Source organism: Varanus komodoensis, unplaced genomic scaffold, assembly GCF_004798865.1.
Source record: "Varanus komodoensis strain SLA01 unplaced genomic scaffold, ASM479886v1 scaffold3, whole genome shotgun sequence".
Taxonomy (NCBI): Eukaryota; Metazoa; Chordata; class Lepidosauria; order Squamata; family Varanidae; genus Varanus; species Varanus komodoensis.
In genome coordinates, this window is record NW_025335761.1 from 36,110,024 (window position 1) to 36,182,112 (window position 72,089).

The 72,089-nt window shown below is 40.9% G+C and overlaps 1 protein-coding gene across 9 annotated transcripts; it reads left to right on the forward strand.

Moving 5' to 3' along the window:
* Window positions 1-8,424: 8,424 nt before the first annotated feature.
* Window positions 8,425-55,052, forward strand: GPATCH2L (G-patch domain containing 2 like). 9 transcript variants are annotated; one of them, XM_044435991.1, is made up of 11 exons: window positions 8,449-8,532; window positions 9,858-9,904; window positions 10,906-11,576; window positions 19,523-19,587; window positions 22,217-22,393; window positions 22,988-23,067; window positions 26,510-26,577; window positions 27,248-27,287; window positions 30,295-30,380; window positions 38,350-38,447; window positions 44,107-55,052. In XM_044435991.1, the coding sequence occupies exons 1-11, from the start codon at window positions 8,502-8,504 to the stop codon at window positions 44,178-44,180; spliced, it is 1,437 nt and encodes a 478-aa protein (XP_044291926.1). In that variant the 5' UTR covers window positions 8,449-8,501; the 3' UTR covers window positions 44,181-55,052. The 9 variants fall into 9 exon arrangements, with proteins under 9 accessions (XP_044291929.1, XP_044291926.1, XP_044291928.1 ...); XM_044435993.1 differs by having other exon boundaries at window positions 44,110-55,052; XM_044435992.1 differs by having other exon boundaries at window positions 10,909-11,576.
* Window positions 55,053-72,089: the final 17,037 nt, after the last annotated feature.

The window sequence follows — 72,089 nt, forward strand, 5'->3', positions numbered from 1 at the left end:
GGGGAAAGAGTGAGACTGTATGGAAGAGATGGGCTCCCATTTAAATTAAGACAACTGACTGCAGGGTTGTTGTTGTTTTTAAAATGCAGTATAACTTAAAAATTGATTTCTAGGGTAGAGCCAAGAGGTGATGAAATGCATCTAATGTGGGGCAATTTATCCCATAGGGATGATGTTCTAAAAGCTCAGTGTCTTCAAATTGAGTATAGGATTGAAGCTGTCAACTAATGAGACAATTAAAAGGTAGCAAGAATGGATTAAAAAGATAGCTTTATAAGTAAGATTAATAGGATATATTTAGCTATGGCTATAAAATCTGAACAAAGAACAGAGCTGGTCATATAGGAGCCGTTATTGCACAGTATATCCAAGACAACATAGATTTCAGTAAATTATAAATGTAAAAGGATACCAATTTATCTAATGAATGATAGAAATTCTAGGCCAAAAAGCAATATAGTTTAGGGAAATACTGTAGTATTATCCCATGAGCCAAATTCTTTAAATGTAAAGGAATCTGAAATGCAGTGGAAGTATAAATGTAATAATAATTTGTGCCACTCTGAGTGGTTGGATAAACATAAATAAAATAGATGAGAAACAGGAAATCAGCTAGAGAATTGGTAAGGCTATTAGATTTCAAAGATGAAAAGAGTATATTGAGGGAAACCAGGAATATACAAAGATAAATGTTGGTTTTTCCAGTAGTGTATCTGAAGAACTATGTCTAATAGTGGTGACAAGGATGTTATTCTAGATTATTAAAAATGATACATGAAAAAGGTACATGTCATTATGTGTTGGCAGTTTTCAAATGTGGCAATCTGTATTCTATGAGCAGGATACACAAGTCTATATAACTGAATCCACAAATCCATATCCACTGATTTAAATGGCCAGCTTGCTTTATACTCATTTGCTCCTGAGTATCTGTCTGCAGTGTTGGAGTAACATCCCTGTATAATGTGATGCCTTATCATATGCTTATGTCACCACTGGTACATGCCATCCTGTGCATCCACTTGTTGACACAAGTATTAGAACTGGTTGTGACTTACCTAAATATATACATTTTCCATATGTTTGCTGTTTAATCATATTTATGCATGATTGTTAGCTTTCCTGGAGATCCCTTTATGATCAGAAAGGTGTTTTTTTACATAAATCACATTGCTATTCTTGAAGAAATTAACCAGTTTCAGATTATGTATTAGTATGGAAAATCTGATAATGTAGTTGCTTACACATTTCCTAAATGTAAAGAATATTGGAATGGCAACTATCTGACTTTGTGAACTGTCTAGAACCCAAATATAATGTTCAGTATTCATTTTGACTTTATAGAGGAATTTGCTAATATATCTCCTTCCATCATTCTGAATAGTACTGAAAAGTAGTAAAGGCTGAAGAAAAATGACTGAAGAATGAAATGTTATGTTTTGCTTTCCAAAAGTAAAATTATCTAGCAATTTTAAATCAGTTTTAAGTGAATGGTTATTCCTGTGCAAGGCTTCTCTTTACATTTAAAAAATAGCTTATTTCATCTATTTGCTAGAGTAAAACTGAATACATGTTATTAACATCTGCAGGCAAACTGTAGTAAACAGATGTAATATGTATTAAGAGAGTAATAGTACTTTCCTATAATGTCTATTCAGAAGTAAATGACATTTAATTCAGTAGGACTAACTCACATGTAAGTGTGCACAGGATTGCACTCTAGGCTGCAATCCTATTTACAGTTATCTGAGAGTAAACTCATTGAACCTAGTGGGGCTTACTTCTGTATAGATCTGCATAGCATTGTAATGTAAAAGGCTAACAGAAGTATGAGCAATAATCACTAGCATGGATTTATAAACAACAAATCATGTTAGGCCAACCTGATTACTTTCTCTGATTGAACCCACAAAATTAGTAGATGAAGAGAATGCCATGTATGTAATATATCTAGAGGCCAGCAAAGCATTTGATACAGTGCCTCATAAAACGTTACTTGAAAAAATGAATTGATATTGGCTTGTCACTGTCACATGGATTAAAAGCTAACAGAAGGATAATAAACAAAAGAGAATGCTAAACAGCAAAGGGCTGGATTGTGGGCAACAATGCATAGGTGAATAGAAGGCTCCGCTTTATTGCCTCTGCTGGTGATTTGGAGGGAATAGATCAAAGAAGTTTACAAATGAGAGTAGGCAGGAATTGCAGGAGGGAGTTGAAAATATCAGTGAATGTAGAGGGAAAAAATGAGACTAGAAATATGGAGAGAAAATGATAAATGTACACGAAGTTTATAACAGAGATAGAAGCAGAACTTCATACAGAAACTGTGCCAGTAGAACTGAGTGAGGTAAGCATTGCAGTTTTAGAGCAGTGTGATGGTATTAGAAGTGCCATCAATCCAAATATATTTCATTTGTCCCCAGAACTGTACTCTAGGAAAAAAAATGCTCTCAGATTTCAAATGCAGTTGACTGTGCATTGCATTGTGTCCCTCTTCATCCTCAGAAATGTTTTGCACTTTTTAAAAGTTCATTTTTATTATTATTAAAGGTATTTTTAACAGATAAATTCATGAATGCTTGCACAGCATTTAAAATACATTAAAACAGTGGAGCTGAAGCATGTGTGTGGTGGGTGGATGTGGGAGGTAGGGGCAAGAATGATGGCACTGTTTTGCTGGTATGTACATATACTATTTCATTAGTATATGAAATATTAGTATATTCAATAGCTGAGCTTTCCTCACAGCTAAGGCACATTCTTTAAATTTGCTTTTCCAGTAATGAGATAGATCTAGGATCTGCTTTCCACTCATGAAAAGCACATAGTTAAGTCTACTTTCACAAGCCCATTTGTACACACCTAAATCTGAATCCAACCCTTTATCTGTGTTCAACCTGATAAGTCTGTAACTACAGACCTACTAATGAAGCAAAAACAAGTGCCACTGAATTCAAAGAATTTAAAAAAAGAGTTTCAATTAAAAAAAATATAAGAGTTTACCTTGGAATTCAAGATTTAAAGTACAACAAATGAAGAAAATCACAACAAAAAACTGGGTACCTAAGTAAAGACCAGAGGCTACAGCTTCCATGAATGATTTGCCAAGAAAAGAATGACTCCAACCAAAGGATCTTCCAAAGCACAAATCTTAAATGAATCAATATAGGAATGTCAGGTCTTCAATATGGAGAAATGTTACTTTCATTTGTACAGAGGCTAGAGGTCAGAGAACAACTCACTGGTATTTTCATAAATAAGAACTTCATAACCTGTAGCCAAGCCATTGTATATGCCAGTAAATCAGGTAGGTGAACTGAAGGTTAGGGGTGGCTTGGTAGGTCACTTAACATTATTTCTAGACTCAAGATGGTTCTAAGAAGTGATGTTTCTAAATTGATTCACATCAAAATACATTGTATGAAAAAGTGGACTAATTTTAGCTATAACAGAGGCCTGAGTGTCCTAGCATCATTGCTGCAAAGTGGTACTCTAGTCGGGACTGCTCAGGGTTAGGCCATCTAATAGGTAAATTATTCCATGACCACCTCATGAAACTGGACCTCTGGACAGTGTGTTGCATTTCTTTGCTTGTCAACTACCAAATAATTTATCAACCAAGAGCCATTCTCATGACATATTTGAACATGCATCTGATCAGAGAAATCAGACATGAGATTAATCTATACAGAAATCATGTCATGTGAATCAGATCTCTGAGTTATCCTGTGGGAGGTAACAAATCCACTATTTCTCATCTTTCCTGTGTGATCTCACCAATAAAAAGCCTACTGATACTGAAAATAAAAGCTGTGAATACTTTCATAGTTCAGCTAGTCTAGAATTAGAAAAGTCTGCTTTAACCAAAACTTTAATACAGTAAAACCTTGGATTATGAGTAACTTGGTCTGTGAGTGTTTTGCAAGACAAGCAAAACATTTTTCTAAATTTTAACTTATTAAACGAGCAATGCCTTGCAGTACGAGTTATCATGTGTGCTTTGCCTGCCGAGCATCATGTCACAACTGAGCACCAATTCTCTCACTGTGGGTGCGAGTACAGCATCGTCTCCCCCCAGCGCACCCGCGATCACGCCTGCCCGCCCCCCCAGTGCGCCTGCGATTGCACCCGTCTCCCGCCCGCCTCCCCAAGCGCTCTCGCAATTGCACCCATCTCCCCTTCAGCGTGCCTGTGAGCGCGCCCGCTTCAAATTTTTGCGATTAAAAAAAAGTTACAGAACTGATTAACCTTATTTACATTGAACCTTATGGGAAAATTCACTTTGATATACAAGTGCTTTGGATTACAAGCATCTTTCTGGAACGACTTATGCTCACAATCCAAGGTTTTACTGTATTGCCTTGTAATTAGGCTCCCAAGAATTGCTAGTCTGCAAATTTATTACTTGCTCACCAAGTGGCCAATATCCTGTGTTTCCATATTGGCCATGAAGAAATGGCTTCCCTTTCATCCATGGGGACCGTGAAAACATAGGCAGCTAGCCTATTAACAGGGTATTGAAAATCTTGCCTTCTACTAAGCTGACTAGTAAAGAAAGATGGCTTTGTCCCTCCTCTACCATCCAGTTGCATTTTCTCACAGGTGGCAAAGAAAGGGAGAGTGATTTCCCTTGTGACTAGCACAGAAACCAAAGGGGCTGGTAAAAGAGGGGCACAAATATTCATCCTTTGCCATCAGGCTTCTCATTGTCCTGAATGGAATTCCTTGTTTACTGTGGTGACTTGGTAAGTTCCCCACAAGACTAGTCTAATCACATTTTTATTCAAACAGTCATTCTGGTCACACTGTGATACCAGTGTGTGTGTCTGTGTGTGTGTGAGTCAAATTATGCCTCTGGAGTTGTTCTTAATAACTCTATGTAATATGGTGCTTTAGTTTAATTAACATCAATTTTCTTCAAGAGTTTTCAATGGGGTTTAGAATCACCACTCCAGATTTAAAATTTGTTCTTCAAAGAATGGAAAAACCCTCCTTTTATATCTTTATTACATTTATACTTCTGTCAAGGAACTCAGGGATGCAGGTGGCCACAGTGGTTTAAACTGCTGCGCTGCTGGGCTGGTTGATCGAAAGGTTGCCGGTTTGAATCTGCACAACAGGGTGAGTTCTCGTTGCTCCGTCCCAGCTCCCGCCAACCTTGCAGTTCGAAAACATGCAAATGCAAGTAGATAAAAAGGTACCACTTCGGCGGGAAGGTAACAGCATTCTGTGCACTTTGGTGTTTAGTTATGCTGGCCACATGACCACAGAGACTGTCTGCAGACAAATGCTGGGGAGATGAGCACCACCCCCTAGAGTCAGACATGACTGGACTTAACGTCAAGGGGAAACTTTTACCTTTACCTTACAAGGAGCTCAAAGTTGCACATGTCATGTGCTATGAAGAACAGAAGAGCCATGCTGGATTAGACCAAAAGTTCAGCTAGTCCAATCTTCTGTTTACATGGAAAGCATGCCAGTGGGAAACACGCAAGTAGGAAATTAGTGCAATATCACCCTCACTGTCATGTTCCCCAGTAACTGATATATGTGGTGCCTTTGGTATTAGAGTAACATATAGCTATCACACTAGTACCTTTGATAGCCTTATTCTCCATGAATCCTCTTGTAATCCAATCTGATTGGTGGTCTTCACTACATCCTATAATAGCAAATTCTATAGCTTAACTATGTGTTGTGTGAAGAAGTACTTCCTCTTATCTGTCCTGAATTTCCCACTAGTCAGCTTCATGGGATGACCCTTAGTACTAATATTATGAGAGGGAGCCAAATGTCTGCTATCATGTCTCCCATGCTTACCTTTACTCTGAACTAAATGGTCCTTTTTTCTTCTAGCTGGGTTTTTCCAGCCTCTTGATCAGTTTAATTGCTTAGTTCTTCATTTTCCAATTCCACAGTATCTGTTTTTAAGTGCAGTGACCAGAACCAGTAGACAGTATTGCAAGTGTGGTTGCACCATAGATTTGTATAAGGGCACTATGATATTGGCAGTTCCATTCCTTTCCTAATTATACTTAATAGAGAAACATTTTCACATTAGTCACACAATTGGTTGACATTTTCATGAAGTCATCTATGAAAGTTTCAAGATCCCTTACTTGGTCTGCTAGATAAGATTCTGTCAAGTGGGATGCAGGGAGTTTTTGCCCAACGGGCATAATTTTACCTCACACTGAAGCAAATTTCCCATTTTGGTGCCCATGCTCCCACTCTGGAAAGATCCTTTTGGATTCCTGCCTCCACATTACCCTCACAATAACCATGTGAACCAGAGGTTAGACTGAGAGTTAGAGACTAGTCCAAGGTAACACAGAAAGCTTCAAGGCTCTGGGGCACTTGAGTGCAGGTCTTCATGGTCTAGTCCAACACAAACCGCTATGCCACCTACAATACCAGCTCCTTTACCTCAAAGAAAAAGCAGCGCAGCTAGTAACAGAATGAGAAGTCCCTCTCCTTTGACAAGTTAGGAGGTAATGCATAAAAGCAACCAGTAATGCAGTGTGTGACTTTCCAAATTATTAACTAATTTCTTTTTTTCTTATTGTACACTGTTCTGAAAGCTTTCTCAAAGAATGGTATGTAAAAGCTTTAAATAAATAAACTTTGTGCAATGCTTAGTCTTAAGGTGTGATCCTATAAATGTTTCGGCCTAAGAAAAGCATTCTACAACCCCCAGAATTCCTCAGCAAACCTTTTTTAAGATAAATCAAAAGCCTTTGAGAAAGAGGAGGGCCAACGTACCCTTGCTGTCAAGAGCCTGTGCTGCACGGCAAACGTGAGGAGCGAAGCCAAGGGTAAACTACAGCAAGGCGATCCAGAAGGCAGCTGACCCAAGGACGGTGTTATGGTCAGGAGGGTCTGTTTGATCAGCCCCGAATGGGGGCCTTCTCCTGATGAATGGGTTATACGAAAAAATGGGATGAGCAGGCAGGGACAAAAAAACCACAATCTAAGTTTTACAAATTAACAGGAGAGCAGGTAGATATCCATTTTTTTCCCCGAAGCCGGCTGCAGCTTGCTCTGTTTGTACCGAGGAATGGACAAATTGTACGCGCGCCGATTTAACTATTGGGAAAAGGACTCTTTCAACGTAGTCCGCAGCAGAGACGGTGTTGGGGAGCACGTACCGGTTGCAGTTCCGAATCTGGCATAAGGAGCCCTATCCCACCACCCAGTTGTCCTTGGGCAATTGCTTTAAAAGCAGGCAGGCGCGGCCACGCACGGGGGGGGGGGGGGAGAGAATGCAAATCAGCATACGCAAACTCTGCATTTGTTTTTTGCCCGGGGAGCCTGAACCCCGGATCCCCTTGTTCGAAGAAGCAGGTGTCCTGCTATTCCTCCTCCCACGCAGTGTTTTTCAATAGGTCTGGTGTGCATTCGCGGGTTAACAAGCGAAGGGTGGAATATGGGCCTGCGATCTGTCACGAGAGTCACGACAATCGAGCCTTTTTGGAAAGGGGAAAAGCCCCTCTTACGGGATATGGTTGGCGGGGTGCCTGCGCTTGGCTTTCCAGAGAAAGCAATCTTAGGCGCGTTTACTCTGAAGTAAGACTCGCCGAGTTCCAGTGGGACTGAGAGTGCCGCCCTGTGCAGGTGCAGTTAGATGCGATTACCCCTGAGCATCTAGAGGACTGCAGCTTTATGACGCACGAACCTATGCATATTTATATAAGGGGGAAAGCCCTATAACTCCCAGCATGCCCCAGCCACTTGTAGATTTTTTTTCTGTCTAAGACTGCATAGCATCACGTCCTTTCTCCCGTTCACGGCTATTGTACCACCTGTAAGCCCGTAAAGCACCACCGCACATTTAGGGCTGCATAAATCAAAGGCGCGAGTTTTCAGGAGTTGCCATATTGGTCTGTTGCAGCAAAACGAGCAAGAATCTTCTAGCACGTTTTGCTTTTAGGGCGCAATCCTATGCCTGTTTAGATGGAAAAGAATTCCTACAATTCCCAAACGTGCCCGAGCCAGCGTGGTTTGCTAAGTTATGCAGTGAATGCAGTTTAAACTTTTAAACTTTTCTGTTTAAACTGACAAAGGATTGCGCCCCTGTTCTGGCATAAGCTTTCATGGACACTGTACTCTGGGTGGGAAGCATTAACCTCGATATATGCGGGCTTAGAGGAGGGGGAGGTAAACTGCTCTGTCAAAGAAGAGCGCGAGTCTCCATTACGATGGGAAAAGGAAACTACAGCGGCGGCGGCGGTTTCTTCATTTATTCAGACGTAAACCCAGTCGGCGCGCTAAGTCTGAGTCTAGCTCCGCACACAGAAAAATCCCGCCGATGGAGAAAAGGAAGAGCATCGCATCCCCGCCTGGGACGAGCCAAGGGAGGTGTGACGTGAAGCGAGGTCGTCGCATCCGGAAGGGGAAGGAGTGCTCCCTTCCCCCACTTTCGAGGACCGGAAGTGCCGGTTGGAACCTACTCGGTGCCGAGCTGGAGAGGCCTAAGGAGGCGGCGACGCTGAGTTTTGATGCGGCCTAGGAGGCTGTTGTGGGAGCCGGGTGAGCAAGCTATGACACGTAGGGAAAGGGTCTGTTGCGAAGTTTGAGGAAGACAAGATCGAGCCGCGGAAACGGGGCAGGGAGGGAAGCAGAGAGGGGCGGACTCGGTCGTAGAGGCCTTTTCGTACCGTAGGGAAGACAGGGAAGGCGGTCAGTGGCTCCTAGGGAGGTACCGCTGTTGCAGGAAACCGCGTGCCAGGGAAAGGACAGAAGAAGGGTTCTCTTGGAGCAGACCAAAGGTCTCTTTCCTGCAGTGGCTGTCATCTGTGTGTTTCTTGGAAGCCCGCAAGTAGGGCGCAAGGATAGGAGCCTTCTCGTCTATTGTTCTTCCCAGTAAGTGGCATACTGTTGAGGGTCCACATAGGGGCATGTGAGACGGGACAAGAGGTGGTGGCATGGGTAGGAAGGAGCAAGAGGCGGACAGGGGGAGTGCTTAGGAAGCTGCTTTATGCTGAGTCAGACCATCGGACTAACTCGCTTGGTATTGTTGACATCAGGGATAGGCAACCTGGCGGATTGTAGATTTTTTGGACGACAACACCTAATCATTGGCTGTGCTGATAGGAGGGCACTACTGTGCCTATCATTGGCCTGCATTGTCAGGCATTAGCTTCCACGGTCTCAGGAAAGGATCAGTGGAAAACTGGGACCTCCAACATTTTCCCTTATGGTAGATGATTGAGGCAGTGCTTGGGATAGAAATGGGTTAAGGCTTGGAAAGAAAATGGTAACAGGGATGCCCTCGCCTTTCAGGTGTCATTATCTCTCCAAACCTTAGCTCATGGGCAAGTGGCTGTGAAAGCAGGAACATGACTGTTCTTTGGCAAGTTAGGGATTGACCATAACATAACTGCAAATGTAAGATCTTTTCTTAATCCTTGGGCACATGTATTATTATCACTTTGCTAGCCCTTCTCCTTTTGTTGATATATGCTCTATTAATGGTAGTACATACAATGATAGTAGAAACAATTCTTCCAGGTAGTGGTGGGAATTATTCTAAAAGCTACATAGGTGTTAAAGCTACATAGATGTTAAGTGGGACAGATATTACTATTAAGTTTCCATGCTTTCTTCAAGCAACTCAGGGTGGATGTATATGATCTCTCATCCTTCTTGCAACAATCTTGTAAGGCTGGAAAGACTGAGAGGTACTATCATTCATTTAGAAATTATTGTCGTATACTACATCCAGGAGACTCCCTAAAAAGGGTGCATAGTATTTTTGGTATTAAGCTGTAATGGGTTTGGAGCCACTTTTACAGTTGTTCTTTGCCTTGAAAAAAATTGAATATTGAAGTCTTTTTCCTGTGGATTATCTTCAGGCTCAGTTTTCCCCCCTGTTGTTCTAAGGAGAAAAGTGCTCTTTGAGGTATGTGAAGGAAATGGTATTTTAGTACTTCAGCTGGAAAAGAGAAGCATATGTGTTTTTAATGGGGAAACACCATCCGTGATAATACCAAAAAGCAGTTTGCAGTAAACACATTGGGTAGACTGAAAATGTGTGATTTGGGCTTGATGTGGTAGCATGATGGCAGGTTATTTATTTATTTATTTATTTATTCATTCATTCATTCATTCATTCATTCATTTCAATGTAATACCACTCAATAGCTGAGGTTCTCTGGGTGGTTAACAAAAGTTAAAAATAAGCAAAAGTTCAAAAAGACAAACAAGCAAATAATCAATTTCAAAAGAACAAAACCATAATAGGTATAGGAACAGTTTATACATTTAATAAATACATACATAAATGCATGATTGCAATTGCAATTGAAACAGCATAGAAGCATAGTGACAGTACAGAATAAAATGTAATATATAAAAACAACATAAAAAACATGAACTGTTAAGATGCTAGAAAAATAAAAAGGTCTTCACCTGCCACTAAAAAAAATATAAAGTAGGTGTCAGGTACACTTTTGGGAAGCGCATTCCACAACTGGGGTGCCACAAACCTCATCTTGATAGTCACCCACTTCACTTCCTTTGGAAGGGACTACTACAGAAGGACCCTTGAAGATGACCTCAGGATCTAGTGGGTGCATATGGGATGAGGCGATCCTTCAGATAACCTTGCCACAAGCCATTTAGGGCTTTGAATGTTAGTACCAACTCTTTGAATTGGGCTTGGACTTCAACCGGCAGCCAGTGTAGCTGGAAGAGGATTGGTGTTAATATATTCTCATGACCCAACCTCCATTAGCAGTCTTGCTGCCCCTTTTTGGATCTGTTCAGTTTCTGAACCATTTTCAGAGACAGCTTCACATACAGTGCATTATAGTAATCCAAATGAGAGATTTCCAGATCATGGGTAACTGTAGCTAGGCTCTTTCTATTCAGGTAGGATCTAATTGTTTACTTTTATGCTAGCAGACATTGCCCATGGATGAGTTGGTGCATGATTTGTTCTCGGCCCTCGAGCAGACTTCTGAACAGAAAAAGCTGGATGAGCTGTGTGAAGAAATGACTTTGAGCCCAAGGCAGCAGCGTCGACAGCTTCGCAAGAGGCGAGGACGCAAACGGCGTTCAGACCTCACACACCAAGCAGAGCATGCCTGCTGCTACAGTGGGGCCTCTGAGTCCAGCTTGGATGAAGTTGCAGAAGACTGTTGGGAAGTGCTAACTGCCAACTTCAGTGACTCAGATGACATGGCAGTAGCCAAACGTCATCCAACACTCAGTGCAACTCTCAGGAGTAAGCAGCACACCTGGCATGAGTCAGACTCATTCACTGAGAATGCACCTTGCCGACCACTCAGGCGCCGTCGAAAGGTCAAGCGTGTGACTTCAGAGGTGGCTGCTAGCCTTCAACAAAAACTCAGAGTATCAGAATGGAGTTATGAGAAGGGTTGCAGGTTCAAATCTGCTAAGAAGCAGCGTCTGTCTCGCTGGAAGGAGAATGCTCCCTGGACATCATCCAGCCGAGGACTGTGTGAGTCAGCAGAGACCAGGGCTTTCCTCAGCAAAGGTGGAAGGAATGAGAGGATGGAATGTGAAGCAGATGAACAGAAACAGGGTTCTGATGAAAACATGTCCGAATGGTGAGATGTACAAGACTCTCTTGTAATATTCCATTACAGTTGTTTACAAGTGGATGGTCCATCCACTGGGTAGCTTCCTTTGTTATGGACCATTTTCTTTATTGGTATAAATTGCTCCATTTTTCTTCAAGATAGCACTCTGTTCATTGTCAGTGACTCTCTGCTAAAAACTTGTTTTGCAGGAGATATGTGGGCAGATTCCAGTGTTATACGTGAAACTGATTTTGCTCTGATTTCCAATCTTTATTAGAAATAGCTCAAAAAAGCATGATTGTTTATCAGTCAAGCTTTGTTGCTGTTATCCTGCATCCTCTTGATCATATTTTTTGAGATGACATTTTCTTGTGCAGATCTTTTCCCACAGTGTTTGCTCAGAAATACCATCTGGTATTTTTTAGGAGCTTCAGAAGTAAGTGCTTTGCTGAAATACAAGTGATGTTGCTAGGATATTGCTACTATTGTCATTGCTGTCAGCCTTTTTTTTGCATTGTAGTTATACAGTGCATGCTGATATTTATGATGATTGCAGGTTAAGTAGTGATGTCATACTACAGGATGCTTCACACAGAATGCCCAGACTTCTGCATCAGTGTGTGCTAAAGTTGCTGTTTCCTTCTCTAATAAGTGATGGATTTGTATCTAATGTATACCTGTGGAAAGGTGGGCAACTTAATGTTTGCTTAGTAGTTCTCAGTCTAATTTCATGTGACCATTGGCTTGATTTCAAAAGCCCTCTGGAAGCAGTCAGTTCAGCCTTCATGCAAGAGTGATCTACCCTTCTGTGCCAGCTTGCTGGTCCGGGAAGGAGTGGGGAGAAAAAAGGGGATGGTAGCAGGAGAAAGAAAAGGGATGGCCCTGCTCACCATTAGTATGCAGCCCTTCACAGAGTATTCCTTTGAATGTGACCCTCAATAGAAAAGGGTTTCTGCTCCTCCTTTAAGAGGTGTATTCAAGTAAATTGAACATGATTTAAATGAAAGCAAAACTCAACATTTCAAAAAGCCTTTGTAAGAGACATATATCTGACTCTTTTACATGTGTTTTTTGCTGCCTATTATAAAATCTGGAGTTACGGTGTGGTAACTGTAGAATTTCCATGGTCTGTCTCATATTTAATGGTACTAGGAAGCAGGTATTTCAGAGGTATATGGCTGAATGTTTAGTTTACATTTTAAACTGGAGGAATGTCCTTATTTCTTGCCTGCTGTTCCTCTGTGTCAAAATTAGTTGTTTGGGGCACATGGAACTTAAGAAATAATTTTTTTAAATGATGAGAAAAAATTAGTAGTCACCTTTCCTTACAATATTTAGGCTTTTTTTCTAGTCTTCTCTCCTCTTCCCCTATGTATTAATATGCACACTTACCATTTTCTGTATACAATATGAATTACATTTTTCCTATTTTCTTGATAGGATAGGAAAGCAGAACCTTTCCATGCTTTGCTTGTCTGATGGGTCAAAATAGCAGCACTACTCATCCTAGCTCCTCTGAGCCCCAGTGCAAAAGGGAGCTCTATCATTTTTAAAATGTTAAAAGGGAACTTGTGGCTTGTAGATTATGTAGATATTGATTGGACTACTTTTTGTCAATTGGTATCTTCTTTTGCTAGATTTTTGAGGTACAACCACATCTATGTGTGTTCCTCAGTTTATTCTTTGCTACTGACAATATGTATTTTTGGTTCTCTTATAACTGGTAAGATCTGCTAATTCAGGAGCTGTTTGCATGGTATTAGTTTGCATGTGTGCCTTGTGACTTAATAATAAAATCTACTCCCTGGATTTCTTTTTTTGCTACAAAGTACTTTGTTGTTAACACAGCATACCTTATTCTACAAGTAAGCAAGTCTCCCTCTCCTTCTCTCAACACACACACACACACACACACACACACAGTGTGTATGTGGTGTTTGTTTTATAACATTTGCTAACTTAATCCTCTGCTTGTGAAAAACATTTTATTGATCTGAAGTCGAAAACACTTCAATTATTTTTGATATTGATATTAATTGACAATATTAAGCTATATGGCAGAAGTATACAGGGCCTCCTATGATACTTTCCTATGATGAATATTTTGAGTTTTTTTGTAAAAACCTCTGAGATATGGATTAACCCCTTCTCATCTACTTTCCTCCCTGGAATGGTTAAAGGCATCTTATCCTAACTGTTGTAAAAATTTTTGCTGCTCAGATAGATTTTAAATTATTATTTGAGTTAATTAGCTCTCCAGTAACTTGCATTTATTTTCCAAAGATTAATTTTAATTGGCTAGACTACAGTTATAACTGTTATATCACCTGTGGCTGAATCAGTGTTTTTATCCCACTGCAGGTACTGCTTACTAATATGAGAATGTTTGTGTTACAATTCTCTTGTGGAGGATCACTATAAATATTGTTATTTACATTTAAGTTTGAATGTAATTATCTTATTTTGTCTTTTTTGTAGTTCACTTCCCTCTGACCTCACCTCTGTTGACACTTTTTCCTCTTTACACCATGCTTCTGGTGAAGTGTACTCTAGTCCACAAGAACTTGTGTTTTAATAAATGAGTTTGCTGATTTTTAATCTGACATTACTGAGTCCATGCTTTTTAGTAAAACAGTGATATTTAAAAACACAATTAGGTGGTTATACTTGGGACTCTTCAGTTGGCCTCTTGTATAGCAGGAAGATACTTCAAATATGAAATTGCACAGGGTCTAACTTAGAACTGTTATTTTGGTCTGGATCCAAACTTGCCTTTTTGCAAACAAAGCAGCTCCTTCAAATCATATAAGGAATTGAGATGCAGCATAAGCTCCCTGCTGAAGGAATGAGGAAGGCATAGTTTGCTAATTTCTACTACAGCACTTTCCATAATATTCCAGTGTACTGGATCAGTTTCCCAAGAGGCACAAGGAACTGCAGCAGGACAAAAAATTTGGCAAAAATTGCCTCCACTTCTCCTTCCAGCAGGCCTAGATTCAGTGCTTGGTAGGCATGTTTCCTTTATATTTGGGATCAGTTGGCATTTGTAATGTATAAGAGGATTGCTGTCTAAAAGTTTTGGGAAGAAAAGTAAAGATTTAGTGGGCATGCTGGAATGAATGTGCTAGTTACAATACCGTAGAAATAAAACAATGTTTTGATTTTTTTTCCTAATGGCACTTTGGTTATCTCCAGTGTAGACATGAGTTGGGGGTCCTTCATTAATTTACAGTGTGAGCTTTTACTGTTGTACTCGGACGTCAGTTCTGTTGTGTTCAGTGGGGCTATTTTTTAGCGCTGCAGTCATCAGCTTTATGTTGTCTTAAGCCTCTCTGCTTTTCATGCACTTTGTAAACCATTTTGAGACTGGCATATTTTGGAGACGACGTGCCAATAAAATTACAGATACCTAATGCTCGTCAGTAAAGCAGTAGTTTTATTACCATGGCCAATCAAATTGGTCAAACTCTTTTGGACTTCAGGCAGTTGTTGATCATATCACACTTCCTTTTGGTAGAACAAATTAGATTTCTCTCAAATTAGATTTCTCTTACTTGAATTCAGCTTAAATACCTTGCTGAATTTCCCTGTTACCCTAATATTCAGCAAGATATGGAATATATCAACTATCAGAACACCCACTTGTTTCAACTTTTGTAGCTCACTTCCTTTCCTCTTTGATAGGTGCTGTATTTGGTGATAGCCTGAAGTGAGAGCCTAGCTAAGCTGATGTATTAGAGGTTTCCTCCCAGGAAAGGAAAAAAAAAATCTCCACTCCTAGAAGGCAAGTGACAGAGACAGAGTGTCCTGCCTCTCCCCCCCCCCCCTTCAGCCCAGCCTGACCTTCTGCATCCCCTCTGTGCCTCTTGTTTTCGTATTTTTATAGAAAATCAATATCCTTCTTGACACAAACAGTAGCTCAGGAGCAGGACTAAATAGGGGAGAGCTGAGATCTGTCCATCACCTCTCACTTTAACTCTACCAAACTATTTAATTATGGCCATGCTTTGCTCCAGGTGTTTGCAACAGTGCAATTGCTAAATGAGGGCCATTTTAACCAAAGATTGGGTGATCAATAACACTCTATAGCAATAGCTTGTCGGATCAATAGCATTCATTATTTTGTGGTTAAGGTAAGTAGCCTCCATTGTAACTGGAGGTCATTAATCAGTGTTTACTGGACTGCATATCCTCTACTAAAGCATAGTATGCTTTCATGTTGCACTGGCCTCTGTTGCAGGAACCTTTGAGCTGTGATTGCAGGAAGAAGGCTGGCTATAGTTTTGAAAACCTCTACTGAATTGCAGAGTAGTCCTATGCTCCCTTACTCAGCATCTACAGGGTCATAGGATAATTCAGATCCCAGCACTGAAGTTGGAGACTGATCTCCAGTCTTGGAGGTAGGAAACTGCATTCCAGTTCCCTTCCCACTACGCAAAATAAGCAGTGCCAGCTACCTCTTCAAGGTCATTTTTGGGGGATTACCAAGGTATCCTGCCATTTCTGTAGTTTCATTTCATCCCCTCAAGTAGTGTAGCTAGGTGGCCAAAAATGGACGTCTAGCTGAAATGCAGCATGGGAAGAGCAGGGAAGTAGAGAATGCCTCCAATACTCCCAATATCTGCACTGGATGGTCATAACCCTACAAGTTTGGAAACTTTTGAACATCAAGGGTGCAATCAATATGATTATGCCCTCATTTGTTTATATTTGTTTCACCAATCTACCTTGAGGATTTGGAGTAGAGGAATAGATATGATAATAAACCTAACATTGATTGATAACGTACAGCCACAATAAGAAGCTGGCTTTGGCTAGACAATTCCCAGAGACTGCTGGTATCTACTGTAATTGCATGTAATTGCACAACAACCCTCTTTAACAACACACTGTGATGTTGTTTTATTGTAAGAACGTCCTGCGACTCTCGGTAATAGGACGGTATAGAAAACCTGATGTCAAGCATTCTATCTTCCCATTTTTGTTTGTAAATAAATGTTTGTGGATGTTACAGAAGGTGATCTTTTCTCCCTCACCCTCTAGTTTTGGTGCATGATAGCTTAAAGTAAAGATAGAGAGGATTGCAAAAGCTTATATAGTCTTCTAGTGTCGGACACGACTTCACGACTAACAACAACAAAAACAACAACTTTCGCATCAAAATACAAAAGGACAGTCCAGAAGTGCAAGTATGTTAGATGCTTACTTGAGTTTTAGATCTGATCGGTCACTGGGTCTTCTCAAATCACAATATGTTTAGTATTTGTGATTTTACTTCACTATAGGAGGTAGGCAAAATTCTGTAGTTTTGATGTTTGTTATGGTGATAGTTTTCATAGTGTTGTAAGCAATAGTATTAGAAATTTTGGGGTTAGCTAAAACATTTTTAGGTTTAGGTTTATAAATTAGGGATTCCAGTGATACACGAACTGACTAAATTAATTGGCATTACTCGTCTCATGATACATTCTGGGTGATGCTTATCAATCAAGAGATGCCCAGTATTGTTTTTTTACTCCTGTATTGTTACAAACTTTGCTATGGTGAATACATCCTCCTCTTTTATCCTTGGACTGCCAGGTTGCACAGTTCAGAACAATGAGGAGATATCATTCCACATGCAAGCTTGCCATTTTCTGGGCTTTTTGATATGACACAAGATTGGATTGTATCACACTTGTTTTTTTTGCAAAGTTACAGTGATATTCTTTGTAGCTCCTATTGTATTCTAACTGCTTCATGAAGGTTTTATAGTATTGCAAAGCTGTTTTTCTTTATAAACACAAATGGAAAATATGAGGGGCCAAAACAGTCAGAACAACGGGCTTTGATTTGATCTTATATTTTGTTATGTTTCAGTCTCACAGTTCCTTCAACTAGGGCAGTTTAGCTTTATCAAAATCTTGGGAATTGGGAGGGAACAGAATTAGCCTTGATTTTTAAAGGAAATTATAGGCTTCAATATTTTTTGTGTTGATATATTAATTTCAGCCAAAAGATTAATAGGTTAGAGCAGAACTGGGCAAAAGGTAGATAACCAGATGTTTTGGACTTCAACTCCTTAGAAGGCCCTACTACCATGGTCAGTGATCACAAATGCTGGGCACTGAAGACTCAAACATTTGAAAGTTTATTTGGATCCAGCCCTCTTTAAATATTTAGCATTTAATAATATGTAAAAGTCAGGAAGTTTGCTTAGAAGCCAGCAGATAAGAAAACTTAGCAAAATGTCAGTGGGTGAGGGAAAAGTTTTTACTCAGGAAACTGAAACTTAATTTGCAGAAATGAATGAGAAACTACCTTCCTGATTGGTTCAGGTTGGGAAGAAAATATCGTTTTAGCCAATATAAGCTGGAAGCTAGAGCAGGAAAGAAGATAGAAGCAGAGAGGAAGGCAGAAAAGGGGTGGGGGTGGAAGGCAGGCAGGCAGGCAGGCAGGCAGGCAGGCAAGCAAGCAAGCAGGCCAGAGTCTTAGTTGAAATAGAGCTACAAGAATTGGGAGAACTGGTCCAATGACAGTAAGATATTGCTTGGATAAAGGATAAAATAGGGGCACAGTTTAATCAGATTACTTGGGTGTGTTTATCCATGGTTGCTTTATTATCTTATTGTACATACATTGATTGTAACATTTATTATAACATTTTCCTATTGATTTCTGCAAGCAAAAGCAGCTAAACAACTCAGAAACATACTCCATTCCTCAGTTGTTTGGTGTTGCCTTTGAACTTATAATCCTGGCTTGTTTCTCACCCAACAAACCAAATCCTGTGGTTTGTTGTAAAGGTGTTTCTTTGGTTTGTTGGAAAAGAGGCGAGTCAAAGATAGGATTATTTAGCCCTTCCCAGTTGCAGTGGTCTGGGTCAGTAGCTAAGATCCACAGTGATGCTCATGGTTAAGTGACAACCTTTAAATAAGTCCTCAAAAATGTCTAGCTGCTGCTTTGTGGTTGGTCTGATTATATATACCCATTAATAGCTTAAAAACTGAAGCCAACTCAGCTTGTTTGCCTGGAGGCTGTGTTTATTTATTGCTAATGATCAGATGAATGACTAGAAGTTTGTGAGCAGGGATTTTACACCTGGTATTCAATATCTGTAGCAGTTTACCCACTATGATCTTTTACATTGTTTACAAGGAACAAGTTCCCAATTATTTTGTTTGGCAAAATACCTTTAGGAAGCTGAATAAAGCAGAAGGGTTGATGGGGAAATTATTGTCTTGAGTATCTGTGGTGTACACTGGCATTTGTTTACTTGAAGTATCTGGGATAGCTATGGACTATTCAGATACCTGTCATTCTATGAAGAATTAAAATAGCTTGCATTCCAGAGAAATGGATGGGCATGGAAGTAATAGGAAAGTATCAAATTTGCAACATATTGTCATCTTGCATAAAGTTTAACTCTCTTTTTACTGTCATTAAACCTTCTCAAATAAACCTTTATTTTAGAAAATACCTATCTGAGATTATGTCAGCGGTGTCCTTTTATTCCAGTTAATTAATATTAGGCTGTTAGTGAAAGCATGATTTCATCTGAGAGAACAACAAAATGACTGCAAGGTTGAGAAATTCTGTAATTTTGCCTCTGCTCATAAAATGCATCTCATATCATCATTTATTTCGCCTTGCAAATATCCAATCAGTTGTGCATATTTCATCATACTCTAATTACCCTCTTAACAGATTGCTGGCATTATTCAAGGAGAATATATTTGTGATCTGCACAGTTATTTTTTATTTGGACATATCCTATGTTACTTCCTCAGTTGTACAGTGCCAGATACCTACAGAATGACTGTTTTCCTCTCTTATACTGCTGTAGCATGTTAAACCTGGTACTGCCTTACAGCAATGCTATTCCTATGTAATGTATACTTGGGAACTCTCCTAGTCCTAGAACTCTCCTAGGTTTTTGCAGAGGTGGCTATTAGACATGCATGTGTGCTTAATTCTCTGTGTTCTGTTTCCAGTGAAACCAGCAGTGTGTGTAGCAGCAGTGACACTGGCCTTTTCACCAATGATGAAGGTCGCCAAGGTAACAATAGGTTAACATTCCTATTCTTTAGTTTTATACTTTGAATAGTACAATAGGGGAAAGTAGTTAGAATTATTGGCCACTAATGAAAAAAGGGTAGTAGTGACAAAGGTCCAGATATGCACTGCATAGAAATCAAGGGAGAAGCTAATGAGGTTAAGGTCGTAATCTTAGCCATGCTTTATATGTAAGTGTGCATAAGATACATTTACATACTTCAAGTACTCATGATTAGAAATTTTAAATAACAAGTTCAAAGGAACCCAAATAACCTCATATAGAAGAGCAGTGTTTCATCCCTTTATACCCTGAAAGATTCAAGGAATGAAACAATGCACTTCTATGACATTATTTGAAAGTTGGTATTTAACTTTTCTAATCATGAGTACCTGAAGTAATTTAGCTAACATCTGTGCCTTAAAAATAGAGCATCTGCAATGGTGATGGTTCCAGAACTTGTCTTCTATCTGTGACTTTTAATAGTACTGCTGGAACGGAGGAGAAGACCATTTTAATTGATTTCCCTCTCTTCCTGCCATGCCTTCTGTGTTCCCCAAATATCCTTAATGTCCAGATGGCTGAACCAGCTCTATTAAAGTCTCATCCTTAGTCCTTTCCTTGAAAATAAACCCGGTTATCTCAGTGGAGTTTGTTTCCAAGCAAAGTTATTTAGGATTGTGCTGTAAACTTAATGAATTGTAAGCCACCTAGGAAAGCTTCAGCAGTTATAGGTGGCCTATAAATATGTATGTATGTATAAATAAATAAATAAATAGGCATTTTATAAGAAATTTGCAAATAACCCTCAAATGTTTTTTTTTTTAGAGAACTCATTTGCACCTTTCTTTTGGCTTCAAACATTGTAAGGGGCAAGTTTTAAAACTGTCATATTATCTTGTAACACTTTTAGTGGGACAGGGAAGGTTGAAATTGGTTGAACAATCAGTTGGAAACCATAACTTGAGCCAATAATGTTTGGTTATTTCATGGAGCAATTATTAAATATTGCTCACCACCCTAGTGTGTTTCTGGAAAACGTTTCTGGACTTCTATGTTTATGGTTTCCTTGTAGTGTCTTGTACCTTACAAAATTCTGTTCTAGAAAGTCTTGTGCTGTGTGTGTGTTTGCAGTGGAAGGAAAGAGCTGAAAAGCCTCTGTCCACCAGCAAACCAACATCTTTGGCAACTGATGATTAAATTTAAATACATAATATTTCTCTTTTTCAGTTTAGAGTGTTTTTGATATAAACACTATGATTTCCTTCATGCTTATGATTACAATAATACTAATTTGAAAAAAGTGGTGCAGTCCTGTCCATCCAGTGGTGGAACCGTGTCTTAAACATGCAAATTAGCCTGACTGGGAAACTGAAAACAGGGATGGGGACTATGTGACTGTGCAAATAATGTTGGACTGCAAGTCCCATTGGTTATCCCATTGATCCCAGAATTGGTTAAGCTGACTATGACTGATGCAATTGCAGTCCTTGTATATCAAGGAGAATTCTTTTACATCCAGGAGAATGTGATTCTTTCCCCTGCTAATAAGCCTTTGGCATGTGAATTCTGTGTGGATTTCATTCCAGTTCTTTAGAGACCAAGTAGCCTTCCTTATATTGTCAAATCTGAATTTTGCTTGCAGACTATCCCCTCCACATGTAGTGAACACTAGCAAGGATACTTTACCCCCTGCTGCTGTGCTTAGCATTTCATGACAATTTTGCTTCTCAATTAAAATAAAGTTTCTTTGAAGTCTATACAAAGTTATTTTGTCATTTTCTAAATTTAAAAAGTATGATTAACAGGAATACAGGTGTCTTCTGACAGCACAGATGTCACTACTTCTGTTCCATGCCATATATACGACCATTGCAGCCCAATGACTGCATGAAACTGATAAGCATATGTACACATGCAGACATCCCAGTGATGTGTATGATATGTCTCTATTCCTTCCATCAGTGTTTCTGATACAGAAAGATTTTTCCTTGCGGCTAATTAGGAAAAGAGTGACTTATATAGGGATGTCTGCAAGGAGAGGTAGAGATTTGAGGTAGTGAGGAATTTGGAGATGCTGGGGTCAAGATATCCTTGGGGAGGTTCAGTAGAAGCTTTGGGGGAGTTACAGATTGTGCAGTCTTGTACTAAGGGAAAAGATAATAAACATTGTCTGAAAGCTACTGGCACAATATTAAATTTGATGAATCCTTTATTATAAAGTCGAGGGTATATTTAAAGGCATTTAAAGGTTGAGTCTTCCCCAGTCTGCCTGTAACAGTTACATCATGATAAAATGCAGTTTCTAAAAATATTTATTACTGCAGATAATAATTCAGCATTGTTTTGTTTATACACCTGAACATAAAGGACAAATTCACCTTGATAAAGCAATCATGTTCAGACATGATGTAATACATGTAATAGAAAGTCATCTCTCCTTTTTCAGCATATGAGTAAGCTTGGTGCATGCAGCTAAGAATTTTTTATTCTTGAAGGAAGTGCTTCTTATTTCTATACTATCACTAAGAGATAACTGACTATGTTCACATGATACTGACTTCTGAATGCGTAGGAGGAAACACAGTAGGATATCTTGGGGTCATTGAATAGCTTTTTGTTTCTCTCTTAGGTGATGATGAGCAGAGTGATTGGTTCTACGAAGGAGAATGTGTCTCAGGATTCACAGTTCCCAACCTCCTGCCCAAGTGGGGAACTGACCGTCAATCTGAAATGGAACGAATGGACTCCAGCCTTGAAAAAATCTCAGATCCAACTTTCCTTCTACCCTCTAGGCCTGCTACCAGAGGTGGGGACCTTATGGATGTTTGAGTGACAGTTGAGATAGCTAAAAACCAGATTTCTTAATAGATGTGTGAAATTCATTTAATTTAGATTAATAAGAATTGTACATTAGACTATAGAAACAACATATGCCATGGCCATTCCGTATATATTTGAGAAGCAAATATTAATTTATAGTGGCTAAATATAAGCTAATTAATAGAGGAATATACTGAGTATATGTAATTATGGCAGGGTTATTTTGTGTAGCTTGGTTAATACTTTTTTATTCAATTCTTTTAGAGTCAGAATGCCACTTGCCTAATACACAAAAGGCACTAAAGGTTCCAACAGCCTCTTGTCAGAAGAGGGAGCTGTAACTCACAGTGCTCTACCCAAAGTCTTTGGCTCCTTTTCTATATATCTTAGCTAATTGTATTTAAATTCTCTCAGTGTAAAGATATCAGAGTATAGCAAATAGGGCTGAGTCTCCACAGAATATTGTAGATAGACCTGGAAAGTGTAGATACTTTTCTGTGTTCCAGTTTACTGTGTTTTGTGGCCTTTGCCAGTCTTCTGTATTCAGTGCTCTCTTTCTCTCTCCCCCCACCCCACCCAGGATTTCATGCCCGCTTGAATCGCCTTCCCAGTGTTGCTACCCGCTGCCTCAGGAAGGGCCGTAGGAGGCTGGTTAGCAAGGTATTACTTTTCAGAGATGGTAATTTGTTGTGGGGAGATTGGTTCAAACTGAAGGAGACATGCTTGTCATGGATCTACCTTTGCAACATGTATCAGCTGATAAAAACTCATGTTTGTAAATGGTCATGGCAAGGGGTTTTTAAAAGCCGATAAGCTTCAGTGGATAATCAAATGGGACTGGCTGAAAATGCAAATGTAGAATGGAAGAAACTGGAGAGGGGTGCAAGTCTTTTGGTACAGAGGAGAAAAGAATCCTCCTGAGATGAGGAAAACAGAACTGATAGTTAGAATGGAGCAAGTTTTACAAAACATTACAGCATTGTTAATGTAGTGGTGTGTAGTCCTTGTGTTGCCTCAAGTGTTGAGAGCTATAATTGTGGGACATTTGCTTTTCTGAGTTGAGCATCATAAGCATTTCTTGCTACTGTTGGTATTCCTTTGTGTGGTACAGCCAGTGCTATGCAGCCCGAACTCCCCAAATATTAAGCAGGAAAGGGATACGGGGGGGGGGGGGGGGGGGCTGCAGGAAAATGTGGCAGGAAGTAAGACTTTCTACAGAGTTTGCTCACCTGGTTCTTCTGAAGGAAAATGAATACCTGTTTGGGTAGAAGTTGCAGCTTTGATGTATTTGAAGTTTGTATTCAGCAAAATCTTTCTCACAGGCTTCAATATTTCTGACAGTCTCCTGAAGTAAATTCCACTTATAGAGAAGAAGCCTGTATGTTAGTAGGATCATTGGTAGGATCTTTCCCACCAGGCTGATGTAAGATGTACAGGAGAGTGTTGTCCGTCCTTCCTTCCTTCCTTCCTTCCTTCCTTCCTTCCTTCCTTCCTTCCTTCCTTCCTTCCTTCGAGGTGCCTGCAGTAAACCAGAATTTGAAGAATAATATTTACTTGTTTAATTCATCTTCATCACCTTAAAGGGATCTATGTCATTTGCAGTGGAGGTCAATGTTCCCCCTCCCGCTTCTCTTCTAAATTGTAATAATAAATAATGAGTTTCATTCAAAGCTCCCCGCCAGCGAGCTGCTAATTACCCAAAGTACGGCTTGTAATTTACACAGTAATAAACCGTAAATTTAAACATTATGGCATTTTAAGTTAATAATTTCTCTGCTGTAACAAATAGCCCATGTTTCACCCCTGCTGCTTTCCCAGAAACCTTGCAAGTGATAGTGTTCAGGGTTCCTAGGCCACCTATCTTGTTAATGATCTTCTCCTGATCCCTATCTTATAAGAATTTGTTCTGTGTGGCAGACAATGTCATGCACAGAACCCTGTGTGTGAGTATATGCAGCAACAGACACTAGAATCCATTGAGCTGAATTTATAAAAGCCATCTTGCCTTATAGCAGCATGTCATTATCTTTGTCTTAGGTACCTTTTCTTTTTCATGTGAAAGCTTTACTTTTGGGTAACAGTTGGGTTATCAGAAACTGTCCAGAGTAACATATTGTACTGGAAATGACTGCAGACTGCTTGAGATGATTAATTATTTTGGGGTTTTGATGCAGGTCAAGGGTTGATCTTGGGCGAGTGTCCACACTTCCAATTCTTGAATCAAGTCCTGAATGAGTTTTTTAAATGCACAAATAATATCTTACCTTTCCACTAAAAATAGTGCTTGAAGGTATTTCAAAAATGAAACACACTAACAAAGAATAAAAGAAATAAGAGATAAACAGCATGCTTCAGGTAATAACTTACATAGCTTTCATCTGGGACTTCCACCTTTTTTTTAGATAGTCAAGGGTTTCTTGCATAAGATAGCCAGGACATGAACTATCATGTATATGTATCCTGAAGAAAACTACACGGAAGTTTTCTAATGTACTGATTTTCCTCAAAGGGCCAAATTGGATGACACTACATACATCACTAGAAACTATGTTAGGGTATTTTTTTAATTTATTAGTTGGTGCTAGTGGGAAGTCTTTTTAAACACTAATAACTGCACATGAGGAGAAACAATTGCTGTTGGGATCATGGCTAGGAGAACAGATAAACAGAGGTACAACTTCACTCAGCACATAGTTAAACTATGGAATTTGCAAGAGATGGCAATGACCACCTGGACAGCTTTAAAACGGTTTTAGTCAAATTGATGGAGGATAAGGCTGTCATGGTGACTATGCATTTGCCTTCAGTGTTAGAGGCAAAGCTAAGTCACCTGTTGGGGTAGGATTCTAGCTTCTAGCAAAGACAGACACTTATTCCTAGAAGGAATAAAACCCTCCCCAATTTCTAAATAATGTATACAGGGGTAATTTATTTATTTATTTAAAACATTTAAAACATTTCTATGCCGCCCACATCGCAACAAAGCCTCGGGGCAGCTCACAGCATAATTAAAGCATATAAATAACAATACAATTAGAGATTAAAAAGCCCGGTAGCATCTCAGCTTAAAAATTTAAAATCCTATGAATACCATAAGTTAACAATTAAAATAAGTTTTAAATAAAAAGGTCTTGGCCTGGCGCCGAAAAACAAATAGCGACGGCGCCAGGTGGACCTCTCTGGGGAGCGCATTCCATAGGTGGGGTGCCACCGCAGAGAAAGCCCTCCTCTGGGTACTGTAATGTATTAGCTGTAATCCTATGAATTTCTACTTATAATGAAACCCAACTGAGTTCAATGGGACTTACTTCTGGGTAAGCATTACAGGACTGTAGCCTACGTTTTCACATGTTCATGTGAATGTTTGAGATTTTGGCCAGGAGTAGGATTGTCTATGGTTAGATCATTCCAGTACATATTTATCTATCTTGTTTTTGAGGCCTTCTTTACCATACTAAAACTGATAGCTATATGTAGAATGGACCATTCATTAATATTTCCTTCTTTATATTTCTGTCATAGGAATCAAAGAGAGAATTCTGTGTACTGTAGGGAGAATGAATAAAATGTTTTCTTCCAATTGGCATGAAGGTTAACTTTGCAGGGCTGCTGGAGCCACGTTTCTTGATTAATCCTTGATTAATTGTCCGGCAGCTGATGAGGTTATTTTTACACCATGTGAACATGAACTTATGAGTGTGCTGAGTGTTGTTGCTGCCTGGTTTGTGGAAGGGCAATGGCTGAGCCTCAAGCTACACATAATAGTGGTAGACCTATTTGTCTAAATTTAGCTCCGCTTCAGTCATTTATGAAGTGGGGTAAGAAAGCCCAAGGGCAGAAGAGAAGCTAACCCTTCATCCCTGCTGTAACTTGCCTTACTGAAGTCCCTCCCAGACAAGTTTACCTCAATATTTGATTCTGACCAGCTTAAAAAGTAATTCACTCAATAGATTATAGGGAGTATACTGGGGTGGACAACTTCCCTCATCGGCCTTCATTGTATATGCAGTTGAAGACCCAGATTTAAACAGATGGGTCAGCTGCCATCTTGTGTAGTTTCAGCTGCTGTCTTTCCCCTCCCCACTCTCACTTTGTGTTTCAGGAGACCATCATGAGTGCTTTGGGCACAGAGAGGATTAGCCACATCATTGGTGATTCCTGCCAAAAAGAGTAAGCATCTGGGTATAGTAGATGAAGGTCTAGAAGTATGGGGAGGGGAGGAGAGGGAAGATTAATCATATTGAATGAGACCTGTCCCTTATCTTATGGGATGACTGGAAAGGAATCCTTCCAGGTTTTAGAGAGCCACCACTTAAATAGAGGACAATGCTTTTCTGAATTTCCTGCCCTCTTCCCATTGTCCTAAGAACACCTCTGGTGCATTGCTCCCTATCAACTGAATAATGCTCATTCTTTCATAACATTTATTATAGCATGCACTAAGACCCATAATAGATTATGAAAAGGAATGGTAGTACTAGAAATACCAAAGCTCCTTGGGCCATGGTAGGATATGCAAGGTAGTAACTAATTTATTTTGCTAAAAAGATTTGGGTTGGTGGGTGCAATGGAATGTTCTTTTTGAATATGGTGGTAGTGTTTTCTCTGTTGGATTAGCGAACAAAAGATAGTGTGGGCACCCTTGATGATGCTTCACTAGATTGATTTTCCTCAGTCCATTTAAATGTAGATTAATTGCCCACATCTTTAGCTTACCTGTTTTATATGGAAGTTTAGTCTTCTTTTCTTCCCTGTGCACAGAATGTTCCTTGTTTCTTCAATTCTTCCAACTCTTCTCTCATGCTACTTCCAACTGATCTCTTCTGCCTTCTTTTTCTAGTTTCTGGTTGCCATCAATGGGAATGAGAGATCGCAACCAGGTAAGCTGTCTTTCCTTTGCTTTCTTTGTATATTCTTGATTTCTATCTCTCTAGAAAGAACAAAGTGCTGGCTTCCCATTTCTTCCACTTTGCAGCCTGTGTACAAGGGGTAAGGCAGCCCCTTTCTTTGGTCTTATGTTATATCTTAGCAGACCACAATGGCTGCTTGTACCAATCAGTACAGCAGAACTTTAGCCTTCCCCTACAATTTTCTTCTCTCTGTCCACCTTTCCATTTAGTGTTTTATTGAATTAAAACATTTGTTGTATTTTCTTGACTAGCTTTGTAAATTTCCGTGTGACTTTGAAGAGCCTGTTTAGTCTTTAGTTTCATCCCTGTCCCAAAAAGAAGCCATAGCTGCTTTGACAGCTATTCAATAATGCTGGTACTTGCTTGACCATGTATATGAGGCAGAGGGAAAGTTGATATTCCTGGTCTGTTCTAGAGATTGCTTTTTCTGTGTGCCTGATTCCTGCTGTAAAGAGAGTCAGTGAGCATTTACACTTAGTCCCTGTTAACTCTTCTGCTTTCGCTGAGTTACACCATATAAGGGGTGAAGATTGAATGAATGAATAACTGAGTGTGCTTAGTGGTTTGGGCTTAATCCTGTTAGGATGTCCATAAGCATCCAGAGTGGAAGAGCAGTGAAGGCAACCTTCAGAAAGGCTTTTTTGTCTGTCTGGCTAGAGCAGTGGTCCCCAAACCTTTTGGGGTTGCTGCCCTCTTTCCTCTTGGGCAATAACCAATTGTCCCCATGCCTCTTTCGTTGTATTAAGTCTCTTGCTCTACTGCAAGTTTAAAAGACTAATTACTGCCCCCCTGGATCTTTCCACCACTCTCAGCAGGACAGCACTGCCCACTCTGGGAATCACTTTGCTAGAGCATCTTAGAGACAGAGGGAAGGAGGCTGGAGTGGCTGCAGAATGCCTGGCCTCCCCAGTCTCATTCCCTCCCCTGAACGTCCTCTTTTTACTGCTTATAGAAGCTGCTTTTCTCATCTTGAAGAACTGCTGGTGTGGTTCTTTCATGCCAGGTGTGAGGGGACAGTGGGGAGAGGTTAGAGCTCTAATTTCCTTGTTGGAATGCAGCCTCTGACCTTAGAGCTGATAATCTGAAAAAAATCCTTTGGCCCCTCATTTGGTGTTTTGGGATTACCCCTTCGTTCAGTGACCGCTGTTACTGTTAGTCAATTAAATGAAGCCTGTATTCCCCATTCAGTAGCAAAACACTTCTCCTCCTTTTAAGCTCAAAACACTCATTTTCTTCTCTGTTCAGTACCAATATCCCTGGCAATGATAGTAAACATTTCTTAGACCATAGTGTTCTAACATGCTTAGCTGTGGGAATTTTGCAACTTGGCTCTTGCTATTGGTCAGTCTTCTTTTTGACAGAGCATTGAAATGTTTGCTCTTTTGGATGGTGGATATGAATGTCCCCTGTGGATACTTGGATAAAGTGAAAGAAAAAGATTTATTTGCATATGAGAGAATTTTCTTCATACCATATGTCTAGAATGTAACACTTTGTGATGAATGCTTAATCTAGTTGAAATTGATTTTAATTATAATACTTCTGATCCTTTTCTTACTAACTGCTAGTATTGTATTCTAAACTTCCTTAGATTTGATGGTACACAACCTTCAAAATTCAAGGAAGTTGATTTCTTTCTAAAAGTGTAAATAGCTGAATGGTGTTTTTGGTAGTACCCAGAGGCAGTTCACCTATACTAAATTTCATCAGAGTTCAGCTGGTAGCAAATGATAAGAGACATCATAGCTTACTACTCATATTTACAATTTGCAGACATTCATGAAGGTAGTTGATGGGGTAAAGCATTACTTTATTGCTGAACGTTATGCTTTGTTTGTTTGTATATTTGATTTACATGCTGCCTGATTTACTATAGACTTCCTGGGCGACTTACTGAATGTTGAACTGATCCAAATATTTGGTATGGTACATGCCTACAGTCATCCTAGGAATGTACCATCATATATATATTGAAATTGGACGTTTGGATCTTTCGTCATGTTAAAATCTTGCCATGCATATCCAAAGCTTGCAAATGAAGGAGAAACCTTAGAAATCAGTTCTCTTACTGACATGTCGGATTTGTAAATGCAGAAAGATTTTAATATATGGGATCATTCAATTATTTAATCCATTACATGTGGCCCAGTCCCTGGAGGACCATATGGCATGGTATGCTAAAGATTTTATAGCTCTTATATTTTCTAAGAATGTAAAGCTTTGTTCCATTGTCTTTTAAGAGAAAAATCTATCAAGCTGTGCTAAAGTTTCTGTGTACAAACACTACACTTGTACAAGTACCCAATTTTCCTTAAAAAATATAGCATACCATGATAACTGATGTGAGGAAATCGTATAATCAAGTGGTAAAACTGATGGCTTCAGTTAGTCACATCTTTATTAAGAACTGTTCTTTCCACAGTTGTGTTTATAAGCACTCCCTATGATATTAAAGTAATATCTATGCAAGTTATTCTGGAATTGACAGTGTTCGTGGCGGGGTGTGGGGAGAAAGTCAACTGTGACGACGATACATAGTCTTGTACAAATGAGAGAGCAGGCTTCATGTCTAGAGTTATTCTAGAAGAGAAACATTCTTGGTTCACAGACCAGGGTTCATTTGTGTGGGGTTAGGTGTGTTATAGGTATACTTGTTTTTCTCCTTTAGCATGGCTTGGGGCCAGAGATTGTCCTGCTGCTACAAATATTGCTGAAGAATCCAGATACTCTGAGGATCTGGATGAGGATAGAAACATAGAAACAGTAACTCAGAAGGGGTCTCCTGAGCCATCTAGTCTGACCCCTGGCTCCATCCGGTTCCATTCATGACATGTCCACCATGGGCATGTCTAGCCTATCTTGGAACACTCTCACTGATGAGAGCTTCAGCTATTGAGCAGTATAAAAATTAATTAATTTCAACCAATTTTATATGGAAAATATCCCTTGATATGTCTTTTTTTTTTTGCATTTTTAGTTCAATCCACTCTCTCCTCTATATTCTTTGGACGTTTTTGCTGATGCCTCACACCGAAGGTGCTCACCAGCACACTGCACTGCCAGGTAACAATCATGTTCTGTTTTCCTTGTGGGCAGTGATATTATTTGCTGACTTTTGGAGTATGTGTGTTGGAAAATAAGGTTGAACAGATAGTTGTTTTGTTTAAAAAGTTTCTATTTTGCTTTTCTTCAAAAGAATCCAAAGTGAATAAAGTAAAATGATGTAAAACAGGGACTACAAAGCTAAAAGCAGCAGGGTAAAACAGAGCATTAATACTTAAGCTTTTAGCTGGATTAAAAATATATGAAACTGAAAAACCTTTCAAAAAGGTCTTCAGTGTGCAGCAGAAAGACATTAACAAACTGTGTAGTGGTGTGTGCTACTGCTTAATGGATGCTCAGTGTCAAATGCTTGCTAAGTGCTGGATATAAAGGCTATACTGTGAATGTATTAATGCTAAGTGTGAATTCATAAGTTGTGCTCAATGGAGGTCCTGCCATGTAATAGCTAGTCAGCTCTCAATGCTGCTTGGATCTTCCCAGATGACATTTTTTCTTAATATTCTTGTCCTGTTTGCTTTTGTCCACTCTCTTACACAGGAAGAACCAGCAGCTGCTCCATACAAACAAACAAAAATTCTGTTGTGTGGTGCTAGGGCATAAGATTTGGCTTGTTTAACTATGGGCAGCAGTGTATGCCTTCTTTCTCTTTCATCGATGTAACTTGTTTAATCATTTCTACCTTCTAACAGATGGATAAAGAAAGCAATTTGAATGTATACTAATATCTGTGTCTTAGCTGGAGTAGGTTAGGTGTCTTAGACTTTCCTGCCTTGCTTTACAAACACTTTAGTGCTCTTCCCACCCTTGCTGCTCTTTCCAGGAGGAGCGCTTGTACCTTGCATTATGTAACCATAATAAGCAGACCCATCATTTATATAAGTTCTCTCCTTCTAACTGCTCACTAATTTATCCCGAATCTTTTCCAATCTTGAATATTAGAATATTTCATGGTAATAGTTGGTGTGTACAGTCTTTGGGGCACATTTATTGTGTGCAGGGATGTTAGACAAGTGATGCATTTTTATTCAGTGTTCTTGCACATCATGCATGGAAGAAAGCTGGTGCTTTCTTTGATCTAGTTGACCCAGTTTGTATGATCTACTACAGCATCAAGAGGTCATTGTAGGCTTTTCTCTCTCTCTGGCAAGCCTTACTGCATTGGTTTGGATGACAAAGCTGGGTAGGTAACTAGGCTAATATTTCCCAGCACATGCCATGGTTTAAGCATGTGTGTGGTGTAGTGGTTAAGAGCATGGGACTGGGACTCAGACAGTCTGGGTTCTAGTCCCCGCTCAGCCATGGAGCCAACTGGGTGACTTTGGGCCAGTCACAGACTCTCAGCCCAACCTACCTCACAGGGTTGTTGTTGTGGGGATAAGATTGAGGAGGAGATGTAAGCTGTCTTGAGCCCTTTGTAGGAAAAAGGCAGGATATAAATTGCAATATAAAATAAAATAATAAATAAGCAAGCCACCATGGCTTGTTTAAGCTGTACTGATCATGCAAACTGTGTCTACAGCTGTAATGGATACAGTTTCTCTGCAATATTTTATCTCAAGTCAAGCAGTCCTATGACTCAGATTTTTATGGGAGAGATGGATGGGAATACACAAAGCCTTGATGTATCTTGATAATGATGATTAGGATAAATAATCTGGATATCTGAAATCTCCATAAGTGAAGCAGTGTTTGCCCATTGAAGGAGCTACTATAACACAGGAAATAACTTTATAGGAAGGTTAAAGAAGGTCAATGACTTTAGATGCGGGAATGGTTCTGTCTGTTATTAAATTTAGGTTGGAGGTCGGAAGAAAGCTCTCTAACTTACATTTGAAAGTGTAAAATTCTTAAATATTTTCTTCAAACAGTTGTCATGGGAACAGGGGATTTTTATTTCAAAAGAGCACTGGATGTCTTTTATGAAGCAGATTTTATTATTTACTTGTGTGGCTCACTTAATGATCTGTGAGTTCTAGAAGGTATTTCCCTCTGAAATCTTTGGATGTTCAACTTGTCTTATTCATTGCATTTAAACATTTTCCTTTTTTATTGTTTTGTTGAAATTCACAATAAAAACAGCTTTAGGAGAATGCCATCAATGATGATGAATGCTGATGGGAAGGGCTTGAGCTCAAAGGTCAAGAAGATGATAATTTCTTGAGTCCAGACTCTGTAGTTTGCTTTCGTGTTCAGTGTATAAATGTCATATTTATGGCAATTTTCATTCAAATAAAGTTGTTTAGTAAAACTGATGGTTTTTGCTCTAATTGGTGGTTTGACCGAGCAGTAATTTTGCAGGCAAGTTGCTAAGTTCTAGGTGGGCTTTAAGCTAGACTTGTAAGTAACTACTTGCCTGCTTGCGAGTACTGACTGATTTGTCTCTAGGTGATTTTAAAATGTTGGGGGAGCACTCTATGTGCATGTTTGTGTATGTGTATGCAAGCACACATATATTCACACTAGATTTTTATATTATTTGCTGCATTTATATCTCGCCATTTTTCCTTTTACAAAGAACCAAGGCAGCGTACCTAATCTTCCTCTCTCCATGTTATCCTAACAACAATCCTGTGAGGTAGGTTAGGCTGAGAATCTGACTGGTTCAAAGTCGTATGAGTACTAAAACTAAGATCTTCCTTGTCCAACATTCTAACAATAGATCAAGAATACAACTGTGTGCGTGTACTGGTAAAATTTGTTAGTGGGTGTGCAGCTGTCAGGTTTGCAAGTCTGTTTTGAGAAAATATGGAACAGTGGGGCCCTCCACCCTTGATTTGAGAATATACGCTCATGAGTGCCTGCTAACAAGCTTATTGTGCCTTGGAAGCTCAGGAGGCACAATACTTCGGGGTGCAGTAGAAAGAAAGATAAAACAATCTTCAGAATGTGCAGTACTGTGGGCCCTAATTGCCCACCCTCGCTTAGTGGCATGCAAATTGTTTCCCTGCTTCTCAAACTGCCAAGACTTGGAAGTGCAGTCTGCCTTTGGAAAGCCTTTCACAAATGTATTATGCAATCAATTGGAAGCAGTGTTATCAGGCAAATTCTGTTTTTTTCACTTGTCTGCCTTAGCCTTTGTTTTCTTTTCCTCCCTGGAGGTTTCTGGCGCTATTCATTTTGGTAGCATAGTGACTGTCTTGTAACCCACTGCTTCATTTAAACAGAGCCGCCAGCCAGATTGCTGAGTGTGGAGCCATGGGTGTGCAAGGAGGGGCTCCTCAGTGTCAAGGAGAAGGCTCTGTGTGGAGGGTTCCTTGGAAGATGTGGTTAAAAGACTGTATAAATTGTAATATACCAAGACTTCCTTTCTAGCTTTCTGCCTGTGATGTGTCGAGACTTCTCAAAGCATCAGAAGCAGCACTGGGAATTCCACACCCATCATTAGAAGTGGGGTGTGTGTGTGTATTTGGTGACTCTGTTATCATTAGTAGTATAATTTTATTTTGCAAAGTGAAGAGAGTTTTCTGCTTTTTTGCCACCCTCCCTGGGGATGATTGGTGTATTAATTTGCTGTATTGCCTCCTGGCTGTTCCCAGGCTGTTTTTGATTCTTCATCATGGAATTTTAATGGCCTGCCGCCTCTTGGGAGGCATGTGAGGAAGAGCATCTCAGGGACTGCTTCCCTTCTTTTCACATGCCTGTAATTGCTGCTGTTTAAGAGCACAAAGCATTTACTAATCATGCCATGTCTGTCATGGCTTCTGTTTTGACAGTGCTTGCTCTTTAGAGAAAAGCATGAAGAAGTTGGCATTGACAACTATTCTGTCATTTTTCTCCCTCAAATTTCTAAGCTGCACTGGCTTAGTATGTTGAGTACTGTCTTTTCTTTTTCATGGTCTTGTATATTGGCTGGCAATATAAAGGTTAACCACCCCTGTTTTCTTTGGAAGTAATTGGGACATTCCTTAGTCCCGTTTCTAGAACAATGTTGGCCATTTGAGTTGTAGTATTTTCAATGATTTGGGGTGCACATATTTTCAGGCCTTAATTTTTCTGAGGACATTTTTCCATTCCATAAATTAGTTAGCAATAATGCACTGTTGTTAGTAATAATGAATTGCAAATAAAATATTAGTCAGCTTGGCAGTTTCAAAGTTGTAGATGCACAGTTGTCTATGTATCATGCACATGTGAAAATACATGTGTTATACACAGGTTTGGGGGTTACTAAAATGCATTTGTTTCAGCAGTTGTTAATACCTTCATTTTTATCTTAAATTTAAACAATGTAATAGAAGTACGAAACTCAAATATATTGGCCACCTAATGAGAAGGAACAACTCTTTGGAGAAGACCCTGATGCTAGGAACGTTTGACGCCAAAAGGGGAAGGGGACAGCAGAGGATGAAGTGGCTAGATGGAGTCACTGGGGCAGTGGGTATGAGCTTGGATGGACTCCGAGGGATGGTGAAGGACAGGAGAGCCTGGAGGAATATTGTCCATGGGATTGTGATGGGTCGAGCATGACTTCGCAACCAACCACAAAAGAAGTACATGATGCTATTGTCTTTACATTTTTACAAGCATTCCAGTAAAACAACATAGGTAATATAATATTTAAATTACATTTAATTGTGTGATTAATAAGTTTTCCCTGCAAACACTTCAGGGAAGTGGGGTTATATTGGAAGAAAAACTTAACATGAGGTATTTTTTTCTTCAATTGTCTGTACTACATACAAATAGTGAAATAATCACACTAAACTAGATCACTAGGGGATCAAAAAAATTTTCCCAGTGCAAATTACTTTCATGCATAGGACAGTTTCTCAGAAAATGTACTAATTCAGCATTTTCCTGAAAGCCCATATCAGTAGCTATGTCTCAGAATAGCTGAAGGTTTCCCAAGTGAAGCCAGCTCTTTGTCAGGGTTCTTATCACAAAGATCAAAGCTGAATAACAGTTAGGGTTCTGCATGAGATCTTTCAAATCCAAGATAGGTAAAAACAGGATGAGCATTTGGCCTTGTCAGTGCAGGTAATATAAATGAGGAGTGGGAAGCACACTTAGTAGTCATTAGTGAAAATATGACTCAGCGGCCAATATAATGATAATTACATAGAGCTACTAGTGCACCATATAGTATTGGGTGAGATATTTTCCCCATCCCCTGGAAAACATCTTCATTGGATAAACATATTTTGATGTAAGTGAAGTCTAAAGAAGATCACCAACTGAATAGCCAAAGGGTAGTTTTTCTACACTGGCAGACTCTAGTGGTGAGGCACAGCTTTCTTCATGCTGGGAGAATGAGGAGAGGGGAATTACTCTTTCAGGTGCTGTTGGTTGGTTGGTTACCCACACACTTATGATTTGTTGCTAGTAGCCACCATAACTGATATGAAATCAAAGACCTCTGTGGAAGTTACCTATTCATAAATGTGAAGGAGTGAAGTAGAGGTTCCATTGAGTTTTCAGTTAGCATGCACAGCTGACAGTGACTACAGTGAAGAGCATCAGGGAAGAAGGTGGAAAAATTATTTCCTTAGGAATAAGCTCTAGATAGGTCATAGTGTTTTCCAGTCTCCTTACTAGAGGAATAGGCAACTTTTGAATTGGTTTTCTTTTGATATCTAGGCACTCTTCTGTGCTATGTAATGGGGTAATCCTTGCCTGCAAAGATGCTGCATTCAGTATACTGATTGGATGAGCAAGTTGTAGTAATTTCTACCTGTGATGTGCAGATGAGGCTTAGGTGCCCAGCTGGCTGGTGTCCTTTCAAAGGGGAGGAGGATTTTTGTTCTCACTATTAATTTTGACCTTTGAAGGCATCAGAAATAGCCCCAGGTGGTACTTCAAGGCTCAGAAAGCACCTTTTATGCAGCCTATATTTGCAGTGTATCTGCAGCCTATAAGTACAACAGCACCAGCTAAGCTGAATAACGCCTTAGTACCAATAACCTCAATAGGAAGTGTGTTGTACTGAATGTTTCCTTCTGTATGAAGAAAGATGAACAGTTTCTTTGGAAGGCAACAACTTCATGAACACTTCTGCCTCCTGTAGTAGTAATACTGTCTCTTCATAGTTTGCTTCCAAATTATGGAATATGGAAAGAGCTTTCAACTGAATCAACCCTGTGTGGGCTTTGGAATGTATCACACCAGCTAAGACTGCTGATGTTGCACTAGAGCGCCCTTAAACTAGTGCAGAATAATTTTACATTAGTTTCCATGTCCAACTGGATACTGTCAGTGGACAGCAGGTTTAATGTTTTTATGTAGTTTTAATAGTTAAATATTTTGTTTAACAAGTGCATGTAGGGACTTCACACCACCTCTGCTTGCAGAGCTCTTGAAATAGCAAAACTGCATCCTTTAAGTTTGCCACGTCATTTTGTCCACTGCTTCAACACACCCAGCCTTTAAAAAAATCTTTGAAAAAATAATTAGCCATGAGCCACAAAGTTATAATTTGGTGTGAACATTTGTCTGCATGGTCACAGTGTATGTGTCATATTGTAACTTTGTACCCTGTTGTTAACATTTTATTTTATTTTTTTTAAATCAAGCTGTGGCCAGCACTAAATGGCTTGCTGTGGTTCAGGACAACTTGGTGCTCTTACATTATCTCCTGGGGTGTTACAGGACTAGTGAAAGCCCTCGCTTTGCCTGATTGCCAGGGGCCTAATGTGTTGTGTTAATCCTGCCATGTTCATGATTTTATTTGCAGTTTTAACAAATGTAGATTTGGGGACCAATGTTTCATGGGCTGCAACAGGGTTCCAGTGATTTTTAATGGTTGTTCATTGTACTAAGTCTTGTACAGAAGGCAAAACAAGAGGGGTTGGCCTAGACATCTGACTAGAGGAACTGTTACCTCATGTCACAGACCTGTTGTAACTCTATTATCTAGGGTGAACACTTGGAATTTGTGAAGATGCACTAGAAATATTTTTTAACTTGAAAAGATAAGGAGCAAATATTTCTGGCAAAATCTAATGGGGACAAGATGGATTGATTTAACTATTTCCCCATATATAGAAAACCATGCATATTAGTTAATTAATTGCAATGATAATTAAAACATGGAAGCTTCCAATAAAATCAAGCCTTTTATTACCTGAGAGCATAATTTAAAACATTTGGTTATATAGCCCTCCTCCTTTTGCAACAAAGAAATTATATCAGCAGAGATAAGGAGCCAATTGTGAAACCAAATTATTTCTGTTTTGATTGTGTCGTTGTACATGCAAGAACATTAAGCAAGATTAACCTACGTAAAGGGAAGGGCACAAAACCAGGATAGAGTAAAGGGTACATCATCCTGCTGAAATCAGTAGCATTAAAGGGAGCTTTAATTTGGTGCCACATTGAATCCTAGATTTTTTTAAAAAGAAATTTATGTATTTGCATAGAGTGAGTTTCTGTGGTCGGCTTGCACTATAGTAATTCCATTTTGTTTTTCACCTTGCCTTAGCCTTAGGCTACAATAAGAAAGCCTCATGCTTGGCCTTTCTAGGTGCTTGCACATGCACAATGTCAATTTTTTGATACTTAAACTATGGAAGTGGATCTTCTGGAGTTGAAGTCCCTCCATGCACATGTGAACTGTGGTTATGCAACATCTAAACTATAGCTAAGGTTAACCAGTGTTCCTATTGAACAAAGATTTTTCAAAAGTTTTTAGGTATGCAGGTTTTGCGGTTTGTATGTAAGTATCCCTTTCCCCCAGGAGTATTTTTGCATGATTATCTGTGAACTTTAAAAAATGTTCTCCAAGCTATTTAAGTGCATTGTAGATTGTCTGACTGTTCTTTTCATAATACTGTACTGGTAATTTCTGTGCAGTAGTTAAAGTGCTCACCAACAGTGCTTTTTGGAGGATTTCTTATTAGAAAATAAACCCGTAATGGAATTTGGTAAAAGATAATTAAAAGAGGCTCAGCTGATGCCTTCTTTATCGAGTAGCTATCTATATGGGGTTTATTGCCTTATTGTTTTAAACCAATGCTGTTTATTCCTTTTTTAGGCAAAGTAATATACATCTGGGACCTCCATGCTCAAGGGATATCAAGAGGAAGCGCAAGCCAGTGTTAGCAACTGCTTCCCTTTCCAGCCCAACCTCAGGTAATTAGCTAAGCCATACAAGAAATAGTTAACAATTTGTGGTGGTATAGTTTTGAAGGAATATTTATTTATTTAAAACATTTATATGCCACCTGTCATGCCCATGGCATCTCTAGGTGGCTAACAAACAATTAAAAACCATTATAGAAACTGAAACAACCACTATATATTAATAAATATAAAATCCAATAAATAATTACATCATCTAAAATACAAGTGGAGGTTTGATGGCATCTAATAAATATTACAATGTTTTTTAAAAAGGTAGGTCTTCATTTGGCACTGAAAGAATGCCAAGTGAAGTGGATGATCAAGATTGAAAAAGACCTATACTTTTAACTCTTTTCCTCTAAGATACAGAAGAACAGGCATCTTAATGGCAGGATTGTGCAGTGAACTACTACCCAGTTTAGGATTGGACAAATAGTTAAGTCACTGCTCTGTTTGGCACTTGACAGTAGATGTGCAAATGTGTGAATAATGCTTAATAAATGATCAGGAGCCAGCGATGTCCCTGAGCAGCATGATTTCCAATGGGCAGTGGTAGGTTTTTTGGTCTTTCATAATACCTCCCGTTGCCTTCGGTAGCTAGCAGGAGCAGAATCTTTCCTGCAAAGTAAGGATATATGTGCACACTGACAATATTTCAATTAACCAGTTGGTAGAACACTGCCTTCTTTGTTACAGAACTTGCTTTGCCTTAACACCTTGCATATACATAGCACATAGTTTATCCAGTCCAGATACCAGTAGTAGGCTCGTTGAAAAACCTTTAATAAAGTGAAGTAGGAGTTATATGTCAGTTTCTTGGAATTCAGCCTAAAGAGCCTCTTGTTCATAGAGGGAAATTATGTTGGCACCCTAGTATATCTGTTCACCTGTAGTGTTTTTCTGCTACAGAAAGAAGTGACTTTCCCGACTACAAGAAGGATGTGCTGATTTCATTGGACAATCTAGTCCAGCCTTCCCCAACCTGATAGCCTTCAGAGGCATTTGGACTGCAATTCCCAGAATTCCCATCCAGCAGGGCCATTGATTGAAAATTCTGAGTGTTGCAGTTCAAAAATGTCTGGAAGGCACAAGGTAGGGGAAGGCTGATATAGTCTCATTAGAAGATGCACACAGGAAATAATAAACTGATCTAGAAGAAAAAACACTTTTAATAAATATGTGTTTCCTATGGGTAGTGGATATTTGAAAAGAACTAAAGTAGCAATTAATTCACTAAAGAGGAGGCACCCAAAAAATCGATTCCATAGAAGCTTTAGTGTGGCTACACTATTGCATCTATATTATCTGTAACATTTTATTTTCCTTGGTTGCCTAGCTCTTGTCCCTTGATATTCCAGTCTTTGTCTGTTTCCTGTTCATATGTCTCCACTCTGTTATTGTGCTTTTCTTTAGGGTAAGCTTGTATTTTATTCAGAAATGCACAAAATGCATTTGCAAATAGCTGTACCATTATGGCAAACCCTAGCAGCTTTGCTGGAGTATACAAAATAAGTGTGTATGTCATGTTAGGAGGTGCTTTGAAATATGTGACTGATAGGGCTGGCGTCACAATTAAGCAGAGGGCAAGCAGGTGCTGGGGGGAGAGAATGGCAGCAGGGTGTTACAGGATAGAGCTGTATGTATACCTGCAACAGGACACAACCAAGATGCTTATTCATGGGTATTAGTTTCTAGTTCAAGGGTGGGCAACTTCAGGAGCTCCATTGACCATTTGTGTCCATGGGATCCTGCCCTGTAGGCTGCTTGTCCTCCTCGTTCCTATGGTGCTGGCAAAATTTTCATTTTTTTTAAGGCATCCAGATTATCTGTTGAACTCCCAAGGTGTCAAAATTAGCTTGGTTTCAGAAATTTAATCCTTTGGGTCTTCTCGAACAGCTATGAAGCACTAAAAGAATCAGCATTACTTGCAGACAAGCTAATCTTAAGCCTTTGGATGCTCTGTAGCTCCTCCAGATGCCCTTCCCTTCAATTACGTTTGCACATTTAGGAGGTGGGAAAGCATATGTGGTCTATAAGCTTCATGTTGGTTGTCCCAGTAGAAAGGGATATGCACTTTGTTCTTTAAACAATAAAGGGGAAGGAGGAAGAAGCAGTAAGGAAGGGAAGTTAATAAAATACGTGGTATGAAATATTTGTCCAGTCTGCCATGGAGGGTGTCATAAAAAAAATCATGGGGCTCCTTCTTGCATTAAGAAACCTGGAAGTGCAACGATAGCTGGGACTTCTGTCCCAGGATTAGAGGGGTACTGCCCAAACTACTACTTATTGTAATTTTTGGTACAACTCACAGAAACTTAATCTTGTGCAGATTGTGTTGTGGCTCTTTGTGAAAATTCATATGTTCTCAGAAAGAAATAGAGGAAAAGTCCCTCACTCACGCTCCGTATCGTTTAAAGCCTCCTTTAATATAGGTATCCTCAAACTTAATTATCTGTCCAACCATAATCATGGTTACAAAGGAGCCTTCTGCTCCCTAAATATTCTGTGCAAGCCAAAAAACTCTGGGTCTCTAGTTGTGGTGCGCTGAACTTTGAGACAGATGGAAGGAGTGTAATCACCGTGAGGCCCTGGTTTTCTCTCCAGTGACGGGGGACAGGAATGGTTTTTATGTTGTACTGAGCTGGGCCTATACAGATATTGCACTATTCTGTTTCAGGGACAATCAAAGTAGTTTAAAATGTAACCAATGCATTATAAAAACAAACATAGCAAATGGAAACAGTCAGAGCATGACTATTATTATAGCAATTGTTATTACTACATTTATATTCTGCTTTTTGCCATCTAGCAAGTAACCCAAGGTGTGTTATGTCCTCACAGCAACAGCCCTGTGAGTTAGGCTAGGGTGAGAGTCATTGGTATTCCCAAAGTCACCCAATGGCCAAGTGGGAACTAGAATCCAGATATTTTACGTTCCAGTCCAACACTTTTAACCACTACATCACACTGGTTTTCCTGTGGAAACAGTTGGAACAGATTTGTTTGAGGTCTGCTCTAATACATTAAATACTGTACAAAGTTTTTCACATAATTAATCAAATCCAGCAAAACCATTTCTAGCAATCATAGACCCCCAGGATGCTGCCTTTTAAACTACAGGCTGGAACTAGATGACTTATGGGAACTTTTGCAGGTAAATGTTCTTGATGGTGATTTGACCAATACCCTGCTCCTCAGGCCAACTCCAAATTTAAACTTGTCAAAAAGGAGATATGAATTTTGTGACCAAATCTCCAAAGTAAAGAAATCATGTTTGTGTTTGATTTGGAAATTGTGGAAAGCTTGTCACTGACAGAGATAGCAAATAATGAGCATTTGTATGTGTGCATTTGCAGTATGAATGGGAGTAGGAATTGAGTTTGAGAAAATGTTGTGCGAAAGAGTAGGCCACATATATTCAGTTTGTTCTTTCTAAAAACCAAACTAAAATATGCCAGAGGTATCTGCATTATTTATAGTCATGTAACAAGTCTAATTTACATAAAAGGGCATATCCAGGTGAGGGAGGTTGATTTTCCCCTGCCTTACCTCTCTGTGTTCTGCAGCTCTGCCTCTTCCCAGCTGGCTGCAATACCAGAAGTGGGTCAGGTTGGGGAAAAATGCTTGGGTTAGGAGGGTGTGCGGAGGTAAGTCAGGGAGGTGTTCAGGTGAATTATTCTCCAGTGTTACTTATATGCAGATAAGGCAGATACTTAAATACGTTTGCTTCCCTCACATGTTGGCCCTAGAAGAGCATGTGTGTTGACAGAAGACCCAACCAAGTGATTTTGGCTCGGTATGAAATATCTGCAAAGAGTCAAGAAAGCTTCCTTCCTGCACAGAGTGCAGAGGTTTTACCCAGAAAACCAATTCAAACATCTGTTCTGGATTATGGACCTGTTGAGACCATGAAAGCTTAAAGTCTGTAAAAAAAGAAGAGAGCTGGTGCTCCAAGAAAGTAACTACCTTTCTGTATTTTTAGTGCATAGGACATGCACCCTTTTGATCACTGGATTCTCTCTCTTCCACCTCGACATGCTTTTATTCACCACATTGGATGCATCCTCTTTGACTAGCTTGTGGACCCCAATTTTCTTCATGGCAGTTGTAGCTCCATGTGACACATTTTTGTTTACAAGCAGGGGTAACCCTACTGGGCAAGACAGTTCCACCAAAATAGACTTTTGGCTGAGTCCAACCGCTCTCATCTCACTTGTTGACCAGGTCCTGCTTCAGTGAACTCTTTTTATGCAACCTGAGTGCCCCACAGAGGTGAAGGACACAGCCTGAGCTGGCTCCATCAGTCAGCAGAACAAATGGGCTTGCTCTGCCTAACATCGGGCCATCTCGGATTCCACCTCTTTTGTAGAGATGAGTGATGAAGAGAGGCTCGTTCCGCTTTGCCGCTGTATTAATACACATCAGGGGCCAGCTCCCGGCACTAAATCACGCCACTGCATACATCTGTTATCGGACTCCTCACTAACGTGATGAACAAGACTGCAGATAGAGGCTTCCTCATGTCATTCTTTATAGGATTTTCCTAAAAGAATAAATAGCTCAAATCTCTGCCAACACTCTCTCCTGTCATGGTGATGAATTTAGCTTCTTTCTTAAACATGCAGCAACAAATCTTCTGTCGTAGATTCCTTCCCCTCCCCCCACCCCATAGAAAGTTTTGCTGAATTTGACTGAATTTAGATGATAGCCACTGAATACACACACACAAATTCATGGCAGGAATGGGAGCAGCAGCCTAGGACTTTTTCATTTTAAAGCTTAATGCAATATGCAAGATTGTACTACCTTACTCTAGATTAACCTGGGGCTTACATTCTTGAGCTTCTTCTTTAGGATCTTCGAGGTATAGTTTACACATGATGGCCCCATGTAACTGCCTGTCAGAATGCTTACAGTTGTGAGCAGACTTGGATGGAGGCATAATTTATGTGAACTGGTGCCTCTAGAACAGCTGTCATTGGAGAAATTTGGATGATTTCATATGCTCTGCCGTTATGTGGAAATACAACTTAGAGCAACAGAAAGACCAGCTTTGATTCTTGGGGCACTCTAGGGCTGAGATAAGGAGTAATTTTTAGATGCTCTAGAGTTAGTTGGATCATGCATTCAACTGACATTCTTTCACCTGCCCCCGTCCCAATCTAGGTAAAGAACAGGTCGTATTAATAGGTTGGCATACTTCTGTTGTGACTGATTTCCTGAATAGCATTTTAGAAATCAGAATAAAAGATTATGTATGATTCTTGCTATTCTAGTCTTTTAGAGCCCTGTACACCTGGATGAAAGTAGTTGAATGGGATAGTGTGGTGTAGTGGTTAAGAGCATGGGACTGGGACTCAGACGATCTGGGTTCTAATCTTCGCTCAGCCATGGAGCCAGCTGGGTGACTTTGGGCCAGTCACAGACTCTCAGCCCAACCTACCTCACAGGGTTGTTGTGGAGATAAGATTGAGGAGGAGATGTAAGCTGCCTTGAGCCCTTTGTAGGAAAAAGGCAGGATACAAATTGAAAAAATAAATAAATAGTAATGGCAGGAGACAATGGGTGATTAGCATATAAAAGTTTGCATGTAAAATTGTAGTTACATACCTTGATTTGACATTGCTGTTCATTGTCTTTCTCTTCCCTCTTTGTTGTGGTTTTCCAGCAGCTTTATCCATCCATATAGATGCATCAGATCCTGGCCTGCCTGTGGCGCACTCTCAAAGGCAGCAGAACTGACTGGGGAGGCAGAATCTGTTCATCGGAAAGAAGTGCCATCATAACTACCCAAGGCAGCTTTTTTTGAAATTGCCACGCAAGATGGTCCTTGACTGCATTAGGAGGCAGCTGTTCTTTAAGAACTTACTGGGCTTTTATATCTTGGACTTCAGAAAATTTTCATCAAATGCTTTGACTGGCAATAACTATTTCTTCAGTGTTAGCATGTGACATGTCTGAATGATATGTTTGCTCCATATATCCTGCAAATCATGTTTGTAAATCTGTGTAAATGTTGGGGTTTCCATATTTCTAATGTTCCTGCTATTGCTGTGCATATATTCATTGCACACTCTTATTTCCCCACTGTTGAGGGTGTTTTATTGAAATAGCATTGGTTATTGCAGATTTGTGTTGTTGCAAAACTCTTTATTCCACAGACATACCAGATGTAGCAGAGTCCTATATCCAGCAGAAGAAATTATAAATATAATGCATTGAAGAGGCAGAGCCTGTGTCTAGCAAGAATAAGAACTGAACACAAGACTGTAGGGATCCTTCATTAGAGTGGAGGTTAGAAGAGGATAAATGCTTTCTATGACTAGGGTGACTTGAATTTTATATTGGGAACATTTCCAAAGGCAACCTGTTGGATAACATATTGAATGAACAGGCCAGATGTGTCCTTTATCTAGTATTGCAGCTTTTTGCTCCTGGGCCACTGGTTCTGTTCCTAGTGTTGACTCTAAATTAGAGTTTCCTCCCTGTGTGCTTCAGTTTGCTGTCTCTCATACCATGCAGGCTAGTGGTGTCATAAATGTGGACTGTGTTTTTGGAAAACAGAGCAATATAACTTTTAAAGTGAATGACAGTGAAAGGACTATGAACTGTAGCTGTTCTGATTTAGAAGTTATGGTAAGAATCATTGGAGACATTGCTTTGCTGTTCTTACATTTAAAATACCATGTGGTTTCACAAAGTTGTTGTGCAGACACAACCTTGTTGTCCCGTGCCTCCCCATTTTTTTTTTTTTTTGTCCCTGTGAATGATTTTTTAAAAACCTGTGAGTGTGGTCACACAATAGTAACTGTGGGGTATGCCCCCTCATGTATGTACACATGCTCACACTCATGTGCTACCCATGTCAGTGCTGCCTTCCTGCCATGCTGCAGGCCAGCCTGTATTCTTCCAGGTTCCCATCCCCTGTTTGTCCAGGGCACTGCTCTCTCCTCTCTGTTGTGCCTCCTCCCCCTCACTCGCATCCCTCTACAGCATCATCAAACGCATAGTGGGGCTTTGAGTGGGATTGTGCAAAGCATACCACCTGCCACTGCACACTTAACCCACACTGTCACCAGTGTAGCAGGCCTACTTCACTGCTAACAACTTTTTGTCCTCCCCTCATGCTGCTGCAGATCAGGAAAGAGCCTTGGCATCCCTGCATGGATGCATAAGCTGCGTAAGCCCTACAGACGTCTCCATCAATTGCTTCAAAAGGGCATGGAAAGCTCATAAATTACTTCATAGAGGTTGTTTTGTAGACAGGTGGCAACTGAACAGTTCTTTTTCAGATCCCCACCCATTGCTCCAATTGAAAATTGTCCAAAGGAAAATTGACACCTCCATCGCCCTGTAGAGGCCAGGCATGGCTTTGCAGAGCCTTCATAGTGGTGCTTTCCTACTCCAGCCAGTCTGACTTGCCTCACTCCAGACTCCCTGCCTCTTCACGCTCTTTACCAAGGCCTTCATCAATAAGTGTTGCACTGGATCAAACCAAGGATGTAACTAGTCCAGCATTATTTCTGCACAGTGGCCAACTAAATACTTGTTTGAAGTCCGTATGCTGGGCAGGAGCTCAATAGTACCTTCCTCGTAGCTTTATTTTGCATGAATTTGTCCTTTCCTGTCATCTGTTCTGAATCTCCCACTGTTGAATTTCATTCAACAACCTTGGGTTCTACTATTATGAAGAAGTTTGTTCCACAGTTAACCTTTTTTCTAAGTGCAGTGTCCCAAATGTTCTAACTTTTGATCTAAGAGGAGTGGCTTCTGTCCCTTGATCATTTTGGTTGACTCTTTCCAGCTCTACAATATTCAGTATTTCTTTTTGATATTCCATCAATCAGAATAAATGTGGCTTATATAGATTTGTATAAGTACATGCTATGTACTATCAAGTTGTCTCTGACTTATGGTGACCCTATGAATCCATGCCCTCCAAAATATCCTGTCCTACATAGCTCTGCTCAGCTGTTGTGAATGCAAAACTGTGGCTTACTTTATAGAACCAAGCCATATCATATTTGGTCTTTCTTCTGCCTTCAACTTTCCCTAGCATTATTGTCTTCTTCTGAGAGCCTTGCCTTTTCACAATGTGTGTTTGGTCATTTTTGCTTCCAGGGAAAGTTCTGCATTGATTTGATCTAGGACCGACTTGTTCGTCTCACTTTTTCTGCAGAGTATTTACAAAGCTCTCTTCCAGTACCATGTTTTGAACACATCTCTTCCTATTTGCTTCAACTTTCACCCCCATACATATTGATTGGGACTGTAATAGCACAGAGGATCTTGGCCTTGGTCTCCAGTGAAACTTACTTACATTTGATCTTTTCTAGTTCTTTCACTGCTGCTCTTCCAAGTCTCAGTCTCCTTTGAATTTCTTGGTTGCTGTCTCCCTTTGAATTGATGACTGAGCCAAGCTCTGTAAAGTCTTTCACAATTTCAGCCAGTTCAGGCCTGACCTTAAAAGTTGTGTAGTAGTTGTTGTTTTTCTTTTCTTGATGTTCAGCTGCAGTCCTGTTTTTACACTTTCTTCTTTCACTTTCAGCACGAGTTGTTTCAATTCACTGCTGCTGTCTACCAGTAATATCGTATTATCTGTATATCGTAAAGTATTGATGTGTATTCTGCCAGTTTTCACTCCTTCCTCTGTTCTTTCCTTATTGAACAGATAAGGAGATAATATATACCCTTGTCTGATGCCTTTGCCTATAGGAAACCATTCTGTGACCAAACTAACAGTAGCTTGCCGTGGTATGAGGTACACATTGAGACACCCTCATTTCTTTTCCATAATTTCTCATGATACACACAGTCAAAAGCTTTGCTGCAGTCCATAAAGCATGGACTGTTCTTTTGAAATTCTTCGGTGTGCTCCAGTAGCCAATGCATATTTATGATATGATTCTGAGTCCCTCTTCCTTTTTGTGATCCAGCTTGAATGTCAGGCATTGCTTGTTCCATATAGGATAATATTCTTTGTTGTAACACCTTGAGCATGACTTTGTTTGTATGAGAAATTAGTGCAGTGATCCTATAGTTGTTGAGCTCCTTAGTATCTCCTTTCTTGGGGATTGGAATGTATACTGAAAATGTTCAGTCTGTGGGGTATTGTTTTGTTTTCCATATATGTTGACCTATTCTTGTTAGGATTTTGACTGATTCTGTCTCTGCAACGTGGAATTATTCTCTTGGTACCCTGTGTACTCCAGGTGCTTTATTAGTTCCAAGTACTTTTGGAGCTGTGTTCACATCAGTTTCTTTTAGCGTAGGCTTTTCCACATAGAATTCCTCTTGGAAGGACTCTGTCACCCTTTCATTTTTTCCATATAGTTCTTCAGTATATAGTTTCTACCTTCTCTTTATTTTTTTCTGGTCAGATAGTATGGTCCCCTGTTAGTCTTTCAGATTTGATTTTCCCTTCGATTTTTTTAGATTTTGTGGAAGAGGTCTCTTGTTTTTCCTCTGTGGTGTTCTTTTTCTTTGCACTGGTCATTGTAATAGTTCTTTTTGTTTCCACAGAATAGTTGCTGAAACCTTGCATTCAGGATTATGTCCCTACTTCTGTAGCCATTTGATTTTGCTTCTCACCTGTGCTTACTTGTTTCTTCCATCATCCATTTAGGCCTTTTCTTTCTTTTTTCCTAGAGGAATTATCTTTTTGTATTCTTTCCTAATAATATCTCTGGTTTCAGTCCACATTGTTTCTGGCTCATGGTCAGTTGAGTTCAGTAAAGGAAATCTGTTTTTTATGTGGACTTCAGAAATTTTATTTAAATTGCATTTTGCTACAATGCTTCTCTGATCTTTTTCAGCTTTATTCTGATTTTTGATATGAAGAGTTCATGGTCACTACTACAATCTGCTTCTGGCCTTGGTTTGGTAGCAAAAAAACAGCTTTTCCATCTCCTAACTCTAGTTATGTTATCCAGTGGATTTCTATATCAGCCATCTGGTGATGTCTATGTTTACAGTAATTTGATCATTGTCTGAAATAAGTATTTGCAATAAACAGATTGTTGGCTTCACTGTGAGTTGTTCTCCTGCTTCACTTCTGACTCCCTACACCAAATTCTCCAACAACATTGGTTTCTGCTTTTTTTCCTACTCTTGCATTCCAGTCACCTATGATTATCAGCATGTCTTGTTTTGGTGTCATCAATTTCATCTTGGAAAATTGCATAGAAGTTATCAGTTTCTAATTCAGCATCCGATATTGGAGCATAGACTTGGATGATGGTTATGCTGACACATTTTCCAAGAATTCTGACTGATATGATTTGGTCAGAATTTGCATTATAGCCCCTTACTGCCTGTGCTAAGTCTTCCCTCAGAATTAGAGCCATTCCAGTTCATCTGAGTTTGTCACTTTGTGTTCGTCTGACTTAAAATGTTCCAGTCTAGTCCACTTTAGTTCTCTCATGCCAAATACTGCAGTTTAACCATAGTATTTCATGCTTTTACAGTTTCCAGTTTGCCTTGATAGGATTTCTCACTTTCCAGGTTCCATTTGTATATGTTGTGCAGCACTGGGATTTCCATTTGCTTGTGGGCATGTCAGCAACTAGAGTTCCTTTTGGCTTTGATCTAGTTGTGTCAGTGACAGCACTATTTGTTTTTGTCCTTTGCTCTGCTGCAGTAGTTGGTTGAGTGACTTCTGGCCTGGGAACCTCATCTTCTGGCACTATCTCTTACTTCATTTTGGATTGTTTCCTCATAGGCTTTCAAGGTAAGAATATTCAGAAGTGTTTTACCATAGCTTTCTTCTATGGCAGCCAGTGGCTGCCAGAATTTGCTTGAATGTCACTGCTGTTGGCTGTGAAAGATAAAAGCATAAGTATTGTATTTTTATTTCTTTCCTAATGATCTCCAATATGGAATTGGCCACACAGCTGCTGCATATTGTCTCGACATTTATGTTGAGCTGTTTGCCACAACTTCCAAGATTTCTTTCTTGGTTAGACACATTTAAGTTCTATCACCATATGTGTGATATTAGGACCTTTTGCCTCAATGTGCAGGACTTTACACTTACATGGAACAGTATTTGCCATTTTATTCTACATACTGCCCATTTTGGGAGGTACTTTTGTAACAATTCACAACCTTTTTATTTTAACCACCCTAAATAATTTGACATCAACAGCATATCTGGTCATCTCACTGTTCAGCCACTCCAGATCATTTATCAACAAGTTAAACTGTTCCAATTCAGATCATTGTGGAGCCCTGCTATTCACATCCTTCCATTGTGAGAACTTGACCATTCCTACTTTCTGTCCATAAGAGAATCTTTCCTCTTATGCCATGACTGCCCAGCTTGCTTGGACTAAGGGATCTGGTCAAGAAAGTTTTGGATGTCTGGGTAACCAGTGTTTACTGGATAACCCTATCTGCATATTTATTGATATACTGGAGACCTCTATAAGGTTAGTGAGATAGGACTCAGCTTTACAGAAACTGTTCTTTTCAGGCAGAACTTGTTCTTTTAGAATCTTGATAACTGGATCTTTTAAAAAGCTTTCCACCAAGTTGCCTAGAACAGATGCTAAGCTAAACAGACTGATACCTGCAATCACATAAGCTACTCTCCAGTCCTCTGGTGCAGAGGTGGATCTGAAGGACATGTTACATATTTTTGTAAGATGGTCAACAATTTTGCATTTAAGTTCTTTAAAACTCTTGGATAATATCTGGATCTAGTGAAGTGTTTGCTTTCACTTTGTCCTAAGATCAAGAACATCATCACTTGACATTTGGTTTAGTTCCTCAGACCTCCTTCCTGAAAACAACAGCTTAGGCATGGATATCTGCTCTACATCTTTGCCGCTGAAGGCAGGTATCATCTTTATTATTTTTCTATCGGCTCCCTGTCCTGCTGAAGAAGTCAAAATGAAAAATGACTTACCAGTGACCCTTGGCCATCCTTCTGACCACTCCTGAGCCCTGCCACCATACATCAACATAGGGCCCAACAGGATGAGTCTCCAGTGGGAGGACCCCACATTTTGTCTTCAAGCTGGACTGTTGGCAACTCATACCTTCTTGGCGGTATGAACTGAGAAGAGCATACTGACATCAGCATTTTCTTTCTTCATTTAAAAGAAAATATGAGAGAGAGGCTACACGTGTTTGCATGTAAGCAGTGGTACTTTTTTCTACAACTACTTGCTAACCATTTTTGGTATATGTAGCAGGTTGCAAAATAATCCAGATTTCTTGGTACCAGTATCAGTTTTGTGGAGTCTTGACAACTATGACCCTATAGGTTTTCCTCTAGTACTGTTTGTAATACAAAATGTCTTTTTATGCTCATTTTAAATTACCTGTGTGAAACCCATGGATTTCACTTTCACAAGATGTTGCTGTGTGTGTATCCAGAGTCAACTAATATATCTGATTGGATCCCATTGGCTGTGTGGCACTTAAGATGCGAGGCCAGAATGAATATATCCACAGACTTGCTTCTGTGCAAATGGAATCCCATCATTTGGAGTAAATTGATGTTGCTAATATTTAGACAAAGAATTAAGAGGTGTCATTTGCTTTTATAATGATTTTATTTCCTTGCCTTAACTCATGAAATGAACAGTGTATGGGGGGCCCAAGAAAATGTATTAACTGTATACAGAAATATTTAAATTGTAGGCCTGGGAACTGCCACCAATTGTGTTGCTGGATTTTGTCACATGTGATGTTATGGGTTTATTAGATAATGTAGAGCAGTTTAGAAATGCCTTACTAATATGGCTATATCAATGCCTTCCCTATATCTGATGAATCATGTATCCCAGGTCCAGAGCTTCGTTAACAGAGTCCGTGCGTTTTTCTGACGCTGCCTGAGAGGGGAAAGTCCCTTTCTTGTATGAAAGATGCTCAGGTCAAGGGTTTATTTGAATGTTTGTTGAAAATTTGAGAGACATTGGAGAGAGTCACCATCATAACAGTGTTGCTTCCGGGTGAGGCATTTTATTGTTTTCAGTGTAAACTTCTATGGAAATGAATGGGAGCCACCATGTGTACTATATTAGTTCTCCCCAACCTGGTCATGCTCATGCTAGCTGGGAATTACAGAAGTTGCAGTCCAACACATCTGGGAGGTGCCTGCTTGGAGAAGGTGGTGCTACATCAAACATCCCTGCACTGCACAATGGGGATTAGCTTGTGCTCCAGATTACTCTTTATCTCCAGTTTATTTCGGAGATAGAGTTGGGACTTGGTTAGAACACAGGTTTGGGTTTATAAGAAATACTTCCAAGAATTAAGTTAGATGAGGTGATGCTGAGTTAGTTTCACTAGCTCCTCATTTGTATTAAGCTTTCAACTTATTTCCCCATGTAATGTCTGTGAAATATAAGAAAAACCTGTGCCTAATTGTTTCAAGGAAAAAACCCAAACTTGCTCATTTGTGACTTTGCATTGCTGAGATTAATTCCAATGTGTCTGAAATTGTAATCCCTTTGCTTTTTACTTTTATTTTTGTGTTTAGTTTGTTTATATGCATAGCCACTACTATATTTAACAGGTCAGATACTCAAAGTGGGATACTAGTTTAGCATGTGAACCATGTAAGCAGAGCTCTGTTAATTCCACATAGAATAAATTTAAAAATTTTTAAAGAAATGCATATTTTTTCAGCAGGAGAATCATAATTTTCTGCCTGGAATACATAGTATGAGTAACAAATTATTCAAATTTGCATAATTCTTACTACAGTGTGGATTATGGATATGTTTTTTTAAAAAAAGTTATTAGTAATGGTGGAGTTCATAGCAGAATGGAAGTAATTGTCGAGGTGTGAACAGGATCTTGATAACCCTGCAGCACCTTCCAGATTCTTCAAAAAAAAAAAAAATGCTCATACATTTGTGGAACCCACAGGGCTCTGCATATAAGTGCTGAAAAAGTTATGTGAAGTTTAGATTTTATGTATTACACTATGGCTGCACTCAGATGCCATGTTCTTCAATGCTCTATGGTTTCAAGGATTGACCTATATGTGCTTCAGTGTTTTTTATTTTAATTTTTATAACAACTATTGTGACCACCTCAAAAATCCTGTATCAGCTAAGTGTAGTTGATCCTATTGTGTTAAAAACATCCTTAAATCAATTTAATGTCTGTTCTAGGGCCTTGGTCCAGATGCACTTGTGGGCAAATAGTAGTGCGTGATGACTAGTGACCCCCATCCATATCAAAAGATACACCCAGCCATAACATCGGGGCCTTGATAAATATTGTGGATGGGGATACACATCCAGAAATGCATCTGCACAAGCTATGCATGTGAAGACCTGATAATGCTCACTGATATCTCTTGCTTGATTAAAACTCTGAATGTGTGCGAAGGTTTATTTCATGATAGAAGTATACAAAACTAGGCATGCTATGAAGAAAATGGATGGAGAGAAGTTTTTCTTCCTCTCACCTAGAACCTGGGGTCACCCAATGGAAAAGAGTGGCTGGAAATTCAGGATTTAGAAAAGGGAGTGCTTCTTGATACAGTGTATTGGTTATCAAGTTTGCTGTTGAAAGTTGTGATGGCCAGTACTTCATATGTATTTAAAAGAGAACTGGGGTGAAGAATCTCTTTGGGGTTCATAACCATGACGGCTGTATAGGTATCTCCACCTGCAGGGGCAGCAGGCTACTGAATTCCAGGTGCTATGTAAGCAACAAGAGAACTGTTGTTTTCATATCTTGCTTGTAGGTTTCCCAGAGGCATCTGGTTGACCACTGGGAAAGAAGTGAATGGACCTTTGTTCTGATCTGGCAGGGCTCTTCCTAGATTCTTAATTTTGGGTTTTGCTTTTTGTCCTTTCCCCTCTGACTTAGTCTAACTGCAGGACATCTAATCTATTTTAAGTCAGGCCCACACTAGGGTAGAGTAGGCTTGCCCAGAGCAATCAGCAAGAGATCTGGGAGAGTGCTGAAGCTTAGGCTGTCTTGTCTTAACTGCTGCACAGTGGCTTCTGAATGATCCATGTGGTCTTCTATATACTGAATTTTAGGTTGGCCTACATTATATGGTGCGTTTTGTTGCCTCAAACCTTATGTGCCAAAGGCATGTGAACAAACCCATATGGACTAATCAATACTCAAGAAAAAGTATGGCGCACAGGGCAGCTATCATGTGATATGGTTACTCACATATGGGGGGAATAGTCTCAGAAGTTCTCCTTCATGTCCCTTGAACTCAAAGATACAGCCTGGCATTGCAGATCTAGGGGTCAGAAACCTACCTAGAAGCATAGGTTGCGTCCCATTGTGACAACCTGTATCCTTGTTTTGACACTTTGTCACTAACTTAGAAGTGTAAGAAATGGATTAAGGTAGTCTTAGTCCTGTAATAGCACATGGAATGTTCTTGTCCACCCCATCCAGGTTGAGGAAAGCTGTTCTCTAGAGCATGAAGACTGGATGCACAAAATTGTTCTGCGGGCTCTGACAAGCTCAGTGTAGATCTATTCAGCTATGCTGCCAGTCCTAGCCCCACTGTTCTGCATATGCAAAATTGCCAAGCATTTTATAAATAGTAGCATCCTGCCTCAGAGAGACAACCCGTCTGCAACTTTTTACTGCAAAAATTCATGAACTTGATACCTTTTTAACAGTGGAGGACAAGATTTTGTGTGTGTGTGTGTGACCTGGCTTTTCAGCAAAATGTAAAAAAAAAAAAAATACCTTCATTTCTGAAATTGGGTCAGGGTGCCAAAATGCCCTTCTTTACCAAAACTCTTTCTTGCAAGAATTTGTGCACTAATGTTTAGTTTATATGCAGTGCCTCAATAGTCATATCGGTGCTGGAGATAGGAAACTGTCAGGCAGCTCTTCTGATTTCAGAGTGCTTGGATTATACCTTCTCACAGAGGTCAGCTTCTCAAGGAGGTGGTAAACATGTGTTCGAACTGCAGTTGGAGGCTGACCGGATTGAATGCGTCCCCATAGAAAAACAGCACCCTTCCATGACAGAAGATTAGCAAGGCTAGGGGCAAGACCAGGCCAGCCTCCACACAGCCTCCTTTCTGTGTGAGGTGGATTCATTCATTCAGTGCACTGGAGAAGTGAACCACAGAAATAAATGTAACTCTTTGCTGGAAACCAGGCTCTATGGAAGGACCTGTGAAATTAGTGGAGCTGCTTGTTTGAATAACTCATGTAAAAGTTTACCAAGTGGCAACTGTTCAACACTTGTTGAATGACTGGGCTTCCTTGTGCCAGTTTGGTCTGCCAGTTTTCCCTAGCCAGGTGCCTTCAAGATGTGTTAGACTATTAAATCTTGCTACTCTCAGCCAACACTGCCTTTGGGCATGCTAGCTGAGGATGATGGGTTTGTAGTACAAACAGCCAGAGGGCATTGAGTTGGGGAAGGTTGCTGTAGGCACTTCCCTTTCATAGGCGTTTAACAGTGCAAGGTCTCTTCCTACCTTTACACAAAAGTCACTTGGGAATCAAACTTTTCCAGCAGGCCTTGGACTCTTGGGGCCTTTGCCAGTTGCTTTTGGGGCAAGCAATATATACAGTGATGTGATTCTGGAATTTTATTTCTGAAGCATAACCTTTTAGATAACAGCTTGCTTTGTATGTTAAATAAAGGTTTCCTGTTACCTGTGACATGGACTTATTTCTGCAAGCAGCTCTCTCCATCCCACTTAAAGCAGCTGTAGGGGTATATCTGAGCAGGCTGGAATATCTTTTTGTCAATGAGACATAACGCAGGTAGTTGTCTCACCAAGTAGCTGGTGTGTACTAGCAGCGGTCAGCACAAGAATTAGCATAATCAGTATCCTAGATTTTGGTCACACACTGTCTGCATGGCTGTTCTGATGCAAAGCTTTCCATCTGGCTATGAAACAGTAATCTATGTTCTGGGTGTTAATTCAGATTATTTCTCTGCTGTCCTCACAAAAAGGCTATTTAGTAAGTTAATGGCCAACAGAATGCTTAGCATGCAAGTCAGGAGCCAGCACACTCAAACCTGTAAATGTTTTTGTGGTCTTTGTGCTTCACATATATCAGCTCTGTGTGTTCATGGAGCTCCATTTAAGAAAAATCTGGCTGGGGATGATGGGTACTAATCTGGAGGGCACCCAGTTGGGCTAATGTAATATACACAGCCTGCAATACTGGTTAAAAAAAACAAGTGGGTCTTACCCTGGAACAAATCTTAATAAAAGCTTCACAAATGAAAAATGCAGCACTGAGCAAGAAAAATGCTGCCTTGTACATATGATGTAAAATTATTTTTAACATTCAACATTCTACCTGCCACTGCTAGGAACTAAGAAGGGGTGACTCAAAGGTGAAAGGTATTGTGCCCCATGGTGGTGAATAATTTTGAGGATGGAATTCAATATCATGGATCGCTCCCACAAAACACAAAGTAAAAGCTGCAATGGATAAGGAGGTCCACTGACATGCTAGGCATCTCCTCCCCTGCTGAGAAAAGTAGGTGGGTTCTGGGCACCGCTGAATTAGCTTTCATCTTGGAAGAGTCATCCACTGTCCGAGCTCTGTCCATGGTTCTGAAATACGCAGCAACCTCTCGTTTTTAGGAATTCCAAACTTAATGGAGCTTTGCCTGTTCATTTCCTGCCGGTTTCTCCTTCTGCCCTGGACTGGTCACAGGGTTGCTGACCTGTCCATGGGTTTAGCTTTATCAGGGCAGGACGTCACCTCCTGGCAGCTGCTGGTGCAGGCTTTCTACCCAGAGACTGTCAGCCTTGTGGTAAAGTCCAGTTGCTTTGGGTAGCCTTCCTGTGGCAGCTGCTATCATGCACACCAACCCTGAATTCCTTGTGGCAACAAAGGGTTGTCAGAAGTTGCTTCTTCCAGAGCTAGCTATCACCTGCCTGGTGTGAATCTATGCAGTAATGATGCGTGAGCACCGATTATCAGAAACAAGCTAAACTAAATTCCCACCCATTTACATTAGTCAGTTCTGTAGGCGAGCAATTCCCTGTGTGGAGTGTTGTATTCACCTGTGATGCAAATGTCAAAAATTGGGAGCCTGTCAGGAAAAGGAAGTGGCTACCTCAAGTCAGCACTACAAAAATGGGCAAATACACCGGGACCAAAATGGAGCCCTAACAGCCCTTTACTGGAAAAGTTGAAATGGTCAGTTTTGATTTTCCCACATCCACATTTTTTTAAATCTCAAATTTCTGCCCTGTTTATAAAAAGGTGTGCACAGTTTGGTAAGTTCTTGTAAAAAAATGAATGACATTCTCATCTATCCTTACTGTCTACTTAGACCTCAAACTGAAAACTAGCACAAGTTGGTGGATTACAATTTTGTTTGGGGAGGTCTTACTCGAAGAAGTGATGCAAGAAGAAAAAAGAACTTCACGAGCAAATGGATTTCTCTCCTTCGGTGCCGGATACCATCTCTTGCCATATTCCCTTTCCCCATTTTCCTGTTACAAATTGGAGAAGCATTAACTTGGAATAATCAATGTCACTTCCTGAAGAGCCCTTTGAGTAAAAAGCTTGTCATGTTTCTTCATTTAGTGGAACAGACAGGGGCTTAGTGTCAGGGGGCCAGGGTTGTTCCTCCTGCAGGTAGATGTTCCAACTCACAAAAGAGGTTCCACAGGCTGATTGCAAGCACAAGCTTGCTGCAGGCCAGCATGCAGAAAGCTGTGGGAACTGAGCCTCTCTGAACAGTGAGTACTGCTGAGAACCCTGGGATTCTAAGGCAGGGTGTCCTGACCATTTGTCCTAGTGAATATTCCCACTCAGGGGAGACTGCTTCAGTCTTTCTCAAGACAAAGAGACTTATTCTTCTGTAACTTGGCAAAGGCCCTTCCAAGTTCTTTTAAATAAGAGCAATATAGTGCTAAATTTTATCAAATTTTCATATAAAATCTTGGAGTCCACAACTCAGAATGTAGTTAATGTGAGCCCAACTTAGAGCAGAAACATCAAAATGAATAGGATTTTAGTTTGACTGGTGGATGCAAATCCTGATGTGTTTCCCTGTTTAAGAGTATTGCTCATAGAAAGTGTTGTAAGAAGTGATATTTTGAGTTAAGTACATTTTATTTATTTTTATTTATTTATTTAGAAGACTTCTATGCCGCCCCATTCACCGAAGCCTCGGGGCGGCTCACATAAGAAAAACCATGGTGGATCAAACCAAGGGTTGATCTAGTCCAACATCCTCTTCTCACAATGGCCAACTGGCAGTCCGAGGGAACCCATAAGCAGGACATATTCCCCAGCAAATGGTCCACATGAGCATACTGCCTCTGCTACATAGATCCATCAGGAGCTGTAGCCATTTTTAGCTTTTTCTACCATGGATTTAGCTTTTTTAGCTTTTTCCACCAAGGGATTTCAATCCCTTTAAAAGCCCTCCAAATTGCTACCTCTTGTGGAAACGGATTTCAGTGTTTTAATTAGGTGCTTGGTGATAAAATCTTTCCTTTTTATCTACCCTGAATCTTCTGCCAATCAGATTCATGGGATGACCCCAATTTCTAGTATTATGGGAGAGCAAGTAAGCTATCTTCCTCTCTACTTTCTCCACACTGTGCATAATTTCTGAGCACCTCTATCATGCCTCCCATTACTTGCCCTTTCTCTAAACAAAGTTGACCCAGATATTTAAATTTTCCTCATAAAGTCCCTTGATCATTTTAGTTGCTCTTTTTCCTCAACTCTACAATGTCCTTTCTTTAGGTATGCACAGTATTCTAAGTGTGGTCATACCATAGATTTGTATAGGGACAGTATGATATTGACAGACTCCTTTTCAGTTCCTTTCCTAATTTTGCCTTAGGTGAAGTTACTTTTTTTCAAGCAGTTGCACATTGGGTTAGCATTTTCATAAGCTGTCCACCACAAGCCCAAAATTGCTTTCCTGGTCAGTCAACGCTAGCTCAGATCCTATTGGTTATCACCTATAAAGCCCTTAACGGCTTGGGACCTGGTTATCTAAAGGAGCACTTGCGTCCATACGTGCCCTCCCTCCCCTTGAGATCGGCGGCAGAGGCCCTTCTCCGGGAGCCCTCCATGAAGGACATCAGGAGGGTGAGTACCCGGAGCAGGTCCTTCTCTGCGGTGGCGCCCCACCTATGGAATGCGCTCCCCAGAGAGGTCCGCCTGGCGCCATTGTTATTTGTTTTTCGGTGCCAGGCCAAGAACTTTTTATTTAAACAATATTTTAACTGTTAATTGTTGTTTTTATTTATTGGGTTTTTATAGCTCTGCCGAGATGTATCCGGATTTTAAAACTTTATTCAATATTTGTTTATTTGCTTTGTAAGCCACCCCAAGGCTTTTTGCAAAGGGAGCGGCATAAAAATGCTTTAAATAAATAAATAGCTTCTGCGTGAAGTTGAGATATTTTGCTCCAACATGCATCACTTTGCACTTACATACACTGGACCACATTTTCCATGCTGATGCCTATTCTCCAGTTTGTGCAGATCCTTCTGGAACTCTTCACAATCCCTTTTTGTTTTAACCACCCTAAACCATTTGGTGTCACCAACAAACTAGGCCACTTCACTCCTAATTTCCGTTCATTTATGACTAAGCATTGGTCATAAATGGAAAGCATTGGCCCCATACTAATGGGACTCCACTGTTTACATCACTCTGTTGGGACAATTACCATTTCTTCCATTTTCTGATTTCTATTCTTTAATTATTGATCTGTAACAGAACCCCCACTTCTTATTCCATGGCTGCTAAGTTTGCTAAGGAGTCTTTGTGAGTGACTTGGTGAGAAGCCTTTTGGAAGTCCAAGTAAGCAATGTCTATTGGATCACACTGTAGCTGCTATGGAACACCAAAAGGGTCAATTTAGCTTACTTGAAAATGAACCTTCTTATATGCAGTGCTGTTGAGTCAAGTGTTCCCCATGATCTTTTGTAGTGGTGCATTTGGATTAATAGTGGAGGCATTTGTCCCTACTGAATTCCATTCTGTTGCTGCCCAGCATTCTAACCTATCAAGATCACCCTGTATCTTATCTCTGTCTTCCAGAATAATTCCTATTCCACCCAGCTTTGTGTCATCTGCAAATTTAATTATCTTTCCTTGTACTTCCTCATCTAAAGCATTAAGAGAAACATTATTATTATTTATTATTATTTAGAATTTTTGTATGCTGTGCCATCGCATAGCCTCGGGACGGCTTACATAAAAAGCCGTAAATAATATAAAATTTAGGGTACATTTTTGAGTTTTGAAAGACTTTGAAAGACTACTGGTCCCACGAAAGAACTCTGCAGTACCCTGCAGCAGCCATCCCCAGTTTGAGAATGTGCCATTGATGAGTACTTTTTGAGTCTGGTTTTGTGGCCAATTGTGGATCTACCTAATGGTTGCTCTATCTAGCCCGCCTTTTGCTGGTTTGGTAATCAGGATGTTGTGTGGCACTTTCTCAAAGGCTCTGCTAAAGTCTAGAGAGATCATGTCCACAGCATTCCCACAGCCCATTTGAGAGGTTGCCCGTCAAAAAATGAAATCAGATTAGTCTGGCAGGATTTGTCCATGTTGGCTTCTGGCAATTACTGCATTGTCTTCAAGGTGTTTGCAGACTGTTTGTGTTATAATTTGCTCTAGAATTTTTCTGGGGATTGATGCCAGACTAACTGGTCTATTGTTCCCAGGTTCATCTTTTTCCCCCTTTCTTGCAGATAGGAACAACATTAGCCCTTCTCCAGTCATCTGGCACTTTTCCTGTCTTCTATGAATTTGTAAAGATGATAGAGAGTGGTTCTGAGTGTTTTTCTACTTGCACTGTTATGACTCTGGGAAGAAGTTCATTGGACCCTGGAAATTTGAACTCAGCCCAATTAGAAGATCCCTGGCTATTTGCCCATCTGGGACTACCATCCTATCCCTTCAGCTTGTTCCACACCTTCGTCAGGGAAGGTTGTTTTATTTCTGGGAGGAGTTGAGCATTTCTGCCTTTTCTCTTATCATTGTTCCATCCATGGTGAGTAGCTGAAGAGCCTTCTCTTTTGTCTGTCTTTTGCTTAGGATGTATTTGAAAAGGCTTTATTGATGTTTTTAACTCCCCTTGCTAGCCTCAGTTCATTCATTGTTTTAGCCCTCCTGATATCATCCCTGCAGTTCCTTGCTACTTGCTTATATTCTTCCTTTGCAGCCTGGACTTCCTTCCACCTCCCATACATGTATGGAAAGTTTTGAAGATAAAGACAAAAACCTGCTGGAGTAAGCAAGAAGGTAATAATGTGGTGGTGAGGAAGGAGTGTTGGGGAGATGGCAACAAGAAATCAGGAGGACATAGGATCAAGGAAGTGAATCAGTTTGACAGGGTTGTCAAATTCCCCAAAATAAATTGAGCCAGTATCACTTTAAAGTGCAGGGAGAAAGGAGGAGATGATCTTGAATTCTGCCTCCAGACCCAGTCAAGCCACATATGAAAGCTAGTGTGGATTGTCACAATATGGTTTGGTTTGAACCCAAAGTCACTTGCCAGCTGAAAATAAAGTGACAACTGTTCTAACCAATTCCCACTGGTAAGCCTCCATACTCTTAAATTAAGGGTGGGAAACTCACAGACCCCCAGATATTGTTGGAACATAAAACCATAGACATGTTGATGCTCAAGACTGAAGGACGACAGCTTTTGGAGGGCCTCAGATTTCTAGCTCTGTCCTAAGTATATGTCTCTTCAAACTATACTTTCTCATTCCAAGAAAGCTCCTTGTTTTAGCTTCTATAGGTAAGGCATAAAAAACAGGGTGGTGAAAGCAGTCCCTATAAGGAGGAGTTGAAAGAGCTGGGCAAGTTTAGCCTAGAGAAGCGAAGATTAATCAAAGACACAATAGTGTCTAAATGGCTGAGATGGAACAGAGTTATTCTTGGCTGCTCCAGAGACGGGACTACAACCACTGGGTGGAATTAGCAGAAGAGCAGATTCCAGCTGTACATTGAGAGAAGCATCCAAATGGTGAGAACTGTTTGGCAGTGAGGGAGGCTGTCTCAAGACATGGTGATTTCTAGTGGTGTTTAAGCAGAGGTTTGATGGATGCCATATCTGCATCCTGCATTGAAAAGATTGTACTGAGCTAGAGACTGCATCCTCCAAAGTCCCTTCCAAATCTATGATTCTCTGAAAACAAGAAGTAAACGAGCAAAAATATGTACTTCATCACTGTAGCTGCCAAGTCTGGGTTACACCACATGCCATCATCCTTTCTGAGGGCAAAGGATACTGCCCAGATAGTCTGGCTTATTCTGCACGGATGTTTCCTTTATCTTGCACTGGTATTAAGACTATCACACCAGGCATCCTGCATATATTTGTATTCCTGCTCAATATCTGGGATGCTTCTCATCCTTAGAGAAATGGGGCCCTTACTTGTGTTAATCACTGGATGGAGGGTGTAATCGCTCCCCACTTCTATTTAAATACCAAGCTGGAGCAGGCAGACTTGTTCGAGTGCATCAGACTTTGAAAGGAAATCCACCACTGATTAGTGAGCTAAATCCTGCTTCCGTGATAAATGTCCTGTGCCTCTGCCTCCCCCCGCCCCCCGCCGTAACTAGCGAGGGATCAAGTTTCTTCTTTCACCACTTTGGTTTTTCTTTTTCTCATCCTTCCTGCCTGTGCTTCCATCCCCTCCCACAATCTCTCTTCTCCCTACATTCTGGTCGGGTTCTTTAAAGGCAATCATTGTCAGCATTTGTCATTAACCTTTTTTCCCCATTTTTATTTATATAAAAAAGAGAATGGCAGAGAAAGCAGGAAGCGATGGTAACAGCGGGGCAATTGCAGATGAATAATGAAAAGATTCATCACAGCGGTACCAGGATATATATATTTTTTGCAGCCAAGCGAGACGGATTCCCATCACAGCTCGAAGACTCGTTCCATGCAGCCACTCATCTTTCATGCTGAAGGGGAAGGGAAAGGTGGAGACAGTATCATTATGGATATAACTGGGCTTTGAAGTGACTGGTCAAGGTTGCTGCTTCACTCACGACAAAGCTGCAGATGGGACTGGAATTCTATATGTGCACCTACCTGTTATCTGGCAAAGTGTCTGTCATTTCTGCTTGGAATTCTTTGGAGTTTATTTGTGGGCAACAGTCAGTGTATATAGAAAGGTCTTCACTGAAGTTTGAGCTTGGAGCAACATTTTGGATGGCTAAGTGAACTCACCCCACCCCCGGTCTTTTGGTCCACTACCTGCTGTCATTCTGGAGTCCGCTTCTGTTGTCTTGCCTAGAGCTCTACCAATTCAATTTCCAGGGCCAGCATCAAGGGTAGGTATGGTTGGTTACTTGTCAAGGGCCCACACCCAGCAGGGGCCCACAGACAAGGCTTACCTATTTTTCACTTTGGCCCTAACAGTGGAGGAGATGAGAAGCAGCAGCTGCAGATGCCACCTGCCCACTGGCTCTCTCCCTGTCAAGGAAAAAATGGCAGCAATAATGAGGGAGAGGAGAAGGAGCACTAGCAGCTGGTATCTATGGTGGTGAGAAGTCAGATGCACTGAGGAAGGGTCCTGCAAAGTCGATAGGTGCCACTTTCAATTTCCCAGTCCTACATCTGATGTTTCTCCAATATGCAGATACTTCCCTTTGAATCACTCCCAGTACAAAGTCTTTGCCAATCAGTTCCATCACAGCTTTCAAATTGCTGCTTGCAGGTCATTTCCTTACATTATTTCTCCAGGTGTTCTTGAAACTGAGAACCTGTTAAGTCAAAGATCTGTCCATCTGCCTGTGTTGGAGAACCAAGACAAGTTCTCTTAGGAACAGTGCAACTCTATGCACATTTAATGGGGCTCACTCTCAGGTCAGCCTGTGCAGAGTAGGGCAGAGCCCTAGGAGGTTACTTCTATTTTTAGCTTGGCCAATTGGTCGAAAGTTGTTTTCTTTAGCTCAGTTCCCATGTGCACTTTCCCAGGCAAGAGTCCCTTTGAACGCAGTGCAGCTTACTTCTGAGTTGGCATGTCTAGGATGGCAGCGACTGGGCTGGTGGGTATGCCACCACACTCAAAACCCTGCTGCCAGCCTGGACAGTGGGGCTGCTGTTTCCCCCCTTTCCTCCAGGTGGTGCTGGTGTTCTCTACATTTCTTTCCCACCTGTTGTGAGGGGGAAGTCAGGTATTCCACCTCCAGGTGAACACAGCTGAGTGGCCTGTGGGGAATCTGTGTGGTTGGGCTCTGGTGGATCCCCAGCTGTTTGTAGTGCAACCCCATTCCCCATTTCAGGGTCTGCCAGTGGTAGTCTCATGCCAACAGAACTCTTTGGGGGTATAGTGTGAGAAGATTCATATTTCCAATTCATTGTATTTAGATTCTTCTTTAATAGTCCAGAACATTTTACATTTATTCTTCTGCATACGCCTTTCAAGGGAACAGCAGGAAGAACGCCAAGAGAAGGAAAGCTAAGGCCTCCAATCCAAGTTTGGGATCCCTTATTTGCTAATTCTACCAAATGAAGAAGAGCTACATTTTCTATGCATATATATTCATGAACAAAATTATTATATTTTATGATAATCAGTGTGGGTTATATGGAACAATCTAACATTCCTGGACATCAACATGCTTCAGAAATTCCTCTTTTGCCTGCAAATGTGCTTGGAGGAATCCTTTTTACAATATTCACATTTTGGTTTAGTCTCTAATTACCTTATCTAAGGCATATTCTAGTTTCTGATGAAACCAACTATTTCAAGAGAGGATATAAAAATGAGCTGTGCTTCCAATTACATATTGGCAAGCTGAAATTAAGGGATGTGCGTACAAGTAAAATGTGAGCTTGTTGAAGGTCTTCAGATTCAACATTTGTTCCATCTTGCATCTGTCCCAAATTGCAATCTTCTCTTTTTTTTTCCTTTTCCCAAGAGTATTTTTGTATACTTTTTTTTAAAAATGGGCACACTAATTGTGCACATCTTTGAAATGCATTCCTCACCTGTTGATCAAAGTGTGTTTGTGAGTGCTTTCCAAAGCACATATATTCTCATGTGCATTTGTTAAATCTATGCATGGTACTGAGCACTTTTTTGGGGGGAAAGGAATTTGGGGTTCTGCAACTTATACTGCAAGCTCCACATTTGCCACAGGTTGCATGTGAGTCCATATTTGGTCTGCAAGGTGTGCACTAGGTAAAATCTTGATCAGAAACAAACTTAATTGATATTCCTACACCCCTATAACTAAATGATTATAGCCTGACTGTAATCTTGGTTGCTCTGGTTCCAGTCTTGACCTCACACAGGAAATCTAGCCTTCAGTTTACTGAGCTGTGAATAGAAATCTGGTTGTCTGGCTCTAAGGCCACCATGGATTTGGGGCCAGATATCAGAGCATCACTCAAGCTGGTGCCTTCCAGGTGGCTTGCACAGTAACTCCCATCACCCTCATAGTTGGGCAGGGAGAATTATCCCCCCCCCCCACACACACACAGCAGTGTGCCAAGTCTTGAAAAAGGATCCCACTGGTTTTTGTGTATTCATGAATGGGGAGGGGAGTGTATGGCTTTGGCTCTTCCCAACTCTGGCACAAAGTCCCCTGGGCTGGAAAAGATGGTTGTTGATTGTTGTTAGGTCTACAGCTTTCTTTTTAACGTGTGTTGGATCTTGTTGAGGTTGTGTGAGGAATTACAGGGAGTGGGAGCGGCAAAGTCTCCACTGAGGTTGTTTCTCACAAATGTGAGACTGCTCATCACCAAATCCTTGTTCTGAATGTGACGTTGGTTGCTCTTGCCAGTTGTTAGGAGGAGGGAAGAGCAGAAGAATGCAGTGGATACTGGAGAGAAGGGTATTTATCCCCCCCCCCCCCACACACACAGCAGTGTGCCAAGTCTTGAAAAAGGATCCCACTGGTTTTTGTGTATTCATGAATGGGGAGGGGAGTGTATGGCTTTGGCTCTTCCCAACTCTGGCACAAAGTCCCCTGGGCTGGAAAAGATGGTTGTTGATTGTTGTTAGGTCTACAGCTTTCTTTTTAACGTGTGTTGGATCTTGTTGAGGTTGTGTGAGGAATTACAGGGAGTGGGAGCGGCAAAGTCTCCACTGAGGTTGTTTCTCACAAATGTGAGACTGCTCATCACCAAATCCTTGTTCTGAATGTGACGTTGGTTGCTCTTGCCAGTTGTTAGGAGGAGGGAAGAGCAGAAGAATGCAGTGGATACTGGAGAGAAGGGTATAGGCAGACAGCCAAACAGTGACTTCATCCTTCCCTGCACAAGCTCAAAACAAGGCTATTGCTGCAACCCTGCTGGGAAGGTGGCAGTGAAGTGGCCAGAGTCCTAGTTTGTGGAAGACAGTTCTCGGTTTGAAGATGTCATCCGTCTGAAGGGCTGTCCAGTCCGTGCCAGTTTCAGAAATAAAGAGTCATCCTAAGTGAGAGCAGGACAGGCAGGACAGGCTCCTGCACTGAGTTCTGCAGCTGAACGGCTCTGCACAAAGCTGATCCAGTAGCTTCACTGACTGTGGTGAGATGTGATGTAAGAACATAAGAAGAGCCCTGCAGGATCAGAGCGAGGCTCCATCTGCTCCAGTGTTCTGTTCACACAGTGGCCCACCAGCTGCTCATGGAAACCCACAGGCAAGACAGGAGTGCAACAGCACCCTCCTTCCCATGTTCCCCAGCAGCTGGTGTGCATGGAGGTAGCATCGGGGCCAGTAGCCATGGACAGCCTTCTTCTCTATGGATTTGCTCCAACTCTCTTTAAAGCTGTCCAAATCAGGGGCCATCACTACATCATGTGGAAGTGAATTCTGTAATGTAACGATGTGCTTTGCAAGGAAGTGCTTCCTTTCAATCAGCTTCATGGGATGATTATGGCCTGGTTCTAGCATGATGAGAGCGGGAGAAAAATGTCTCCCTATCCACTTTCTCTGCGCCATGCATCATCCTGTACACCTCTATCATGTCTCCCCATTCTTGTCTTTTCCCTAAAATGAACAATCCCAAATGTTGTAACCTTTCTTGATAGATAAATTGCTGCTGCCCCTTGAACATTTCAGTTTCTATCTCCTGTCTTATTTCCAGCTGTACAAAACCCTTGTTTAGAGAGGATGACCAGAACAGTACATGGCATTCCGGGTGTGCTTGTACTGTAGATTTGTATAAGGGCAGTATGAATATGGTGGTGTTGTTTTCAATTCCTTTCCTAATTTTGCCTAACTTGGAATTTGCCAGTTTCATGGCCACATGCATTGCTGGTGCTGTCCCACGGGCCCCATGGATTGTGGAGCTCTGGGGGATGTCTATGTTGGCCCACTGCTGGAGATGAGGCTGCAGTTGCTGGTCCAGGGTTGACCAGCTCCAGCTCAGGGTCTCCAGCGTCTCAGGTGAGGGGCCTCCATTCCACAGTGGTGCTTGTGCCTTGTGCCTCCTCTGCCGGCACTGCTGGTTATTCAGCCATGTTCCAGTAGCTGCTGGGTTATGACACTTGCCACCTCTCCTCCTCAGCATGTTTTCTGAATGAGCTAATTCATGCCCTCTCATCTGAAGGCACTCTACCTCCCTGAGCAGGGCCAGCTTGAGACTTTCGCTCTCTGCAGATGCTGATGGGGCTGGCAGTTGAATCTTATTTCAGCACTGCTGATAGGACAGCCTTTTCTATTGTACCCAAGGACCTCCACTACCTTGGGGTGCACCTGTGTGTGGGACAGGCATACCGCTGTGTAGCCAGTGCAGTGCAGTGTAGTGGTCACAGTGTTGGACTGGGATTCAGGGGATCTGGACTCTAGCCCCCACTCAGCATATGAAGGCCCCTGGAGTTCTTGGGACCCATCATGGACTTTCAGCCTAACCTACCCCACAGTGTTGTTGTGAGGATAAAATGGAGAGGAGGGAGAGAAGGACTATATAAACTGCCTTGGCTTTCCCTATCCTGGAAAAGGTATAACAATACTACAGCTTTGTGCCCCCATCATCTTACTGCTGTTCTCTGCCCGTGGCCTGCATTTGCTGTCCGAGGCAGCTACCTGCTCTTCCTCATGACAGGGCCAGCCCCGTATCTGTATGGCCCTTTTAGAAGGGGAGGAAACCCTGAGAGACTACAGATTGGCAGCCCAGGCCGGGGCGGGGGAACTGGCTTAATGTAGGGGGTTTAGTGTCTCTCACCAGGCCCTTCCTGCCCTGGATGATGTAAGCTGTTGCTGCTCCGATAACCCCTGTCCATTTACCTGTCCCGGTGCTGGGGGTCCCAGCCTTCGCTTAGCATGGAGAAAGGGACTTGGCCAGCCCTGGAAGGAGAGACCCTGGAAGGAGAGCACCGGCTGAGTTGGGCACCTCCCTTGTGGGCCATGGGCATTCCAGCACCACCTTTCTTTCCCAGGAGCAGTTGAGTCCCCAGCATCTAGTTTGCACCTCTGAAGTGTAATGAGGAAATAGTAGAAAATCCCCCAACGCACTGCTTCTCCTCCCAACTGGAGAAGCAAAGGGCACTCTAGTGAATGTCCATAAGAAATAACAGTAGCTATTTCTTTAAGGTGTGGGGCCTGGGGGAAGATCTCTGAAGTTTGGATGGAGCCCATAAGCTGCAGGCTCCCCATTCCTGCCTTAAACTGAGAGGGGAAGCCCAAATGTTTTATCTGGAAACTGTCTATGCAGCTTATTCCTTTAAAAATTAAAAAAGTTACCATTGCCACCATAGGAAGACTATATTCCACGTACATAGGTACAAGCCTCCCTGGGAAGCAGGGATTTTACATAACTCAGGACTACTGAGGAATTTAAAAAAGTATCTTATGGAGTGAGGAACATGATATTAGGTTTTTTTGGCATGTTCATTTTTGCAATGTTGGTGTTCCCCCCTTTTCTCTACACACTACATACAAATCCCATACCAATCAGATTGCATCCTAAAAGGGAGAGGGCACTATAGACTTTCCCTCAGTGTGAATCTTGAAAATATTTACAATGAAATAATAAAACTTTGATTATTCTGTTTCTCTTTCTTCCCACTACTTCCCCAATCCTGCAGCAGTTTGTCATATATTACCAGAAAGAAGATCGTTGTTCTTGCTGAAGGCTTGTGGAAAGCCATATTATCTTCTGTTCTCAGTCCTGCTTTACTACTGGAGATACTTACCGTTTATTTCTGATTTCTTTCTGACTCTATTGGTGATCATAATGTTCCCTGAAGGGCCTCAAATGGCTAGGACTTAGTTGGTGCAAGTTGGCACAACTGATCCTGATATATCCCAAGTCATACGTATATGAAGCACGTATGAATTGAGTTAGAACCAACATAACATGTTTATCATTAGTAACACAGAAAAGTTACTTTGGTGTATACGCAAAGGCTAACACTGGGACAACTAGAAACCTTCATGGACTGGACTTAAATTCCAATTCCTTAAATAGCTCTGGACTGGGGTGTCCCAGACTCAAACCCGGGAGGCTAACAGGGCGACCTTGAGCTGGTTGTTATATTCCTGATCCAAACTAGATGTAATCTTTTGTTGTCTGTCATTGCTGTCTTTGTTCTGCTATAGTTATACTTTACTACTTTTTGATGGCTTTTATATTTTTACTGTAAAGTGCCTGGACAAAGCCTTGGTTATTGAATAGTATATACACATTCCAAGTCAATAAATAGATGTTCAAAGGAATTAATTTTCACATTAAAAAAGGACTGCCCCTTGTCATCCCTCAGCACTTCAACTATGAGACACAGCTGAACCTGTCTGTATTTCCTCTTCTACACAACAAAGCTTCAGGAGCCCATCACGTTTGCATCTGGTCGCGGGGGTTATCTTCGCTTGCTTTTTGCCATGGTATTTCTCGAGCATTCCTTCTGCTGCAGGTGTCCAGTGCCAACAGCTAGCCGGGTGCCGGTGTGCCGGATTTCCTCATTTTGCCTCCGAGTGTTGTACTGTCATGGGGGGAAGGGGGCACCTCAGCCGCTGATTTGACCTTGCGCTTTGTTTTTGTTTGATTCTCTTTGCACATGTCTCTAATTGATCTTGAAAAGAAGGGACAGTTAAAGAAGACGTTAAGGTGAAATGAAGCCATAACTGTGACTGGAGACTTTTATTAAGTGTGGCAAAGTTCCCTGGGCTGCGTTGAAATTGTTTATTGATTTTGGTACGGCTGGGTGCTTTGGAGTAATCGCCCGCAGAACCGCTGGAGAAGCAGGGAGGAGGGGGAAGGAGCGCGGAGGGAAAGCTCAGAACCGCGGCTGCGATTGGCCACGCTGCCTTCTACACAGAGCTACTCTTTTCCTTTTGTATTTTTGGGATTTTCTCGCAAACGTGTAAATAAGCAGCCAGGCCTGACGTGAGTTAACTCTTGTGGCACCTCATGTCCTGAGCTTGCTTCTTAGCCATCTTCAGTCGACCAAGTGTCAGTCCGAAGAGGCCAGGGGTAGGGATTGTCCGGAATAATTTAATCCTTTGAAATATAGCCCTGCCTAGAGTCATAATATCACACCCTAACAAGGATTTTGTAGGGCCAGGAAGGTGTGGGGACAAGCAAACTCAAGGATCAGTGGGTTGGAGAAACTCCCCACAAGGAAGGTTGTAATGTTTAGGGCTATTTATTTTAGAAAAGGGATAAGTGAAGTATACATGGAGTGGAGAAGGTGAATAGAGGGCTCTCTCTCGCTCTCTCTTCATACCAGAACATTTTACTTAAGCATATGAGTAGCACAACAAAAGAAACTGAATAGTAGGAGATTTTAGGCGTTTGTCACCCAGCAGATAGTTGAACCATAAAAATATGTTTTCTTAGGGTGTGCAAGTAGCCAGCAATTTAGATGGCTTGAAAAGGACATGGACAAATTAACAGCTCAGTGTCATATCAATGAGTCCCCAACAAGCTGTTTGACATCAGGATCCCTGGCGTCATTTGGTTTTGGTTCCTGGTGACTGTCCTGGGAAGTCCCCCCACACCCATGTGTTGGGAACCAGCTTCTTGTGCCTTGGGTATTCTCTCTCTGGAGAGGGATGCAAGTCAAGCAAAGCCTTTGGTGCCCAGGGGCCGTGTGGAAGGCACTGATCAGGAGAAGCAAGGCCATCTTCCTCCTGACATGGCTGCTGAAAATAGGATTTTCCTGGAGAGGTGATGAAGCTTTTGGCTGAAAGGTAAAGAGCCTTAAGAAGGGACAATTGCATGAATTGGGCCTGGAAATGGTCTAATAACCAGTATTGTCATTTCAGGGGAATTTACATGTATTTCTTGCTAAACTGTCCTCTGTATATGAGTGTCAGCTGCAGTTTCTGAGCAGTCCTCAAAGACAGTCCTGGGAAGACTCGGAAGTTTGGTGCAAACCCTCCTGCTGTTTTTATAATGATATTTATAGTTACATTATATTTATCCTGCACCAGTTTTCCTCTTGTAAGGAATTCAAGTTGGCTTACAAGGTTCTCTTCCTCTCAAGAACAATGGTGTGAGGCGGCCACTGGCCCAAAGGCACCCAGTGAACCTCATGGCTGAGTGTGGAGTTGAACCCAGAGTTCAAGCCAACACTCGTAACCACATTACCACTCTGGCTACCATTGCTGTGGGCCCCTGTCCTCCTGCCTCCATGCCCCTGCCCAGCTGGCTTGCTACCCCTGGTCTGGTCCTCCTCCATTCCACCACCCCAGACCCTGCCATTGCTGCTGCCTGCTCTGCAGAGGGGCCAGCTCTACGGAGGGACCCTCGAGAGGCAGATGTGTGGGCAGGGCCGCTTTTCCTCCCCGGCCAATGTGGTGCTCTGGACAGCTGGGCTATGTGGCAACTCACTCAGAGGACTGGCAGAGGAGCCGTGACAGCTGCTCACACTGGCCATGGCAACAGGATGGGAGGCACAGCCGTGGATGTGCAGGTTGTCCTAGCGAGTGCGTGAGCCCACAATTAACCCCCACCCCACTCTGCCACCTTGCCTGGGGACTTCCCTCTGCTCCAGGCTACATTGTGAGCATGAAAAAGATAGGAGTGATGTGAAATTTAGGCAATGGAAAATTGGCCTGCTATTTTAAAGTCAGGTTACATGGACAAGAAGAAACTTTCTGTGGATGGTGCTGTGTAAGAATAAAACATTATGAAAGATAGAAAAAATATTCTAGTGGACAAACACATTCATCCTGGGAATGGCAAAGCCACTGAGTTTGATTTCTGTCTGCTTAACTTTTTCCTGCGTTTTTTTTGAACACAGTGAATTTCTCATGTTTGGATTGTCATGAATGTGAATAATTTTTAAAAGTTAATTCATATGTGCTTTAGTGCACACTTCTCGTACTGCATCCATTTTTGCATGTACTTTTGTCTAAGACACACATTTTGTATGCAGTGTCAGAAAACTCCATTACAAAATATAGAGAAATGCAGCTTCAAATGAATAGCCAGATTTTGGCTTGCCTAGTGGTTTGAAAGTACAAAATTACTTGCAGGTACTTGCATCCCTAGTTCCACCACTATTTCACAGGTGGCCTGTATTAATTTATCCGAGCCATCGGCTTGACAGTGTTCTGTAGCTTTCACCCAGAGGAAGATAGTTTGGCTTTAAAATGTCTCCATCCCAACACTTCAGAGTGACATACTTGTTTGTAACCATCTTGACCTCTGGTTGAACAAGAATAAAATAGGGATTGGGTGGAATATGACACAAATCAATAGGTTATCCCAACAGATGTGATCTTTGGGACCTGTTTTCCCTCAGACACTTGCTATAGTAACAAAGATAAATGGTGATTTGTTAATATTGCG

What these genes read in the sequence shown, in the direction of transcription:
- GPATCH2L (XM_044435991.1), top strand. Translation starts at nt 8,502, where the DNA reads ATGCGGCCTAGGAGGCTGTTGTGGGAGCCGG. An exon ending in GAGGCTGTTGTGGGAGCCGG is followed by an intron (nt 8,533 to 9,857) that starts GTGAGCAAGCTA and finishes GATTATCTTCAG; the next exon opens with GCTCAGTTTTCCCCCCTGTT. An exon ending in CCTTTCCAGCCCAACCTCAG is followed by an intron (nt 38,448 to 44,106) that starts GTAATTAGCTAA and finishes GTGGTTTTCCAG; the next exon opens with CAGCTTTATCCATCCATATA.